Below are 65,562 nucleotides of genomic sequence, written 5' to 3' on the forward strand. Positions count from 1 at the left end.
TGTTCTTTTAGTAGTAGTAGTATTAGTGGTTGTTCTTGTAGTAGTAGTAGTAGTAGTAGTAGGAGAAGTAGTGGTTGTTCTTGTAGAAGTAGTAGTGGTTGTTCTTGTAGTAGTAGTAGTAGTAGTAGCGGTTGTTCTTGTAGTAGCAGTAGTAGTAGTGGTGGTTGTTCTTGTAGTAGTAGTGGTTGTTCTTGTAGTTGTAGTAGTGGTAGTTGTAGTGGTTGTTCTTGTAGAAGTAGTAGTGGTTGTTCTTGTAGTAGTAGTAGTGTTTTTTCTTGTAATACTTGTAGTAGTAGTAGTGGTTGTTCTTGTAGTAGTAGTAGTGGTTGTTGTTTTAGTAGTAGTAGTGGTTCTATTTGTAGAAGTAGTAGTAGTAGTAGTAGTGGTTGATCTTGTAGTAGTAGTAGTAGTAGTAGTAGTGGCGGTTGTTCTTGTAGTAGTAGTAGTTGTTGTTCTTGTAGAAGTAGTAGTAGTGGTGGTTGTTCTTGTAGTAGTAGTGGTTGTTCTTGTAATTGTAGTAGTGGTAGTTGTAGTGGTTGTTCTTGTAGTAGTAGTAGTAGTAGTAGTAGAAGTGGTTTCTCTTGTAGTAGTAGTATTTGTTGTTGTAGTGGTGGTTGTTCTTGTAGTTGTAGTAGTGGTAGCTGTAGTGGTTGTTCTTGTAGTAGTAGTAGTGGTTGTTCTTGTAGTAGTAGTAGTGGTTGTTCTTTTAGTAGTAGTAGTATTAGTGGTTGTTCTTGTAGTAGTAGTAGTAGTAGTAGGAGAAGTAGTGGTTGTTCTTGTAGAAGTAGTAGTGGTTGTTCTTGTAGTAGTAGTAGTAGTAGTAGCGGTTGTTCTTGTAGTAGCAGTAGTAGTAGTGGTGGTTGTTCTTGTAGTAGTAGTGGTTGTTCCTGTAGTTGTAGTAGTGGTAGTTGTAGTGGTTGTTCTTGTAGAAGTAGTAGTGGTTGTTCTTGTAGTAGTAGTAGTGGTTTTTCTTGTAATACTTGTAGTAGTAGTAGTGGTTGTTCTTGTAGTAGTAGTAGTGGTTGTTGTTTTAGTAGTAGTAGTGGTTCTACTTGTAGAAGTAGTAGTAGTAGTAGTGGTTGATCTTGTAGTAGTAGTAGTAGTAGTAGTGGCGGTTGTTCTTGTAGTAGTAGTAGTGGTTGTTCTTGTAGAAGTAGTAGTAGTGGTGGTTGTTCTTGTAGCAGTAGTGGTTGTTCTTGTAGTTGTAGTAGTGGTAGTTTTAGTGGTTGTTCTTGTAGTAGTAGTAGTAGTGGTTGTTCTTGTAGTAGTAGTAGTAGTAGTAGTAGTAGTGGTTTCTCTTGTAGTAGTAGTATTTGTTGTTGTAGTGGTGGTTGTTCTTGTAGTTGTAGTAGTGGTAGTTGTAGTGGTTGTTCTTGTAGTAGTAGTGGTGGTTGTTCTTGTAGTAGTAGTAGTGGTGCTGGTTGTTCTTGTAGTAACAGTAGTAGCAGGGGTTTTACTTCTGGAAATAGTAGTGTTTGTTCTTGTAATGGTAGTACTGGTTGTTGTTGTAATACTAGTAATAGTAGTAGTGGTTGTTCCTGTAGTAGCAGTAGTGGTTTCTCTTGTAGTAGTAGTAGTGGTTGTTCTGGTTGTAGTAGTGGTTGTACTTGTAATAGTATTAGTAGCAGTTGTTCTTGTAGTAGTAGTAGTGGTTTTTCTTGTAATACTACTAGTAGTAGTGTTTGTTCTTGTAGTATAAGGAGTAGTAGGAGAAGCAGTGGTTGTTCTTGTAGCAGTAGTAGGGGTTATTCTTGTAGTAGTAGTTGTGGCTGTACTTTTAGAAGTATTAGTGGTTGTTCTTGTAGTAGTAGTAGTAGTAGTAGTACTAGTAGTAGTAGTGGTTGTTCTTGTAGTAGTAGTAGTGGTTGTTCTTTTAGTAGTAGTAGTAGTAGTGGTTGTTCTTGTAGTAGTAGTAGTAGTAGTAGGAGAAGTAGTGGTTGTTCTTGTAGAAGTAGTAGTGGTTGTTCTTGTAGTAGTAGTAGTAGTAGTAGCGGTTGTTCTTGTAGTAGCAGTAGTACTAGTGGTGGTTGTTCTTGTAGTAGTAGTGGTTGTTCTTGTAGTTGTAATAATGGTAGTTGTAGTGGTTGTTCTTGTAGAAGTAGTAGTGGTTGTTCTTGTAGTAGTAGTAGTGGTTTTTCTTGTAATACTTGTAGTAGTAGTAGTGGTTGTTCTTGTAGTAGTAGTAGTGGTTGTTGTTTTAGTAGTAGTAGTGGTTCTACTTGTAGTAGTAGTAGTAGTAGTAGTGGTTGTTCTTGTAGTAGTAGTAGTAGTCGTGGTTGTACTTGTAGTAGTAGTAGTGGTTGTTCTTGTAGTAGTAGTAGTAGTAGTAGTACTAGTAGTAGTAGTGGTTGTTCTTGTAGTAGTAGTAGTGGTTGTTCTTTTAGTAGTAGTAGTATTAGTGGTTGTTCTTGTAGTAGTAGTAGTAGTAGTAGTAGTAGTAGGAGAAGTAGTGGTTGTTCTTGTAGAAGTAGTAGTGGTTGTTCTTGTAGTAGTAGTAGTAGTAGTAGCGGTTGTTCTTGTAGTAGCAGTAGTAGTAGTGGTGGTTGTTCTTGTAGTAGTAGTGGTTGTTCTTGTAGTTGTAGTAGTGGTAGTTGTAGTGGTTGTTCTTGTAGAAGTAGTAGTGGTTGTTCTTGTAGTAGTAGTAGTGGTTTTTCTTGTAATACTTGTAGTAGTAGTAGTGGTTGTTCCTGTAGTAGTAGTAGTGGTTGTTGTTTCAGTAGTAGTAGTGGTTCTACTTGTAGAAGTAGTAGTAGTAGTAGTAGTGGTTGATCTTGTAGTAGTAGTAGTAGTAGTGGCGGTTGTTCTTGTAGTAGTAGTAGTGGTTGTTCTTGTAGAAGTAGTAGTAGTGGTGGTTGTTCTTGTAGTAGTAGTGGTTGTTCTTGTAGTTGTAGTAGTGGTAGTTGTAGTGGTTGTTCTTGTAGTAGTAGTAGTAGTGGTTGTTCTTGTAGTAGTAGTAGTAGTAGTAGTAGTAGTGGTTTCTCTTGTAGTAGTAGTATTTGTTGTTGTAGTGGTGGTTGTTCTTGTAGTTGTAGTAGTGGTAGTTGTAGTGGTTGTTCTTGTAGTAGTAGTAGTGGTTGTTCTTGTAGTAGTAGTAGTGGTGCTGGTTGTTCTTGTAGTAACAGTAGTAGTAGTGGTTTTACTGCTGGAAATAGTAGTGTTTGTTCTTGTAATGGTAGTACTGGTTATTGTTGTAATACTAGTAATAGTAGTAGTGGTTGTTCCTGTACTAGCAGTAGTGGTTTCTCTTGTAGTAGTAGTAGTGGTTGTTCTGGTAGTAGTAGTGGTTGTACTTGTAATAGTATTAGTAGCAGTTGTTCTTGTAGTAGTAGTAGTGGTTTTTCTTGTAATACTACTAGTAGTAGTGTTTGTTCTTGTAGTATAAGGAGTAGTAGGAGAAGCAGTGGTTGTTCTTGTAGCAGTAGTAGGGGTTATTCTTGTAGTAGTAGTTGTGGCTGTACTTTTAGAAGTAGTAGTGGTTGTTCTTGTAGTAGTAGTAGTAGTAGTAGTACTAGTAGTAGTAGTGGTTGTTCTTGTAGTAGTAGTAGTGGTTGTTCTTTTAGTAGTAGTAGTAGTAGTGGTTGTTCTTGTAGTAGTAGTAGTAGTAGGAGGAGAAGTAGTGGTTGTTCTTGTAGAAGTAGTAGTGGTTGTTCTTGTAGTAGTAGTAGTAGTAGTAGCGGTTGTTCTTGTAGTAGCAGTAGTAGTAGTGGTGGTTGTTCTTGTAGTAGTAGTGGTTGTTCTTGTAGTTGTAGTAATGGTAGTTGTAGTGGTTGTTCTTGTAGAAGTAGTAGTGGTTGTTCTTGTAGTAGTAGTAGTGGTTTTTCTTGTAATACTTGTAGTAGTAGTAGTGGTTGTTCTTGTAGTAGTAGTAGTGGTTGTTGTTTTAGTAGTAGTAGTGGTTCTACTTGTAGTAGTAGTAGTAGTAGTAGTGGTTGTTCTGGTAGTAGTAGTAGTAGTCGTGGTTGTACTTGTAGTAGTAGTAGTGGTTGTTCTTGTAGTAGTATTAGTAGTAGTAGTACTAGTAGTAGTAGTGGTTGTTCTTGTAGTAGTAGTAGTGGTTGTTCTTTTAGTAGTAGTAGTATTAGTGGTTGTTCTTGTAGTAGTAGTAGTAGTAGTAGTAGTAGTAGGAGAAGTACTGGTTGTTCTTGTAGAAGTAGTAGTGGTTGTTCTTGTAGTAGTAGTAGTAGTAGTAGCGGTTGTTCTTGTAGTAGCAGTAGTAGTAGTGGTGGTTGTTCTTGTAGTAGTAGTGGTTGTTCTTGTAGTTGTAGTAGTGGTAGTTGTAGTGGTTGTTCTTGTAGAAGTAGTAGTGGTTGTTCTTGTAGTAGTAGTAGTGGTTTTTCTTGTAATACTTGTAGTAGTAGTAGTGGTTGTTCCTGTAGTAGTAGTAGTGGTTGTTGTTTCAGTAGTAGTAGTGGTTCTACTTGTAGAAGTAGTAGTAGTAGTAGTAGTGGTTGATCTTGTAGTAGTAGTAGTAGTAGTGGCGGTTGTTCTTGTAGTAGTAGTAGTGGTTGTTCTTGTAGAAGTAGTAGTAGTGGTGGTTGTTCTTGTAGTAGTAGTGGTTGTTCTTGTAGTTGTAGTAGTGGTAGTTGTAGTGGTTGTTCTTGTAGTAGTAGTAGTAGTGGTTGTTCTTGTAGTAGTAGTAGTAGTAGTAGTAGTAGTGGTTTCTCTTGTAGTAGTAGTATTTGTTGTTGTAGTGGTGGTTGTTCTTGTAGTTGTAGTAGTGGTAGTTGTAGTGGTTGTTCTTGTAGTAGTAGTAGTGGTTGTTCTTGTAGTAGTAGTAGTGGTGCTGGTTGTTCTTGTAGTAACAGTAGTAGTAGTGGTTTTACTTCTGGAAATAGTAGTGTTTGTTCTTGTAATGGTAGTACTGGTTATTGTTGTAATACTAGTAATAGTAGTAGTGGTTGTTCCTGTACTAGCAGTAGTGGTTTCTCTTGTAGTAGTAGTAGTGGTTGTTCTGGTAGTAGTAGTGGTTGTACTTGTAATAGTATTAGTAGCAGTTGTTCTTGTAGTAGTAGTAGTGGTTTTTCTTGTAATACTACTAGTAGTAGTGTTTGTTCTTGTAGTATAAGGAGTAGTAGGAGAAGCAGTGGTTGTTCTTGTAGCAGTAGTAGGGGTTATTCTTGTAGTAGTAGTTGTGGCTGTACTTTTAGAAGTAGTAGTGGTTGTTCTTGTAGTAGTAGTAGTAGTAGTAGTACTAGTAGTAGTAGTGGTTGTTCTTGTAGTAGTAGTAGTGGTTGTTCTTTTAGTAGTAGTAGTAGTAGTGGTTGTTCTTGTAGTAGTAGTAGTAGTAGGAGGAGAAGTAGTGGTTGTTCTTGTAGAAGTATTAGTGGTTGTTCTAGTAGTAGTAGTAGTAGTAGTAGTAGCGGTTGTTCTTGTAGTAGCAGTAGTAGTAGTGGTGGTTGTTCTTGTAGTAGTAGTGGTTGTTCTTGTAGTTGTAGTAATGGTAGTTGTAGTGGTTGTTCTTGTAGAAGTAGTAGTGGTTGTTCTTGTAGTAGTAGTAGTGGTTTTTCTTGTAATACTTGTAGTAGTAGTAGTGGTTGTTCTTGTAGTAGTAGTAGTGGTTGTTGTTTTAGTAGTAGTAGTGGTTCTACTTGTAGTAGTAGTAGTAATAGTAGTGGTTGTTCTTGTAGTAGTAGTAGTAGTCGTGGTTGTACTTGTAGTAGTAGTAGTGGTTGTTCTTGTAGTAGTAGTAGTAGTAGTAGTAGTAGTAGTAGTAGTGGTTGTTCTTGTAGTAGTAGTAGTGGTTGTTCTTTTAGTAGTAGTAGTATTAGTGGTTGTTCTTGTAGTAGTAGTAGTAGTAGTAGTAGGAGAAGTAGTGGTTGTTCTTGTAGAAGTAGTAGTGGTTGTTCTTGTAGTAGTAGTAGTAGTAGTAGCGGTTGTTCTTGTAGTAGCAGTAGTAGTAGTGGTGGTTGTTCTTGTAGTAGTAGTGGTTGTTCTTGTAGTTGTAGTAGTGGTAGTTGTAGTGGTTGTTCTTGTAGAAGTAGTAGTGGTTGTTCTTGTAGTAGTAGTAGTGGTTTTTCTTGTAATACTTGTAGTAGTAGTAGTGGTTGTTCTTGTAGTAGTAGTAGTGGTTGTTGTTTCAGTAGTAGTAGTGGTTCTACTTGTAGAAGTAGTAGTAGTAGTAGTAGTGGTTGATCTTGTAGTAGTAGTAGTAGTAGTAGTAGTGGCGGTTGTTCTTGTAGTAGTAGTAGTGGTTGTTCTTGTAGAAGTAGTAGTAGTGGTGGTTGTTCTTGTAGTAGTAGTGGTTGTTCTTGTAGTTGTAGTAGTGGTAGTTGTAGTGGTTGTTCTTGTAGTAGTAGTAGTAGTGGTTGTTCTTGTAGTAGTAGTAGTAGTAGTAGTAGTGGTTTCTCTTGTAGTAGTAGTATTTGTTGTTGTAGTGATGTTTGTTCTTGTAGTAGTAGTGGTTGTTCTTGTAGTAGAAGTAGTAGGAGGAGAAGCAGTGGTTGTTCTTGTAGCAGTAGTAGGGGTTATTCTTGTAGTAGTAGTTGTGGCTGTACTTTTAGAAGTAGTAGTGGTTGTTCTTGTAGTAGTAGTAGTAGTAGTAGTAGTACTAGTAGTAGTAGTGGTTGTTCTTGTAGTAGTAGTAGTGGTTGTTCTTTTAGTAGTAGTAGTAGTAGTGGTTGTTCTTGTAGTAGTAGTAGTAGGAGAAGTAGTGGTTGTTCTTGTAGAAGTAGTAGCGGTTGTTCTTGTAGTAGCAGTAGTAGTAGTGGTGGTTGTTCTTGTAGTAGTAGTGGTTGTTCTTGTAGTTGTAGTAGTGGTAGTTGTAGTGGTTGTTCTTGTAGAAGTAGTAGTGGTTGTTCTTGTAGTAGTAGTAGTGGTTTTTTTTGTAGTACTTGTAGTAGTAGTAGTGGTTGTTCTTGTAGTAGTAGTAGTGGTTGTTGTTTTAGTAGTAGTAGTGGTTCTACTTGTAGTAGTAGTAGTAGTAGTAGTAGTGGTTGATCTTGTAGTAGTAGTAGTAGTAGTAGCGGTTGTTCTTGTAGTAGTAGTAGTGGTTGTTCTTGTAGAAGTAGTAGTAGTGGTGGTTGTTCTTGTAGTAGTAGTGGTTGTTCTTGTAGTTGTAGTAGTGGTAGTTGTAGTGGCTGTTCTTGTAGTAGTAGTAGTGGTTGTTCTTGTAGTAGTAGTAGTAGTAGTAGAAGTGGTTTCTCTTGTAGTATTAGTATTTGTTGTTGTAGTGGTGGTTGTTCTTGTAGTTGTAGTAGTGGTAGTTGTAGTGGTTGTTCTTGTAGTAGTAGTAGTGGTTGTTCTTGTAGTAGTAGTAGTGGTGCTGGTTGTTCTTGTAGTAACAGTAGTAGTAGTGGTTTTACTTCTGGAAATAGTAGTGTTTGTTCTTGTAATGGTAGTACTGGTTGTTGTTGTAATACTAGTAATAGTAGTAGTGGTTGTTCCTGTAGTAGCAGTAGTGGTTTCTCTTGTAGTAGTAGTAGTGGTTGTTCTGGTAGTAGTAGTGGTTGTACTTGTAATAGCATTAGTAGCAGTTGTTCTTGTAGTAGTAGTAGTGGTTTTTCTTGTAATACTACTAGTAGTAGTGTTTGTTCTTGTAGTATAAGGAGTAGTAGGAGAAGCAGTGGTTGTTCTTGTAGCAGTAGTAGGGGTTATTCTTGTAGTAGTAGTTGTGGCTGTACTTTTAGAAGTAGTAGTGGTTGTTCTTGTAGTAGTAGTAGTAGTAGTAGTAGTACTAGTAGTAGTAGTGGTTGTTCTTGTAGTAGTAGTAGTGGTTGTTCTTTTAGTAGTAGTAGTATTAGTGGTTGTTCTTGTAGTAGTAGTAGTAGTAGTAGTAGGAGAAGTAGTGGTTGTTCTTGTAGAAGTAGTAGTGGTTGTTCTTGTAGTAGTAGTAGTAGTAGTAGCGGTTGTTCTTGTAGTAGCAGTAGTAGTAGTGGTGGTTGTTCTTGTAGTAGTAGTGGTTGTTCTTGTAGTTGTAGTAGTGGTAGTTGTAGTGGTTGTTCTTGTAGAAGTAGTAGTGGTTGTTCTTGTAGTAGTAGTAGTGGTTTTTCTTGTAATACTTGTAGTAGTAGTAGTGGTTGTTCTTGTAGTAGTAGTAGTGGTTGTTGTTTCAGTAGTAGTAGTGGTTCTACTTGTAGAAGTAGTAGTAGTAGTAGTAGTGGTTGATCTTGTAGTAGTAGTAGTAGTAGTAGTAGTGGCGGTTGTTCTTGTAGTAGTAGTAGTGGTTGTTCTTGTAGAAGTAGTAGTAGTGGTGGTTGTTCTTGTAGTAGTAGTGGTTGTTCTTGTAGTTGTAGTAGTGGTAGTTGTAGTGGTTGTTCTTGTAGTAGTAGTAGTAGTGGTTGTTCTTGTAGTAGTAGTAGTAGTAGTAGTAGTGGTTTCTCTTGTAGTAGTAGTATTTGTTGTTGTAGTGATGTTTGTTCTTGTAGTAGTAGTGGTTGTTCTTGTAGTAGAAGTAGTAGGAGGAGAAGCAGTGGTTGTTCTTGTAGCAGTAGTAGGGGTTATTCTTGTAGTAGTAGTTGTGGCTGTACTTTTAGAAGTAGTAGTGGTTGTTCTTGTAGTAGTAGTAGTAGTAGTAGTAGTACTAGTAGTAGTAGTGGTTGTTCTTGTAGTAGTAGTAGTGGTTGTTCTTTTAGTAGTAGTAGTAGTAGTGGTTGTTCTTGTAGTAGTAGTAGTAGGAGAAGTAGTGGTTGTTCTTGTAGAAGTAGTAGCGGTTGTTCTTGTAGTAGCAGTAGTAGTAGTGGTGGTTGTTCTTGTAGTAGTAGTGGTTGTTCTTGTAGTTGTAGTAGTGGTAGTTGTAGTGGTTGTTCTTGTAGAAGTAGTAGTGGTTGTTCTTGTAGTAGTAGTAGTGGTTTTTTTTGTAGTACTTGTAGTAGTAGTAGTGGTTGTTCTTGTAGTAGTAGTAGTGGTTGTTGTTTTAGTAGTAGTAGTGGTTCTACTTGTAGTAGTAGTAGTAGTAGTAGTAGTGGTTGATCTTGTAGTAGTAGTAGTAGTAGTAGCGGTTGTTCTTGTAGTAGTAGTAGTGGTTGTTCTTGTAGAAGTAGTAGTAGTGGTGGTTGTTCTTGTAGTAGTAGTGGTTGTTCTTGTAGTTGTAGTAGTGGTAGTTGTAGTGGCTGTTCTTGTAGTAGTAGTAGTGGTTGTTCTTGTAGTAGTAGTAGTAGTAGTAGAAGTGGTTTCTCTTGTAGTATTAGTATTTGTTGTTGTAGTGGTGGTTGTTCTTGTAGTTGTAGTAGTGGTAGTTGTAGTGGTTGTTCTTGTAGTAGTAGTAGTGGTTGTTCTTGTAGTAGTAGTAGTGGTGCTGGTTGTTCTTGTAGTAACAGTAGTAGTAGTGGTTTTACTTCTGGAAATAGTAGTGTTTGTTCTTGTAATGGTAGTACTGGTTGTTGTTGTAATACTAGTAATAGTAGTAGTGGTTGTTCCTGTAGTAGCAGTAGTGGTTTCTCTTGTAGTAGTAGTAGTGGTTGTTCTGGTAGTAGTAGTGGTTGTACTTGTAATAGCATTAGTAGCAGTTGTTCTTGTAGTAGTAGTAGTGGTTTTTCTTGTAATACTACTAGTAGTAGTGTTTGTTCTTGTAGTATAAGGAGTAGTAGGAGAAGCAGTGGTTGTTCTTGTAGCAGTAGTAGGGGTTATTCTTGTAGTAGTAGTTGTGGCTGTACTTTTAGAAGTAGTAGTGGTTGTTCTTGTAGTAGTAGTAGTAGTAGTAGTAGTAGTACTAGTAGTAGTAGTGGTTGTTCTTGTAGTAGTAGTAGTGGTTGTTCTTTTAGTAGTAGTAGTGGTTGTTCTTGTAGTAGTAGTAGTAGTAGTAGGAGAAGTAGTGGTTGTTCTTGTAGAAGTAGTAGTGGTTGTTCTTGTAGTAGTAGTGGTTGTTCTTGTAGTTGTAGTAATGGTAGTTGTAGTGGTTGTTCTTGTAGAAGTAGTAGTGGTTGTTCTTGTAGTAGTAGTAGTGGTTTTTCTTGTAATACTTGTAGTAGTAGTGGTTGTTCTTGTAGTACTAGTAGTGGTTGTTGTTTTAGTAGTAGTAGTGGTTCTACTTGTAGTAGTAGTAGTAGTAGTAGTGGTTGTTCTTGTAGTAGTAGTAGTCGTGGTTGTACTTGTAGTAGTAGTAGTGGTTGTTCTTGTAGTAGTAGTAGTAGTAGTAGTACTAGTAGTAGTAGTGGTTGTTCTTGTAGTAGTAGTAGTGGTTGTTCTTTTAGTAGTAGTAGTATTAGTGGTTGTTCTTGTAGTAGTAGTAGTAGTAGTAGTAGGAGAAGTAGTGGTTGTTCTTGTAGAAGTAGTAGTGGTTGTTCTTGTAGTAGTAGTAGTAGTAGTAGCGGTTGTTCTTGTAGTAGCAGTAGTAGTAGTGGTGGTTGTTCTTGTAGTAGTAGTGGTTGTTCTTGTAGTTGTAGTAGTGGTAGTTGTAGTGGTTGTTCTTGTAGAAGTAGTAGTGGTTGTTCTTGTAGTAGTAGTAGTGTTTTTTCTTGTAATACTTGTAGTAGTAGTAGTGGTTGTTCTTGTAGTAGTAGTAGTGGTTGTTGTTTTAGTAGTAGTAGTGGTTCTACTTGTAGAAGTAGTAGTAGTAGTAGTAGTGGTTGATCTTGTCGTAGTAGTAGTAGTAGTAGTAGTGGCGGTTGTTCTTGTAGTAGTAGTAGTTGTTGTTCTTGTAGAAGTAGTAGTAGTGGTGGTTGTTCTTGTAGTAGTAGTGGTTGTTCTTGTAGTTGTAGTAGTGGTAGTTGTAGTGGTTGTTCTTGTAGTAGTAGTAGTAGTAGTAGTAGAAGTGGTTTCTCTTGTAGTAGTAGTATTTGTTGTTGTAGTGGTGGTTGTTCTTGTAGTTGTAGTAGTGGTAGCTGTAGTGGTTGTTCTTGTAGTAGTAGTAGTGGTTGTTCTTGTAGTAGTAGTAGTGGTTGTTCTTTTAGTAGTAGTAGTATTAGTGGTTGTTCTTGTAGTAGTAGTAGTAGTAGTAGGAGAAGTAGTGGTTGTTCTTGTAGAAGTAGTAGTGGTTGTTCTTGTAGTAGTAGTAGTAGTAGTAGCGGTTGTTCTTGTAGTAGCAGTAGTAGTAGTGGTGGTTGTTCTTGTAGTAGTAGTGGTTGTTCCTGTAGTTGTAGTAGTGGTAGTTGTAGTGGTTGTTCTTGTAGAAGTAGTAGTGGTTGTTCTTGTAGTAGTAGTAGTGGTTTTTCTTGTAATACTTGTAGTAGTAGTAGTGGTTGTTCTTGTAGTAGTAGTAGTGGTTGTTGTTTTAGTAGTAGTAGTGGTTCTACTTGTAGAAGTAGTAGTAGTAGTAGTGGTTGATCTTGTAGTAGTAGTAGTAGTAGTAGTGGCGGTTGTTCTTGTAGTAGTAGTAGTGGTTGTTCTTGTAGAAGTAGTAGTAGTGGTGGTTGTTCTTGTAGCAGTAGTGGTTGTTCTTGTAGTTGTAGTAGTGGTAGTTTTAGTGGTTGTTCTTGTAGTAGTAGTAGTAGTGGTTGTTCTTGTAGTAGTAGTAGTAGTAGTAGTAGTAGTGGTTTCTCTTGTAGTAGTAGTATTTGTTGTTGTAGTGGTGGTTGTTCTTGTAGTTGTAGTAGTGGTAGTTGTAGTGGTTGTTCTTGTAGTAGTAGTAGTGGTTGTTCTTGTAGTAGTAGTAGTGGTGCTGGTTGTTCTTGTAGTAACAGTAGTAGCAGGGGTTTTACTTCTGGAAATAGTAGTGTTTGTTCTTGTAATGGTAGTACTGGTTGTTGTTGTAATACTAGTAATAGTAGTAGTGGTTGTTCCTGTAGTAGCAGTAGTGGTTTCTCTTGTAGTAGTAGTAGTGGTTGTTCTGGTTGTAGTAGTGGTTGTACTTGTAATAGTATTAGTAGCAGTTGTTCTTGTAGTAGTAGTAGTGGTTTTTCTTGTAATACTACTAGTAGTAGTGTTTGTTCTTGTAGTATAAGGAGTAGTAGGAGAAGCAGTGGTTGTTCTTGTAGCAGTAGTAGGGGTTATTCTTGTAGTAGTAGTTGTGGCTGTACTTTTAGAAGTATTAGTGGTTGTTCTTGTAGTAGTAGTAGTAGTAGTAGTACTAGTAGTAGTAGTGGTTGTTCTTGTAGTAGTAGTAGTGGTTGTTCTTTTAGTAGTAGTAGTAGTAGTGGTTGTTCTTGTAGTAGTAGTAGTAGTAGTAGTAGGAGAAGTAGTGGTTGTTCTTGTAGAAGTAGTAGTGGTTGTTCTTGTAGTAGTAGTAGTAGTAGTAGCGGTTGTTCTTGTAGTAGCAGTAGTACTAGTGGTGGTTGTTCTTGTAGTAGTAGTGGTTGTTCTTGTAGTTGTAGTAATGGTAGTTGTAGTGGTTGTTCTTGTAGAAGTAGTAGTGGTTGTTCTTGTAGTAGTAGTAGTGGTTTTTCTTGTAATACTTGTAGTAGTAGTAGTGGTTGTTCTTGTAGTAGTAGTAGTGGTTGTTGTTTTAGTAGTAGTAGTGGTTCTACTTGTAGTAGTAGTAGTAGTAGTAGTGGTTGTTCTTGTAGTAGTAGTAGTAGTCGTGGTTGTACTTGTAGTAGTAGTAGTGGTTGTTCTTGTAGTAGTAGTAGTAGTAGTAGTACTAGTAGTAGTAGTGGTTGTTCTTGTAGTAGTAGTAGTGGTTGTTCTTTTAGTAGTAGTAGTATTAGTGGTTGTTCTTGTAGTAGTAGTAGTAGTAGGAGAAGTAGTGGTTGTTCTTGTAGAAGTAGTAGTGGTTGTTCTTGTAGTAGTAGTAGTAGTAGCGGTTGTTCTTGTAGTAGCAGTAGTAGTAGTGGTGGTTGTTCTTGTAGTTGTAGTAATGGTAGTTGTAGTGGTTGTTCTTGTAGAAGTAGTAGTGGTTGTTCTTGTAGTAGTAGTAGTGGTTTTTCTTGTAATACTTGTAGTAGTAGTGGTTGTTCTTGTAGTACTAGTAGTGGTTGTTGTTTTAGTAGTAGTAGTGGTTCTACTTGTAGTAGTAGTAGTAGTAGTAGTGGTTGTTCTTGTAGTAGTAGTAGTCGTGGTTGTACTTGTAGTAGTAGTAGTGGTTGTTCTTGTAGTAGTAGTAGTAGTAGTAGTACTAGTAGTAGTAGTGGTTGTTCTTGTAGTAGTAGTAGTGGTTGTTCTTTTAGTAGTAGTAGTATTAGTGGTTGTTCTTGTAGTAGTAGTAGTAGTAGTAGTAGGAGAAGTAGTGGTTGTTCTTGTAGAAGTAGTAGTGGTTGTTCTTGTAGTAGTAGTAGTAGTAGTAGCGGTTGTTCTTGTAGTAGCAGTAGTAGTAGTGGTGGTTGTTCTTGTAGTAGTAGTGGTTGTTCTTGTAGTTGTAGTAGTGGTAGTTGTAGTGGTTGTTCTTGTAGAAGTAGTAGTGGTTGTTCTTGTAGTAGTAGTAGTGTTTTTTCTTGTAATACTTGTAGTAGTAGTAGTGGTTGTTCTTGTAGTAGTAGTAGTGGTTGTTGTTTTAGTAGTAGTAGTGGTTCTATTTGTAGAAGTAGTAGTAGTAGTAGTAGTGGTTGATCTTGTAGTAGTAGTAGTAGTAGTAGTAGTGGCGGTTGTTCTTGTAGTAGTAGTAGTTGTTGTTCTTGTAGAAGTAGTAGTAGTGGTGGTTGTTCTTGTAGTAGTAGTGGTTGTTCTTGTAGTTGTAGTAGTGGTAGTTGTAGTGGTTGTTCTTGTAGTAGTAGTAGTAGTAGTAGTAGAAGTGGTTTCTCTTGTAGTAGTAGTATTTGTTGTTGTAGTGGTGGTTGTTCTTGTAGTTGTAGTAGTGGTAGCTGTAGTGGTTGTTCTTGTAGTAGTAGTAGTGGTTGTTCTTGTAGTAGTAGTAGTGGTTGTTCTTTTAGTAGTAGTAGTATTAGTGGTTGTTCTTGTAGTAGTAGTAGTAGTAGTAGGAGAAGTAGTGGTTGTTCTTGTAGAAGTAGTAGTGGTTGTTCTTGTAGTAGTAGTAGTAGTAGTAGCGGTTGTTCTTGTAGTAGCAGTAGTAGTAGTGGTGGTTGTTCTTGTAGTAGTAGTGGTTGTTCCTGTAGTTGTAGTAGTGGTAGTTGTAGTGGTTGTTCTTGTAGAAGTAGTAGTGGTTGTTCTTGTAGTAGTAGTAGTGGTTTTTCTTGTAATACTTGTAGTAGTAGTAGTGGTTGTTCTTGTAGTAGTAGTAGTGGTTGTTGTTTTAGTAGTAGTAGTGGTTCTACTTGTAGAAGTAGTAGTAGTAGTAGTGGTTGATCTTGTAGTAGTAGTAGTAGTAGTAGTGGCGGTTGTTCTTGTAGTAGTAGTAGTGGTTGTTCTTGTAGAAGTAGTAGTAGTGGTGGTTGTTCTTGTAGCAGTAGTGGTTGTTCTTGTAGTTGTAGTAGTGGTAGTTTTAGTGGTTGTTCTTGTAGTAGTAGTAGTAGTGGTTGTTCTTGTAGTAGTAGTAGTAGTAGTAGTAGTAGTGGTTTCTCTTGTAGTAGTAGTATTTGTTGTTGTAGTGGTGGTTGTTCTTGTAGTTGTAGTAGTGGTAGTTGTAGTGGTTGTTCTTGTAGTAGTAGTGGTGGTTGTTCTTGTAGTAGTAGTAGTGGTGCTGGTTGTTCTTGTAGTAACAGTAGTAGCAGGGGTTTTACTTCTGGAAATAGTAGTGTTTGTTCTTGTAATGGTAGTACTGGTTGTTGTTGTAATACTAGTAATAGTAGTAGTGGTTGTTCCTGTAGTAGCAGTAGTGGTTTCTCTTGTAGTAGTAGTAGTGGTTGTTCTGGTTGTAGTAGTGGTTGTACTTGTAATAGTATTAGTAGCAGTTGTTCTTGTAGTAGTAGTAGTGGTTTTTCTTGTAATACTACTAGTAGTAGTGTTTGTTCTTGTAGTATAAGGAGTAGTAGGAGAAGCAGTGGTTGTTCTTGTAGCAGTAGTAGGGGTTATTCTTGTAGTAGTAGTTGTGGCTGTACTTTTAGAAGTATTAGTGGTTGTTCTTGTAGTAGTAGTAGTAGTAGTAGTACTAGTAGTAGTAGTGGTTGTTCTTGTAGTAGTAGTAGTGGTTGTTCTTTTAGTAGTAGTAGTAGTAGTGGTTGTTCTTGTAGTAGTAGTAGTAGTAGTAGGAGAAGTAGTGGTTGTTCTTGTAGAAGTAGTAGTGGTTGTTCTTGTAGTAGTAGTAGTAGTAGTAGCGGTTGTTCTTGTAGTAGCAGTAGTACTAGTGGTGGTTGTTCTTGTAGTAGTAGTGGTTGTTCTTGTAGTTGTAATAATGGTAGTTGTAGTGGTTGTTCTTGTAGAAGTAGTAGTGGTTGTTCTTGTAGTAGTAGTAGTGGTTTTTCTTGTAATACTTGTAGTAGTAGTAGTGGTTGTTCTTGTAGTAGTAGTAGTGGTTGTTGTTTTAGTAGTAGTAGTGGTTCTACTTGTAGTAGTAGTAGTAGTAGTAGTGGTTGTTCTTGTAGTAGTAGTAGTAGTCGTGGTTGTACTTGTAGTAGTAGTAGTGGTTGTTCTTGTAGTAGTAGTAGTAGTAGTAGTACTAGTAGTAGTAGTGGTTGTTCTTGTAGTAGTAGTAGTGGTTGTTCTTTTAGTAGTAGTAGTATTAGTGGTTGTTCTTGTAGTAGTAGTAGTAGTAGTAGTAGTAGTAGGAGAAGTAGTGGTTGTTCTTGTAGAAGTAGTAGTGGTTGTTCTTGTAGTAGTAGTAGTAGTAGTAGCGGTTGTTCTTGTAGTAGCAGTAGTAGTAGTGGTGGTTGTTCTTGTAGTAGTAGTGGTTGTTCTTGTAGTTGTAGTAGTGGTAGTTGTAGTGGTTGTTCTTGTAGAAGTAGTAGTGGTTGTTCTTGTAGTAGTAGTAGTGGTTTTTCTTGTAATACTTGTAGTAGTAGTAGTGGTTGTTCCTGTAGTAGTAGTAGTGGTTGTTGTTTCAGTAGTAGTAGTGGTTCTACTTGTAGAAGTAGTAGTAGTAGTAGTAGTGGTTGATCTTGTAGTAGTAGTAGTAGTAGTGGCGGTTGTTCTTGTAGTAGTAGTAGTGGTTGTTCTTGTAGAAGTAGTAGTAGTGGTGGTTGTTCTTGTAGTAGTAGTGGTTGTTCTTGTAGTTGTAGTAGTGGTAGTTGTAGTGGTTGTTCTTGTAGAAGTAGTAGTGGTTGTTCTTGTAGTAGTAGTAGTGGTTATTCTTGTAATACTTGTAGTAGTAGTAGTGGTTGTTCCTGTAGTAGTAGTAGTGGTTGTTGTTTCAGTAGTAGTAGTGGTTCTACTTGTAGAAGTAGTAGTAGTAGTAGTAGTGGTTGATCTTGTAGTAGTAGTAGTAGTAGTGGCGGTTGTTCTTGTAGTAGTAGTAGTGGTTGTTCTTGTAGAAGTAGTAGTAGTGGTGGTTGTTCTTGTAGTAGTAGTGGTTGTTCTTGTAGTTGTAGTAGTGGTAGTTGTAGTGGTTGTTCTTGTAGTAGTAGTAGTAGTGGTTGTTCTTGTAGTAGTAGTAGTAGTAGTAGTAGTAGTGGTTTCTCTTGTAGTAGTAGTATTTGTTGTTGTAGTGGTGGTTGTTCTTGTAGTTGTAGTAGTGGTAGTTGTAGTGGTTGTTCTTGTAGTAGTAGTAGTGGTTGTTCTTGTAGTAGTAGTAGTGGTGCTGGTTGTTCTTGTAGTAACAGTAGTAGTAGTGGTTTTACTGCTGGAAATAGTAGTGTTTGTTCTTGTAATGGTAGTACTGGTTATTGTTGTAATACTAGTAATAGTAGTAGTGGTTGTTCCTGTACTAGCAGTAGTGGTTTCTCTTGTAGTAGTAGTAGTGGTTGTTCTGGTAGTAGTAGTGGTTGTACTTGTAATAGTATTAGTAGCAGTTGTTCTTGTAGTAGTAGTAGTGGTTTTTCTTGTAATACTACTAGTAGTAGTGTTTGTTCTTGTAGTATAAGGAGTAGTAGGAGAAGCAGTGGTTGTTCTTGTAGCAGTAGTAGGGGTTATTCTTGTAGTAGTAGTTGTGGCTGTACTTTTAGAAGTAGTAGTGGTTGTTCTTGTAGTAGTAGTAGTAGTAGTAGTACTAGTAGTAGTAGTGGTTGTTCTTGTAGTAGTAGTAGTGGTTGTTCTTTTAGTAGTAGTAGTAGTAGTGGTTGTTCTTGTAGTAGTAGTAGTAGTAGGAGGAGAAGTAGTGGTTGTTCTTGTAGAAGTAGTAGTGGTTGTTCTTGTAGTAGTAGTAGTAGTAGTAGCGGTTGTTCTTGTAGTAGCAGTAGTAGTAGTGGTGGTTGTTCTTGTAGTAGTAGTGGTTGTTCTTGTAGTTGTAGTAATGGTAGTTGTAGTGGTTGTTCTTGTAGAAGTAGTAGTGGTTGTTCTTGTAGTAGTAGTAGTGGTTTTTCTTCTAATACTTGTAGTAGTAGTAGTGGTTGTTCTTGTAGTAGTAGTAGTGGTTGTTGTTTTAGTAGTAGTAGTGGTTCTACTTGTAGTAGTAGTAGTAGTAGTAGTGGTTGTTCTGGTAGTAGTAGTAGTAGTCGTGGTTGTACTTGTAGTAGTAGTAGTGGTTGTTCTTGTAGTAGTATTAGTAGTAGTAGTACTAGTAGTAGTAGTGGTTGTTCTTGTAGTAGTAGTAGTGGTTGTTCTTTTAGTAGTAGTAGTATTAGTGGTTGTTCTTGTAGTAGTAGTAGTAGTAGTAGTAGTAGTAGGAGAAGTACTGGTTGTTCTTGTAGAAGTAGTAGTGGTTGTTCTTGTAGTAGTAGTAGTAGTAGTAGCGGTTGTTCTTGTAGTAGCAGTAGTAGTAGTGGTGGTTGTTCTTGTAGTAGTAGTGGTTGTTCTTGTAGTTGTAGTAGTGGTAGTTGTAGTGGTTGTTCTTGTAGAAGTAGTAGTGGTTGTTCTTGTAGTAGTAGTAGTGGTTTTTCTTGTAATACTTGTAGTAGTAGTAGTGGTTGTTCCTGTAGTAGTAGTAGTGGTTGTTGTTTCAGTAGTAGTAGTGGTTCTACTTGTAGAAGTAGTAGTAGTAGTAGTAGTGGTTGATCTTGTAGTAGTAGTAGTAGTAGTGGCGGTTGTTCTTGTAGTAGTAGTAGTGGTTGTTCTTGTAGAAGTAGTAGTAGTGGTGGTTGTTCTTGTAGTAGTAGTGGTTGTTCTTGTAGTTGTAGTAGTGGTAGTTGTAGTGGTTGTTCTTGTAGTAGTAGTAGTAGTGGTTGTTCTTGTAGTAGTAGTAGTAGTAGTAGTAGTAGTGGTTTCTCTTGTAGTAGTAGTATTTGTTGTTGTAGTGGTGGTTGTTCTTGTAGTTGTAGTAGTGGTAGTTGTAGTGGTTGTTCTTGTAGTAGTAGTAGTGGTTGTTCTTGTAGTAGTAGTAGTGGTGCTGGTTGTTCTTGTAGTAACAGTAGTAGTAGTGGTTTTACTTCTGGAAATAGTAGTGTTTGTTCTTGTAATGGTAGTACTGGTTATTGTTGTAATACTAGTAATAGTAGTAGTGGTTGTTCCTGTACTAGCAGTAGTGGTTTCTCTTGTAGTAGTAGTAGTGGTTGTTCTGGTAGTAGTAGTGGTTGTACTTGTAATAGTATTAGTAGCAGTTGTTCTTGTAGTAGTAGTAGTGGTTTTTCTTGTAATACTACTAGTAGTAGTGTTTGTTCTTGTAGTATAAGGAGTAGTAGGAGAAGCAGTGGTTGTTCTTGTAGCAGTAGTAGGGGTTATTCTTGTAGTAGTAGTTGTGGCTGTACTTTTAGAAGTAGTAGTGGTTGTTCTTGTAGTAGTAGTAGTAGTAGTAGTACTAGTAGTAGTAGTGGTTGTTCTTGTAGTAGTAGTAGTGGTTGTTCTTTTAGTAGTAGTAGTAGTAGTGGTTGTTCTTGTAGTAGTAGTAGTAGTAGGAGGAGAAGTAGTGGTTGTTCTTGTAGAAGTATTAGTGGTTGTTCTAGTAGTAGTAGTAGTAGTAGTAGCGGTTGTTCTTGTAGTAGCAGTAGTAGTAGTGGTGGTTGTTCTTGTAGTAGTAGTGGTTGTTCTTGTAGTTGTAGTAATGGTAGTTGTAGTGGTTGTTCTTGTAGTAGTAGTAGAGGTTTTTCTTGTAATACTTGTAGTAGTAGTAGTGGTTGTTCTTGTAGTAGTAGTAGTGGTTGTTGTTTTAGTAGTAGTAGTGGTTCTACTTGTAGTAGTAGTAGTAGTAGTAGTAGTGGTTGTTCTTGTAGTAGTAGTAGTAGTCGTGGTTGTACTTGTAGTAGTAGTAGTGGTTGTTCTTGTAGTAGTAGTAGTAGTAGTAGTAGTAGTACTAGTAGTAGTAGTGGTTGTTCTTGTAGTAGTAGTAGTGGTTGTTCTTTTAGTAGTAGTAGTATTAGTGGTTGTTCTTGTAGTAGTAGTAGTAGTAGTAGTAGTAGGAGAAGTAGTGGTTGTTCTTGTAGAAGTAGTAGTGGTTGTTCTTGTAGTAGTAGTAGTAGTAGTAGCGGTTGTTCTTGTAGTAGCAGTAGTAGTAGTGGTGGTTGTTCTTGTAGTAGTAGTGGTTGTTCTTGTAGTTGTAGTAGTGGTAGTTGTAGTGGTTGTTCTTGTAGAAGTAGTAGTGGTTGTTCTTGTAATAGTAGTAGTGGGTCTACTGGTAGTAGCAGTAGTAGTAGTGGTCGTTCTTGTATTAGTAGTAGTGTTTGCTCTTGTAGTAGCAGTAGTAGTAGAAGTGGTGGTTGCCCGTGTATTAATAGTAGAGGTTTTTCTTGTAGTAGTAGTAGTAGTAGTGGTGGTTGTTCTTGTAGTAGTAATAGTGGTTATTCTCGTAGTAGTAGTATTAGGAGAAGCCGTGGTTGTTCTTTAAGTAGTAGCTGTGGTTGTTCTTGTAGTAGTAGTAAAGGTTGTTCTTGCAGTAGTAGTAGTAGTGGTGGTCGTTCTTGTAGTAGTAGTAGTGGTTGTTCTTGTAGTAGTAGTAGTAGGAGATGGAGTGGTTGATCTTGTAGAAGTAGTAGTGGTTGTTCTTGAAGTAGTAGTAGTAGGAGAAGCAGTGGTTGTTCTTGTAGTAGTAGTAGTGGTAGTTCTTGTAGTAGTAGTGGTAGTGCTTGTTCTTGAAGTAGTAGAAGTAGTGGTTGTTCTTGTATTAGTATTAGTGGTTGTTCTTGTAGTAGTAGTAGTAGTAGTAGTAGTGGTTGTTCTTGTAGTAGTTGTAGTGGTTCTAGTTGTAGTAATCGTAGTGGTTGTCCTTGTAATAGTAGTATTAGTATTAGTAGTAGTGGTTGTTCTTGTAGTAGGAGTAGTAGAAGTAGTAGTAGTAGAAGTAGTAGTAGTAGTAGTAGTAGTGGTTGTTCTAGTATTAGTAGTGGAGGTTGTTCTTGTAGTAGTAGTAGTGGTTGTTCTTGTAATAGTAGTAGTAGGAGAAGCAGTGTTTTTTCTTGTAGTAGTAGTAGTGGTTGTTCTTGTAGTAGTAGTAGTAGATGTAGTGGTTTCTCTTGTAGTAGTAGTATTTGTTGTTGTTGTAGTAGTAGTGGTTGTACTTGCGGTAGTATTATTAGTAGTAGCTGTTGTTCTTGTAGTAGTAGTAGGGGTTGTTCTTGTAATACTAGTAGAAGTAGTGGTGGTTGTTCTTGTAGTAGTAGTAGTGGTTGTTGTTGTAATACTAGTAGTAGTAGTAGTGGTTGTTCTTGTAGTAGTAGTAGTGGTTGTTCTTGTAGTAGTAGTAGTGGTGCTGGTTGTTCTTGTAGTAGCAGTAGTAGTAGTGGTTTTACTTCTGGAAATAGTAGTGTTTGTTCTTGTAATGGTAGTACTGGTTGTTGTTGTAATACTAGTAATAGTAATAGTGGTTGTTCGTGTAGTAGTAGTAGTAGTGGTTTCACTTCTGGATGTAGTAGTGTTTGTTCTTGTAGTGTTAGTACTGGTTGTTGTTGTAATACTAGTAGTAGTAGTAGTGGTTGTTCTTGTAGTTGTAGTAGTGGTTGTTCTTGTAGTAGTAGTAGTGGTGCTGGTTGTTCTTGTAGTAGCAGTAGTAGTAGTGGTTTTACTTCTGGAAATAGTAGTGTTTGTTCTTGTAATGGTAGTACTGGTTGTTGTTGTAATACTAGTAATAGTAAAAGTGGTTGTTCGTGTAGTAGTAGTAGCAGTGGTTTCTCTTGTAGTAGTAGTAGTGGTTGTTCTGGTAGTAGTACTGGTTGTACTTGTAATAGTATTAGTAGCAGTTGTTCTTGTAGTAGTAGTAGTGGTTTTTCTTGTAATACTACTAGTAGTAGTGGTTGTTCTTGTAGTAGAAGTAGTAGGAGGAGAAGCAGTGGTTGTTCTTGTAGCAGTAGTAGGGGTTATTCTTGTAGTAGTAGTTGTGGCTGTACTTTTAGAAGTAGTAGTGGTTGTTCTTGTAGTAGTAGTAGTAGTAGTAGTACTAGTAGTAGTAGTGGTTGTTCTTGTAGTAGTAGTAGTAGTAGTAGCGGTTGTTCTTGTAGTAGCAGTAGTAGTAGTGGTGGTTGTTCTTGTAGTAGTAGTGGTTGTTCTTGTAGTTGTAGTAATGGTAGTTGTAGTGGTTGTTCTTGTAGAAGTAGTAGTGGTTGTTCTTGTAGTAGTAGTAGTGGTTTTTCTTGTAATACTTGTAGTAGTAGTAGTGGTTGTTCTTGTAGTAGTAGTAGTGGTTGTTGTTTTAGTAGTAGTAGTGGTTCTACTTGTAGTAGTAGTAGTAGTAGTAGTGGTTGTTCTTGTAGTAGTAGTAGTAGTCGTGGTTGTACTTGTAGTAGTAGTAGAGGTTGTTCTTGTAGTAGTAGTAGTAGTAGTAGTACTAGTAGTAGTAGTGGTTGTTCTTGTAGTAGTAGTAGTGGTTGTTCTTTTAGTAGTAGTAGTATTAGTGGTTGTTCTTGTAGTAGTAGTAGTAGTAGTAGGAGAAGTAGTGGTTGTTCTTGTAGAAGTAGTAGTGGTTGTTCTTGTAGTAGTAGTAGTAGTAGTAGTAGCGGTTGTTCTTGTAGTAGCAGTAGTAGTGGTGGTGGTTGTTCTTGTAGTAGTAGTGGTTGTTCTTGTAGTTGTAGTAGTGGTAGTTGTAGTGGTTGTTCTTGTAATAGTAGTAGTGGGTCTACTGGTAGTAGCAGTAGTAGTAGTGGTCGTTCTTGTATTAGTAGTAGTGTTTGCTCTTGTAGTAGCAGTAGTAGTAGAAGTGGTGGTTGCCCGTGTATTAATAGTAGAGGTTTTTCTTGTAGTAGTAGTAGTAGTAGTGGTGGTTGTTCTTGTAGTAGTAATAGTGGTTATTCTCGTAGTAGTAGTATTAGGAGAAGCCGTGGTTGTTCTTTAAGTAGTAGCTGTGGTTGTTCTTGTAGTAGTAGTAAAGGTTGTTCTTGCAGTAGTAGTAGTAGTGGTGGTCGTTCTTGTAGTAGTAGTAGTGGTTGTTCTTGTAGTAGTAGTAGTAGGAGATGGAGTGGTTGATCTTGTAGAAGTAGTAGTGGTTGTTCTTGAAGTAGTAGTAGTAGGAGAAGCAGTGGTTGTTCTTGTAGTAGTAGTAGTGGTAGTTCTTGTAGTAGTAGTGGTAGTGCTTGTTCTTGAAGTAGTAGAAGTAGTGGTTGTTCTTGTATTAGTATTAGTGGTTGTTCTTGTAGTAGTAGTAGTAGTAGTAGTAGTGGTTGTTCTTGTAGTAGTTGTAGTGGTTCTAGTTGTAGTAATCGTAGTGGTTGTCCTTGTAATAGTAGTATTAGTATTAGTAGTAGTGGTTGTTCTTGTAGTAGGAGTAGTAGAAGTAGTAGTAGTAGAAGTAGTAGTAGTAGTAGTAGTAGTGGTTGTTCTAGTATTAGTAGTGGAGGTTGTTCTTGTAGTAGTAGTAGTGGTTGTCCTTGTAATAGTAGTATTAGTATTAGTAGTAGTGGTTGTTCTTGTAGTAGGAGTAGTAGAAGTAGTAGTAGTAGAAGTAGTAGTAGTAGTAGTAGTAGTAGTAGTTGTTCTAGTATTAGTAGTGGAGGTTGTTCTTGTATTAGTAGTAGTGGTTGTTCTTGTAATAGTAGTAGTAGGAGAAGCAGTGTTTTTTCTTGTAGTAGTAGTAGTGGTTGTTCTTGTAGTAGTAGTAGTAGATGTAGTGGTTTCTCTTGTAGTAGTAGTATTTGTTGTTGTTGTAGTAGTAGTGGTTGTACGTGTGGTAGTATTATTAGTAGTAGCTGTTGTTCTTGTAGTAGTAGTAGGGGTTGTTCTTGTAATACTAGTAGAAGTAGTGGTGGTTGTTCTTGTAGTAGTAGTAGTGGTTGTTCTTGTAGTAGTAGTCGTAGTGGTGGTGGTGGTTGTTCTTGTAGTAGTAGTAGTAGTGGTTTCACTTCTGGATGTAGTAGTGTTTGTTCTTTTAGTGGTAGTACTGGTTGTTGTTGTAATACTAGTAGTAGTAGTAGTGGTTGTTCTTGTAGTAGTAGTAGTGGTTGTTCTTGTAGTAGTAGTAGTGGTGCTGGTTGTTCTTGTAGTAGCAGTAGTAGTAGTGGTTTTACTTCTGGAAATAGTAGTGTTTGTTCTTGTAATGGTAGTACTGGTTGTTGTTGTAATACTAGTAATAGTAATAGTGGTTGTTCGTGTAGTAGTAGTAGTAGTGGTTTCTCTTGTAGTAGTAGTAGTGGTTGTTCTGGTAGTAGTAGTGGTTGTACTTGTAATAGTATTAGTAGCAGTTGTTCTTGTAGTAGTAGTAGTGGTTTTTCTTGTAATACTACTAGTAGTAGTGGTTGTTCTTGTAGTAGAAGTAGTAGGAGGAGAAGCAGTGGTTGTTCTTGTAGCAGTAGTAGGGGTTATTCTTGTAGTAGTAGTTGTGGCTGTACTTTTAGAAGTAGTAGTGGTTGTTCTTGTAGTAGTAGTAGTAGTAGTAGTAGTAGTAGTAGTAGTACTAGTAGTAGTAGTGGTTGTTCTTGTAGTAGTAGTAGTGGTTGTTCTTTTAGTAGTAGTAGTAGTAGTAGTGGTTGTTCTTGTAGTAGTAGTAGTAGTAGTAGGAGAAGTAGTGGTTGTTCTTGTAGAAGTAGTAGTGGTTGTTCTTGTAGTAGTAGTAGTAGTAGTAGCGGTTGTTCTTGTAGTAGCAGTAGTAGTAGTGGTGGTTGTTCTTGTAGTAGTAGTGGTTGTTCTTGTAGTTGTAGTAGTGGTAGTTGTAGTGGTTGTGCTTGTAGAAGTAGTAGTGGTTGTTCTTGTAGTAGTAGTAGTGGTTTTTTTTGTAGTACTTGTAGTAGTAGTAGTGGTTGTTCTTGTAGTAGTAGTAGTGGTTGTTGTTTTAGTAGTAGTAGTGGTTCTACTTGTAGTAGTAGTAGTAGTAGTAGTGGTTGATCTTGTAGTAGTAGTAGTAGTAGTAGCGGTTGTTCTTGTAGTAGTAGTAGTGGTTGTTCTTGTAGAAGTAGTAGTAGTGGTGGTTGTTCTTGTAGTAGTAGTGGTTGTTCTTGTAGTTGTAGTAGTGGTAGTTGTAGTGGTTGTTCTTGTAGTAGTAGTAGTGGTTGTTCTTGTAGTAGTAGTAGTAGTAGTAGAAGTGGTTTCTCTTGTAGTAGTAGTATTTGTTGTTGTAGTGGAGGTTGTTCTTGTAGTTGTAGTAGTGGTAGTTGTAGTGGTTGTTCTTGTAGTAGTAGTAGTGGTTGTTGTTGTAGTAGTAGTAGTGGTGCTGGTTGTTCTTGTAGTAACAGTAGTAGTAGTGGTTTTACTTCTGGAAATAGTAGTGTTTGTTCTTGTAATGGTAGTACTGGTTGTTGTTGTAATACTAGTAATAGTAGTAGTGGTTGTTCCTGTAGTAGTAGTAGTGGTTTCTCTTGTAGTAGTAGTAGTGGTTGTTCTGGTAGTAGTAGTGGTTGTACTTGTAATAGTATTAGTAGCAGTTGATCTTGTAGTGGTAGTAGTGGTTTTTCTTGTAATACTACTAGTAGTAGTGTTTGTTCTTGTAGTATAAGGAGTAGTAGGAGAAGCAGTGGTTGTTCTTGTAGCAGTAGTAGGGGTTATTCTTGTAGTAGTAGTTGTGGCTGTACTTTTAGAAGTAGTAGTGGTTGTTCTTGTAGTAGTAGTAGTAGTAGTAGTACTAGTAGTAGTAGTGGTTGTTCTTGTAGTAGTAGTAGTGGTTGTTCTTTTAGTAGTAGTAGTAGTAGTGGTTGTTCTTGTAGTAGTAGTAGTAGTAGGAGAAGTAGTGGTTGTTCTTGTAGAAGTAGTAGTGGTTGTTCTTGTAGTAGTAGTAGTAGTAGTAGCGGTTGTTCTTGTAGTAGCAGTAGTAGTAGTGGTGGTTGTTCTTGTAGTAGTAGTGGTTGTTCTTGTAGTTGTAGTAATGGTAGTTGTAGTGGTTGTTCTTGTAGTAGTAGTAGAGGTTTTTCTTGTAATACTTGTAGTAGTAGTAGTGGTTGTTCTTGTAGTAGTAGTAGTGGTTGTTGTTTTAGTAGTAGTAGTGGTTCTACTTGTAGTAGTAGTAGTAGTAGTAGTAGTAGTGGTTGTTCTTGTAGTAGTAGTAGTAGTCGTGGTTGTACTTGTAGTAGTAGTAGTGGTTGTTCTTGTAGTAGTAGTAGTAGTAGTAGTACTAGTAGTAGTAGTGGTTGTTCTTGTAGTAGTAGTAGTGGTTGTTCTTTTAGTAGTAGTAGTATTAGTGGTTGTTCTTGTAGTAGTAGTAGTAGTAGTAGTAGTAGGAGAAGTAGTGGTTGTTCTTGTAGAAGTAGTAGTGGTTGTTCTTGTAGTAGTAGTAGTAGTAGTAGCGGTTGTTCTTGTAGTAGCAGTAGTAGTAGTGGTGGTTGTTCTTGTAGTAGTAGTGGTTGTTCTTGTAGTTGTAGTAGTGGTAGTTGTAGTGGTTGTTCTTGTAGAAGTAGTAGTGGTTGTTCTTGTAATAGTAGTAGTGGGTCTACTGGTAGTAGCAGTAGTAGTAGTGGTCGTTCTTGTATTAGTAGTAGTGTTTGTTCTTGTAGTAGCAGTAGTAGTAGAAGTGGTGGTTGCCCGTGTATTAATAGTAGAGGTTTTTCTTGTAGTAGTAGTAGTAGTAGTGGTGGTTGTTCTTGTAGTAGTAATAGTGGTTATTCTCGTAGTAGTAGTATTAGGAGAAGCCGTGGTTGTTCTTTAAGTAGTAGCTGTGGTTGTTCTTGTAGTAGTAGTAAAGGTTGTTCTTGCAGTAGTAGTAGTAGTGGTGGTCGTTCTTGTAGTAGTAGTAGTGGTTGTTCTTGTAGTAGTAGTAGTAGGAGATGGAGTGGTTGATCTTGTAGAAGTAGTAGTGGTTGTTCTTGAAGTAGTAGTAGTAGGAGAAGCAGTGGTTGTTCTTGTAGTAGTAGTAGTGGTAGTTCTTGTAGTAGTAGTGGTAGTGCTTGTTCTTGAAGTAGTAGAAGTAGTGGTTGTTCTTGTATTAGTATTAGTGGTTGTTCTTGTAGTAGTAGTAGTAGTAGTAGTAGTGGTTGTTCTTGTAGTAGTTGTAGTGGTTCTAGTTGTAGTAATCGTAGTGGTTGTCCTTGTAATAGTAGTATTAGTATTAGTAGTAGTGGTTGTTCTTGTAGTAGGAGTAGTAGAAGTAGTAGTAGTAGAAGTAGTAGTAGTAGTAGTAGTAGTGGTTGTTCTAGTATTAGTAGTGGAGGTTGTTCTTGTAGTAGTAGTAGTGGTTGTTCTTGTAATAGTAGTAGTAGGAGAAGCAGTGTTTTTTCTTGTAGTAGTAGTAGTGGTTGTTCTTGTAGTAGTAGTAGTAGATGTAGTGGTTTCTCTTGTAGTAGTAGTATTTGTTGTTGTTGTAGTAGTAGTGGTTGTACTTGCGGTAGTATTATTAGTAGTAGCTGTTGTTCTTGTAGTAGTAGTAGGGGTTGTTCTTGTAATACTAGTAGAAGTAGTGGTGGTTGTTCTTGTAGTAGTAGTAGTGGTTGTTGTTGTAATACTAGTAGTAGTAGTAGTGGTTGTTCTTGTAGTAGTAGTAGTGGTTGTTCTTGTAGTAGTAGTAGTGGTGCTGGTTGTTCTTGTAGTAGCAGTAGTAGTAGTGGTTTTACTTCTGGAAATAGTAGTGTTTGTTCTTGTAATGGTAGTACTGGTTGTTGTTGTAATACTAGTAATAGTAATAGTGGTTGTTCGTGTAGTAGTAGTAGTAGTGGTTTCACTTCTGGATGTAGTAGTGTTTGTTCTTGTAGTGTTAGTACTGGTTGTTGTTGTAATACTAGTAGTAGTAGTAGTGGTTGTTCTTGTAGTTGTAGTAGTGGTTGTTCTTGTAGTAGTAGTAGTGGTGCTGGTTGTTCTTGTAGTAGCAGTAGTAGTAGTGGTTTTACTTCTGGAAATAGTAGTGTTTGTTCTTGTAATGGTAGTACTGGTTGTTGTTGTAATACTAGTAATAGTAAAAGTGGTTGTTCGTGTAGTAGTAGTAGTAGTGGTTTCTCTTGTAGTAGTAGTAGTGGTTGTTCTGGTAGTAGTACTGGTTGTACTTGTAATAGTATTAGTAGCAGTTGTTCTTGTAGTAGTAGTAGTGGTTTTTCTTGTAATACTACTAGTAGTAGTGGTTGTTCTTGTAGTAGAAGTAGTAGGAGGAGAAGCAGTGGTTGTTCTTGTAGCAGTAGTAGGGGTTATTCTTGTAGTAGTAGTTGTGGCTGTACTTTTAGAAGTAGTAGTGGTTGTTCTTGTAGTAGTAGTAGTAGTAGTAGTACTAGTAGTAGTAGTGGTTGTTCTTGTAGTAGTAGTAGTAGTAGTAGTAGCGGTTGTTCTTGTAGTAGCAGTAGTAGTAGTGGTGGTTGTTCTTGTAGTAGTAGTGGTTGTTCTTGTAGTTGTAGTAATGGTAGTTGTAGTGGTTGTTCTTGTAGAAGTAGTAGTGGTTGTTCTTGTAGTAGTAGTAGTGGTTTTTCTTGTAATACTTGTAGTAGTAGTAGTGGTTGTTCTTGTAGTAGTAGTAGTGGTTGTTGTTTTAGTAGTAGTAGTGGTTCTACTTGTAGTAGTAGTAGTAGTAGTAGTGGTTGTTCTTGTAGTAGTAGTAGTAGTCGTGGTTGTACTTGTAGTAGTAGTAGAGGTTGTTCTTGTAGTAGTAGTAGTAGTAGTAGTACTAGTAGTAGTAGTGGTTGTTCTTGTAGTAGTAGTAGTGGTTGTTCTTTTAGTAGTAGTAGTATTAGTGGTTGTTCTTGTAGTAGTAGTAGTAGTAGTAGGAGAAGTAGTGGTTGTTCTTGTAGAAGTAGTAGTGGTTGTTCTTGTAGTAGTAGTAGTAGTAGTAGTAGCGGTTGTTCTTGTAGTAGCAGTAGTAGTGGTGGTGGTTGTTCTTGTAGTAGTAGTGGTTGTTCTTGTAGTTGTAGTAGTGGTAGTTGTAGTGGTTGTTCTTGTAGAAGTAGTAGTGGTTGTTCTTGTAATAGTAGTAGTGGGTCTACTGGTAGTAGCAGTAGTAGTAGTGGTCGTTCTTGTATTAGTAGTAGTGTTTGCTCTTGTAGTAGCAGTAGTAGTAGAAGTGGTGGTTGCCCGTGTATTAATAGTAGAGGTTTTTCTTGTAGTAGTAGTAGTAGTAGTGGTGGTTGTTCTTGTAGTAGTAATAGTGGTTATTCTCGTAGTAGTAGTATTAGGAGAAGCCGTGGTTGTTCTTTAAGTAGTAGCTGTGGTTGTTCTTGTAGTAGTAGTAAAGGTTGTTCTTGCAGTAGTAGTAGTAGTGGTGGTCGTTCTTGTAGTAGTAGTAGTGGTTGTTCTTGTAGTAGTAGTAGTAGGAGATGGAGTGGTTGATCTTGTAGAAGTAGTAGTGGTTGTTCTTGAAGTAGTAGTAGTAGGAGAAGCAGTGGTTGTTCTTGTAGTAGTAGTAGTGGTAGTTCTTGTAGTAGTAGTGGTAGTGCTTGTTCTTGAAGTAGTAGAAGTAGTGGTTGTTCTTGTATTAGTATTAGTGGTTGTTCTTGTAGTAGTAGTAGTAGTAGTAGTAGTGGTTGTTCTTGTAGTAGTTGTAGTGGTTCTAGTTGTAGTAATCGTAGTGGTTGTCCTTGTAATAGTAGTATTAGTATTAGTAGTAGTGGTTGTTCTTGTAGTAGGAGTAGTAGAAGTAGTAGTAGTAGAAGTAGTAGTAGTAGTAGTAGTAGTGGTTGTTCTAGTATTAGTAGTGGAGGTTGTTCTTGTAGTAGTAGTAGTGGTTGTTCTTGTAATAGTAGTAGTAGGAGAAGCAGTGTTTTTTCTTGTAGTAGTAGTAGTGGTTTTTCTTGTAGTAGTAGTAGTAGATGTAGTGGTTTCTCTTGTAGTAGTAGTATTTGTTGTTGTTGTAGTAGTAGTGGTTGTACGTGTGGTAGTATTATTAGTAGTAGCTGTTGTTCTTGTAGTAGTAGTAGGGGTTGTTCTTGTAATACTAGTAGAAGTAGTGGTGGTTGTTCTTGTAGTAGTAGTAGTGGTTGTTGTTGTAATACTAGTAGTAGTAGTAGTGGTTGTTCTTGTAGTAGTAGTAGTGGTTGTTCTTGTAGTAGTAGTAGTGGTGCTGGTTGTTCTTGTAGTAGCAGTAGTAGTAGTGGTTTTACTTCTGGAAATAGTAGTGTTTGTTCTTGTAATGGTAGTACTGGTTGTTGTTGTAATACTAGTAATAGTAATAGTGGTTGTTCGTGTAGTAGTAGTAGTAGTGGTTTCACTTCTGGATGTAGTAGTGTTTGTTCTTGTAGTGTTAGTACTGGTTGTTGTTGTAATACTAGTAGTAGTAGTAGTGGTTGTTCTTGTAGTTGTAGTAGTGGTTGTTCTTGTAGTAGTAGTAGTGGTGCTGGTTGTTCTTGTAGTAGCAGTAGTAGTAGTGGTTTTACTTCTGGAAATAGTAGTGTTTGTTCTTGTAATGGTAGTACTGGTTGTTGTTGTAATACTAGTAATAGTGGTTGTTCGTGTAGTAGTAGTAGTAGTGGTTTCTCTTGTAGTAGTAGTAGTGGTTGTTCTGGTAGTAGTAGTGGTTGTACTTGTAATAGTATTAGTAGCAGTTGTTCTTGTAGTAGTAGTAGTGGTTTTTCTTGTAATACTACTAGTAGTAGTGGTTGTTCTTGTAGTAGAAGTAGTAGGAGGAGAAGCAGTGGTTGTTCTTGTAGCAGTAGTAGGGGTTATTCTTGTAGTAGTAGTTGTGGCTGTACTTTTAGAAGTAGTAGTGGTTGTTCTTGTAGTAGTAGTAGTAGTAGTAGTAGTAGTAGTAGTAGTGGTTGTTCTTGTAGTAGTAGTAGTGGTTGTTCTTTTAGTAGTAGTAGTAGTAGTGGTTGTTCTTGTAGTAGTAGTAGTAGTAGTAGGAGAAGTAGTGGTTGTTCTTGTAGAAGTAGTAGTGGTTGTTCTTGTAGTAGTAGTAGTAGTAGTAGTAGCGGTTGTTCTTGTAGTAGCAGTAGTAGTAGTGGTGGTTGTTCTTGTAGTAGTAGTGGTTGTTCTTGTAGTTGTAGTAGTGGTAGTTGTAGTGGTTGTGCTTGTAGAAGTAGTAGTGGTTGTTCTTGTAGTAGTAGTAGTGGTTTTTTTTGTAGTACTTGTAGTAGTAGTAGTGGTTGTTCTTGTAGTAGTAGTAGTGGTTGTTGTTTTAGTAGTAGTAGTGGTTCTACTTGTAGTAGTAGTAGTAGTAGTAGTGGTTGATCTTGTAGTAGTAGTAGTAGTAGTAGCGGTTGTTCTTGTAGTAGTAGTAGTGGTTGTTCTTGTAGAAGTAGTAGTAGTGGTGGTTGTTCTTGTAGTAGTAGTGGTTGTTCTTGTAGTTGTAGTAGTGGTAGTTGTAGTGGTTGTTCTTGTAGTAGTAGTAGTGGTTGTTCTTGTAGTAGTAGTAGTAGTAGTAGAAGTGGTTTCTCTTGTAGTAGTAGTATTTGTTGTTGTAGTGGTGGTTGTTCTTGTAGTTGTAGTAGTGGTAGTTGTAGTGGTTGTTCTTGTAGTAGTAGTAGTGGTTGTTGTTGTAGTAGTAGTAGTGGTGCTGGTTGTTCTTGTAGTAACAGTAGTAGTAGTGGTTTTACTTCTGGAAATAGTAGTGTTTGTTCTTGTAATGGTAGTACTGGTTGTTGTTGTAATACTAGTAATAGTAGTAGTGGTTGTTCCTGTAGTAGTAGTAGTGGTTTCTCTTGTAGTAGTAGTAGTGGTTGTTCTGGTAGTAGTAGTGGTTGTACTTGTAATAGTATTAGTAGCAGTTGTTCTTGTAGTAGTAGTAGTGGTTTTTCTTGTAATACTACTAGTAGTAGTGTTTGTTCTTGTAGTATAAGGAGTAGTAGGAGAAGCAGTGGTTGTTCTTGTAGCAGTAGTAGGGGTTATTCTTGTAGTAGTAGTTGTGGCTGTACTTTTAGAAGTAGTAGTGGTTGTTCTTGTAGTAGTAGTAGTAGTAGTAGTAGTACTAGTAGTAGTAGTGGTTGTTCTTGTAGTAGTAGTAGTGGTTGTTCTTTTAGTAGTAGTAGTAGTAGTGGTTGTTCTTGTAGTAGTAGTAGTGGTGCTGGTTGTTCTTGTAGTAACAGTAGTAGTAGTGGTTTTACTTCTGGAAATAGTAGTGTTTGTTCTTGTAATGGTAGTACTGGTTGTTGTTGTAATACTAGTAATAGTAGAAGTGGTTGTTCCTGTAGTAGCAGTAGTGGTTTCTCTTGTAGTAGTAGTAGTGGTTGTTCTGGTAGTAGTAGTGGTTGTACTTGTAATAGTATTAGTAGCAGTTGTTCTTGTAGTAGTAGTAGTGGTTTTTCTTGTAATACTACTAGTAGTAGTGTTTGTTCTTGTAGTATAAGGAGTAGTAGGAGAAGCAGTGGTTGTTCTTGTAGCAGTAGTAGGGGTTATTCTTGTAGTAGTAGTTGTGGCTGTACTTTTAGAAGTAGTAGTGGTTGTTCTTGTAGTAGTAGTAGTAGTAGTAGTAGTACTAGTAGTAGTAGTGGTTGTTCTTGTAGTAGTAGTAGTGGTTGTTCTTGTAGTAGTAGTAGTAGTAGTAGTAGTAGTAGAAGTAGTGGTTGTTCTTGTAGAAGTAGTAGTAGTTGTTTTTGTAGTAGCAGTAGTAGTAGTGGTGGTTGTTATTGTAGTAGTAGTGGTTGTTCTGGTAGTTGTAGTAGTGGTAGTTGTAGTGGTTGTTCATGTAGAAGTAGTAGTGGTTGTTCTTGTAGTCGTAGTAGTGGCTTTTCTTGTAATACTTGTAGTAGTAGTAGTGGTTGTTCTTGTAATAGTAGTAGTGGTTGTTCTTGTAATACTAGTACAAGTAGTATTGGTTGTTCTTGTCGAAGTGGTAGTGGTTGATCTTGTAGTAGTAGTAGTATTAGTAGTAGTGGTGGTGGTTGTTCTTGTAGTAGTAGAAGTAGTGGTTGTTCTTGTAGTAGTAGTAGTAGGAGAAGCAGTGGTTGTTCTTGTAGTAGTAGTAGGGGTTGTTCTTGTAGTAGTAGTGGTGTTTGTACTTGTAGTATTAGAAGTGGTTGTTCTTGTAATACTAGTAGTAGTAGTAGTGGTTGTTCTTGTAAAAGTAGTAGTGGGTCTACTGGTAGTAGCAGTAGTAGTAGTGGTCGTTCTTGTATTAGTAGTAGTGTTTGTTCTTGTAGTAGCAGTAGTAGTAGAAGTGGTGGTTGCCCGTGTATTAATAGTAGAGGTTTTTCTTGTAGTAGTAGTAGTAGTAGTGGTGGTTGTTCTTGTAGTAGTAATAGTGGTTATTCTCGTAGTAGTAGTATTAGGAGAAGCCGTGGTTGTTCTTTAAGTAGTAGCTGTGGTTGTTCTTGTAGTAGTAGTGGTTGTTCTTGTAGTTGTAGTAGTGGTAGTTGTAGTGGTTGTTCTTGTAGTAGTAGTAGTGGTTGTTCTTGTAGTAGTAGTAGTGGTGCTGGTTGTTCTTGTAGTAACAGTAGTAGTAGTGGTTTTACTTCTGGAAATAGTAGTGTTTGTTCTTGTAATGGTAGTACTGGTTGTTGTTGTAATACTAGTAATAGTAGTAGTGGTTGTTCCTGTAGTAGTAGTGGTTTCTCTTGTAGTAGTAGTAGTGGTTGTTCTGGTAGTAGTAGTGGTTGTACTTGTAATAGTATTAGTAGCAGTTGTTCTTGTAGTAGTAGTAGTGGTTTTTCTAGTAATACTACTAGTAGTAGTGTTTGTTCTTGTAGTATAAGGAGTAGTAGGAGAAGCAGTGGTTGTTCTTGTAGCAGTAGTAGGGGTTATAATTGTAGTAGTAGTTGTGGCTGTACTTTTAGAAGTAGTAGTGGTTGTTCTTGTAGTAGTAGTAGTAGTAGTAGTAGTACTAGTAGTAGTAGTGGTTGTTCTTATAGTAGTAGTAGTGGTTGTTCTTTTAGTAGTAGTAGTAGTAGTGGTTGTTCTTGTAGTAGTAGTAGTAGTAGGAGAAGTAGTGGTTGTTCTTGTAGAAGTAGTAGTGGTTGTTCTTGTAGTAGTAGTAGTAGTAGTAGCGGTTGTTCTTGTAGTAGCAGTAGTAGTAGTGGTGGTTGTTCTTGTAGTAGTAGTGGTTGTTCTTGTAGTTGTAGTAATGGTAGTTGTAGTGGTTGTTCTTGTAGAAGTAGTAGTGGTTGTTCTTGTAGTAGTAGTAGTGGTTTTTCTTGTAATACTTGTAGTAGTAGTAGTGGTTGTTCTTGTAGTAGTAGTAGTGGTTGTTGTTTTAGTAGTAGTAGTGGTTCTACTTGTAGTAGTAGTAGTAGTAGTAGTGGTTGTTCTTGTAGTAGTAGTAGTAGTCGTGGTTGTACTTGTAGTAGTAGTAGTGGTTGTTCTTGTAGTAGTAGTAGTAGTAGTAGTAGTACTAGTAGTAGTAGTGGTTGTTCTTGTAGTAGTAGTAGTGGTTGTTCTTTTAGTAGTAGTAGTATTAGTGGTTGTTCTTGTAGTAGTAGTAGTAGTAGTAGTAGGAGAAGTAGTGGTTGTTCTTGTAGAAGTAGTACTGGTTGTTCTTGTAGTAGTAGTAGTAGTAGTAGCGGTTGTTCTTGTAGTAGCAGTAGTAGTAGTGGTGGTTGTTCTTGTAGTAGTAGTGGTTGTTCTTGTAGTTGTAGTAGTGGTAGTTGTAGTGGTTGTTCTTGTAGAAGTAGTAGTGGTTGTTCTTGTAATAGTAGTAGTGGGTCTACTGGTAGTAGCAGTAGTAGTAGTGGTCGTTCTTGTATTAGTAGTAGTGTTTGCTCTTGTAGTAGCAGTAGTAGTAGAAGTGGTGGTTGCCCGTGTATTAATAGTAGAGGTTTTTCTTGTAGTAGTAGTAGTAGTAGTGGTGGTTGTTCTTGTAGTAGTAATAGTGGTTATTCTCGTAGTAGTAGTATTAGGAGAAGCCGTGGTTGTTCTTTAAGTAGTAGCTGTGGTTGTTCTTGTAGTAGTAGTAAAGGTTGTTCTTGCAGTAGTAGTAGTAGTGGTGGTCGTTCTTGTAGTAGTAGTAGTGGTTGTTCTTTGTGTAGTAGTAGTAGGAGATGGAGTGGTTGATCTTGTAGAAGTAGTAGTGGTTGTTCTTGAAGTAGTAGTAGTAGGAGAAGCAGTGGTTGTTCTTGTAGTAGTAGTAGTGGTAGTTCTTGTAGTAGTAGTGGTAGTGCTTGTTCTTGAAGTAGTAGAAGTAGTGGTTGTTCTTGTATTAGTATTAGTGGTTGTTCTTGTAGTAGTAGTAGTAGTAGTAGTGGTTGTTCTTGTAGTAGTTGTAGTGGTTCTAGTTGTAGTAATCGTAGTGGTTGTCCTTGTAATAGTAGTATTAGTATTAGTAGTAGTGGTTGTTCTTGTAGTAGGAGTAGTAGAAGTAGTAGTAGTAGAAGTAGTAGTAGTAGTAGTAGTAGTGGTTGTTCTAGTATTAGTAGTGGAGGTTGTTCTTGTAGTAGTAGTAGTGGTTGTTCTTGTAATAGTAGTAGTAGGAGAAGCAGTGTTTTTTCTTGTAGTAGTAGTAGTGGTTGTTCTTGTAGTAGTAGTAGTAGATGTAGTGGTTTCTCTTGTAGTAGTAGTATTTGTTGTTGTTGTAGTAGCAGTGGTTGTACATGTGGTAGTATTATTAGTAGTAGCTGTTGTTCTTGTAGTAGTAGTAGGGGTTGTTCTTGTAATACTAGTAGAAGTAGTGGTGGTTGTTCTTGTAGTAGTAGTAGTGGTTGTTGTTGTAATACTAGTAGTAGTAGTAGTGGTTGTTCTTGTAGTAGTAGTAGTGGTTGTTCTTGTAGTAGTAGTAGTGGTGCTGGTTGTTCTTGTAGTAGCAGTAGTAGTAGTGGTTTTACTTCTGGAAATAGTAGTGTTTGTTCTTGTAATGGTAGTACTGGTTGTTGTTGTAATACTAGTAATAGTAATAGTGGTTGTTCGTGTAGTAGTAGTAGTAGTGGTTTCACTTCTGGATGTAGTAGTGTTTGTTCTTGTAGTGTTAGTACTGGTTGTTGTTGTAATACTAGTAGTAGTAGTAGTGGTTGTTCTTGTAGTTGTAGTAGTGGTTGTTCTTGTAGTAGTAGTAGTGGTGCTGGTTGTTCTTGTAGTAGCAGTAGTAGTAGTGGTTTTACTTCTGGAAATAGTAGTGTTTGTTCTTGTAATGGTAGTACTGGTTGTTGTTGTAATACTAGTAATAGTAATAGTGGTTGTTCGTGTAGTAGTAGTAGTAGTGGTTTCTCTTGTAGTAGTAGTAGTGGTTGTTCTGGTAGTAGTAGTGGTTGTACTTGTAATAGTATTAGTAGCAGTTGTTCTTGTAGTAGTAGTAGTGGTTTTTCTTGTAATACTACTAGTAGTAGTGGTTGTTCTTGTAGTAGAAGTAGTAGGAGGAGAAGCAGTGGTTGTTCTTGTAGCAGTAGTAGGGGTTATTCTTGTAGTAGTAGTTGTGGCTGTACTTTTAGAAGTAGTAGTGGTTGTTCTTGTAGTAGTAGTAGTAGTAGTAGTAGTACTAGTAGTAGTAGTGGTTGTTCTTGTAGTAGTAGTAGTGGTTGTTCTTTTAGTAGTAGTAGTAGTAGTGGTTGTTCTTGTAGTAGTAGTAGTAGTAGTAGTAGTAGGAGAAGTAGTGGTTGTTCTTGTAGAAGTAGTAGTGGTTGTTCTTGTAGTAGTAGTAGTAGTAGCGGTTGTTCTTGTAGTAGCAGTAGTAGTAGTGTTGGTTGTTCTTGTAGTAGTAGTGGTTGTTCTTGTAGTTGTAGTAATGGTAGTTGTAGTGGTTGTTCTTGTAGAAGTAGTAGTGGTTTTTCTTGTAATACTTGTAGTAGTAGTAGTGGTTGTTCTTGTAGTAGTAGTAGTGGTTGTTGTTTTAGTAGTAGTAGTGGTTCTACTTGTAGTAGTAGTAGTAGTAGTAGTAGTGGTTGTTCTTGTAGTAGTAGTAGTAGTCGTGGTTGTACTTGTAGTAGTAGTAGTGGTTGTTCTTGTAGTAGTAGTAGTAGTAGTAGTACTAGTAGTAGTAGTACTAGTAGTAGTAGTGGTTGTTCTTGTAGTAGTAGTAGTGGTTGTTCTTTTAGTAGTAGTAGTATTAGTGGTTGTTCTTGTAGTAGTAGTAGTAGTAGTAGGAGAAGTAGTGGTTGTTCTTGTAGAAGTAGTAGTGGTTGTTCTTGTAGTAGTAGTAGTAGTAGCGGTTGTTCTTGTAGTAGCAGTAGTAGTAGTGGTGGTTGTTCTTGTAGTAGTAGTGGTTGTTCTTGTAGTTGTAGTAGTGGTAGTTGTAGTGGTTGTTCTTGTAGAAGTAGTAGTGGTTGTTCTTGTAGTAGTAGTAGTGGTTTTTCTTGTAATACTTGTAGTAGTAGTAGTGGTTGTTCTTGTAGTAGTAGTAGTGGTTGTTGTTTTAGTAGTAGTAGTGGTTCTACTTGTAGAAGTAGTAGTAGTAGTAGTAGTGGTTGATCTTGTAGTAGTAGTAGTAGTAGTAGTGGCGGTTGTTCTTGTAGTAGTAGTAGTGGTTGTTCTTGTAGAAGTAGTAGTAGTGGTGGTTGTTCTTGTAGTAGTAGTGGTTGTTCTTGTAGTTGTAGTAGTGGTAGTTGTAGTGGTTATTCTTGTAGTAGTAGTAGTGGTTGTTCTTGTAGTAGTAGTAGTAGTAGTAGAAGTGGTTTCTCTTGTAGTAGTAGTATTTGTTGTTGTAGTGGTGGTTGTTCTTGTAGTTGTAGTAGTGGTAGCTGTAGTGGTTGTTCTTGTAGTAGTAGTAGTGGTTGTTCTTGTAGTAGTAGTAGTGGTGCTGGTTGTTCTTGTAGTAACAGTAGTAGTAGTGGTTTTACTTCTGGAAATAGTAGTGTTTGTTCTTGTAATGGTAGTACTGGTTGTTGTTGTAATACTAGTAATAGTAGTAGTGGTTGTTCCTGTAGTAGCAGTAGTGGTTTCTCTTGTAGTAGTAGTAGTGGTTGTTCTGGTAGTAGTAGTGGTTGTACTTGTAATAGTATTAGTAGCAGTTGTTCTTGTAGTAGTAGTAGTGGTTTTTCTTGTAATACTACTAGTAGTAGTGTTTGTTCTTGTAGTATAAGGAGTAGTAGGAGAAGCAGTGGTTGTTCTTGTAGCAGTAGTAGGGGTTATTCTTGTAGTAGTAGTTGTGGCTGTACTTTTAGAAGTAGTAGTGGTTGTTCTTGTAGTAGTAGTAGTAGTAGTAGTAGTAGTACTAGTAGTAGTAGTGGTTGTTCTTGTAGTAGTAGTAGTGGTTGTTCTTGTAGTAGTAGTAGTAGTAGTAGTAGTAGTAGTAGTAGAAGTAGTGGTTGTTCTTGTAGAAGTAGTAGTAGTTGTTTTTGTAGTAGCAGTAGTAGTAGTGGTGGTTGTTATTGTAGTAGTAGTGGTTGTTCTGGTAGTTGTAGTAGTGGTAGTTGTAGTGGTTGTTCATGTAGAAGTAGTAGTGGTTGTTCTTGTAGTCGTAGTAGTGGCTTTTCTTGTAATACTTGTAGTAGTAGTAGTGGTTGTTCTTGTAATAGTAGTAGTGGTTGTTCTTGTAATACTAGTACAAGTAGTAGTGGTTGTTCTTGTCGAAGTGGTAGTGGTTGATCTTGTAGTAGTAGTAGTATTAGTAGTAGTGGTGGTGGTTGTTCTTGTAGTAGTAGAAGTAGTGGTTGTTCTTGTAGTAGTAGTAGTAGGAGAAGCAGTGGTTGTTCTTGTAGTAGTAGTAGGGGTTGTTCTTGTAGTAGTATTTTTGTTTGTACTTGTAGTATTAGAAGTGGTTGTTCTTGTAATACTAGTAGTAGTAGTAGTGGTTGTTCTTGTAATAGTAGTAGTGGGTCTACTGGTAGTAGCAGTAGTAGTAGTGGTCGTTCTTGTATTAGTAGTAGTGTTTGTTCTTGTAGTAGCAGTAGTAGTAGAAGTGGTGGTTGCCCGTGTATTAATAGTAGAGGTTTTTCTTGTAGTAGTAGTAGTAGTAGTGGTGGTTGTTCTTGTAGTAGTTATAGTGGTTATTCTCGTAGTAGTAGTATTAGGAGAAGCCGTGGTTGTTCTTTAAGTAGTAGCTGGGGTTGTTCTTGTAGTAGTAGTGGTTGTTCTTGTAGTTGTAGTAGTGGTAGTTGTAGTGGTTGTTCTTGTAGTAGTAGTAGTGGTTGTTCTTGTTGTAGTAGTAGTAGTAGTAGAAGTGGTTTCTCTTGTAGTAGTAGTATTTGTTGTTGTAGTGGCGGTTGTTCTTGTAGTTGTAGTAGTGGTAGTTGTAGTGGTTGTTCTTGTAGTAGTAGTAGTGGTTGTTCTTGTAGTAGTAGTAGTGGTGCTGGTTGTTCTTGTAGTAACAGTAGTAGTAGTGGTTTTACTTCTGGAAATAGTAGTGTTTGTTCTTGTAATGGTAGTACTGGTTGTTGTTGTAATACTAGTAATAGTAGTAGTGGTTGTTCCTGTATTAGTAGTAGTGGTTTCTCTTGTAGTAGTAGTAGTGGTTGTTCTGGTAGTAGTAGTGGTTGTACTTGTAATAGTATTAGTAGCAGTTGTTCTTGTAGTAGTAGTAGTGGTTTTTCTTGTAATACTACTAGTAGTAGTGTTTGTTCTTGTAGTATAAGGAGTAGTAGGAGAAGCAGTGGTTGTTCTTGTAGCAGTAGTAGGGGTTATTCTTGTAGTAGTAGTTGTGGCTGTACTTTTAGAAGTAGTAGTGGTTGTTCTTGTAGTAGTAGTAGTAGTAGTAGTAGTACTAGTAGTAGTAGTGGTTGTTCTTGTAGTAGTAGTAGTGGTTGTTCTTTTAGTAGTAGTAGTAGTAGTGGTTGTTCTTGTAGTAGTAGTAGTAGTAGGAGAAGTAGTGGTTGTTCTTGTAGAAGTAGTAGTGGTTGTTCTTGTAGTAGTAGTAGTAGTAGTAGCGGTTGTTCTTGTAGTAGCAGTAGTAGTAGTGGTGGTTGTTCTTGTAGTAGTAGTGGTTGTTCTTGTAGTTGTAGTAATGGTAGTTGTAGTGGTTGTTCTTGTAGAAGTAGTAGTGGTTGTTCTTGTAGTAGTAGTAGTGGTTTTTCTTGTAATACTTGTAGTAGTAGTAGTGGTTGTTCTTGTAGTAGTAGTAGTGGTTGTTGTTTTAGTAGTAGTAGTGGTTCTACTTGTAGTAGTAGTAGTAGTAGTAGTGGTTGTTCTTGTAGTAGTAGTAGTAGTCGTGGTTGTACTTGTAGTAGTAGTAGTGGTTGTTCTTGTAGTAGTAGTAGTAGTAGTAGTACTAGTAGTAGTAGTGGTTGTTCTTGTATTAGTAGTAGTGGTTGTTCTTTTAGTAGTAGTAGTATTAGTGGTTGTTCTTGTAGTAGTAGTAGTAGTAGTAGTAGGAGAAGTAGTGGTTGTTCTTGTAGAAGTAGTAGTGGTTGTTCTTGTAGTAGTAGTAGTAGTAGTAGTAGCGGTTGTTCTTGTAGTAGCAGTAGTAGTGGTGGTGGTTGTTCTTGTAGTAGTAGTGGTTGCTCTTGTAGTTGTAGTAGTGGTAGTTGTAGTGGTTGTTCTTGTAGAAGTAGTAGTGGTTGTTCTTGTAATAGTAGTAGTGGGTCTACTGGTAGTAGCAGTAGTAGTAGTGGTCGTTCTTGTATTAGTAGTAGTGTTTGCTCTTGTAGTAGCAGTAGTAGTAGAAGTGGTGGTTGCCCGTGTATTAATAGTAGAGGTTTTTCTTGTAGTAGTAGTAGTAGTAGTGGTGGTTGTTCTTGTAGTAGTAATAGTGGTTATTCTCGTAGTAGTAGTATTAGGAGAAGCCGTGGTTGTTCTTTAAGTAGTAGCTGTGGTTGTTCTTGTAGTAGTAGTAAAGGTTGTTCTTGCAGTAGTAGTAGTAGTGGTGGTCGTTCTTGTAGTAGTAGTAGTGGTTGTTCTTGTAGTAGTAGTAGTAGGAGATGGAGTGGTTGATCTTGTAGAAGTAGTAGTGGTTGTTCTTGAAGTAGTAGTAGTAGGAGAAGCAGTGGTTGTTCTTGTAGTAGTAGTAGTGGTAGTTCTTGTAGTAGTAGTGGTAGTGCTTGTTCTTGAAGTAGTAGAAGTAGAGGTTGTTCTTGTATTAGTATTAGTGGTTGTTCTTGTAGTAGTAGTAGTAGTAGTAGTAGTGGTTGTTCTTGTAGTAGTTGTAGTGGTTCTAGTTGTAGTAATCGTAGTGGTTGTCCTTGTAATAGTAGTATTAGTATTAGTAGTAGTGGTTGTTCTTGTAGTAGGAGTAGTAGAAGTAGTAGTAGTAGAAGTAGTAGTAGTAGTAGTAGTAGTGGTTGTTCTAGTATTAGTAGTGGAGGTTGTTCTTGTAGTAGTAGTAGTGGTTGTTCTTGTAATAGTAGTAGTAGGAGAAGCAGTGTTTTTTCTTGTAGTAGTAGTAGTGGTTGTTCTTGTAGTAGTAGTAGTAGATGTAGTGGTTTCTCTTGTAGTAGTAGTATTTGTTGTTGTTGTAGTAGTAGTGGTTGTACGTGTGGTAGTATTATTAGTAGTAGCTGTTGTTCTTGTAGTAGTAGTAGGGGTTGTTCTTGTAATACTAGTAGAAGTAGTGGTGGTTGTTCTTGTAGTAGTAGTAGTGGTTGTTGTTGTAATACTAGTAGTAGTAGTAGTGGTTGTTCTTGTAGTAGTAGTAGTGGTTGTTCTTGTAGTAGTAGTAGTGGTGCTGGTTGTTCTTGTAGTAGCAGTAGTAGTAGTGGTTTTACTTCTGGAAATAGTAGTGTTTGTTCTTGTAATGGTAGTACTGGTTGTTGTTGTAATACTAGTAATAGTAATAGTGGTTGTTCGTGTAGTAGTAGTAGTAGTGGTTTCACTTCTGGATGTAGTAGTGTTTGTTCTTTTAGTGTTAGTACTGGTTGTTGTTGTAATACTAGTAGTAGTAGTAGTGGTTGTTCTTGTAGTTGTAGTAGTGGTTGTTCTTGTAGTAGTAGTAGTGGTGCTGGTTGTTCTTGTAGTAGCAGTAGTAGTAGTGGTTTTACTTCTGGAAATAGTAGTGTTTGTTCTTGTAATGGTAGTACTGGTTGTTGTTGTAATACTAGTAATAGTAATAGTGGTTGTTCGTGTAGTAGTAGTAGTAGTGGTTTCTCTTGTAGTAGTAGTAGTGGTTGTTCTGGTAGTAGTAGTGGTTGTACTTGTAATAGTATTAGTAGCAGTTGTTCTTGTAGTAGTAGTAGTGGTTTTTCTTGTAATACTACTAGTAGTAGTGGTTGTTCTTGTAGTAGAAGTAGTAGGAGGAGAAGCAGTGGTTGTTCTTGTAGCAGTAGTAGGGGTTATTCTTGTAGTAGTAGTTGTGGCTGTACTTTTAGAAGTAGTAGTGGTTGTTCTTGTAGTAGTAGTAGTAGTAGTAGTAGTAGTAGTAGTAGTAGTAGTAGTAGTGGTTGTTCTTGTAGTAGTAGTAGTGGTTGTTCTTTTAGTAGTAGTAGTAGTAGTGGTTGTTCTTGTAGTAGTAGTAGTAGTAGTAGGAGAAGTAGTGGTTGTTCTTGTAGAAGTAGTAGTGGTTGTTCTTGTAGTAGTAGTAGTAGTAGTAGCGGTTGTTCTTGTAGTAGCAGTAGTAGTAGTGGTGGTTGTTCTTGTAGTAGTAGTGGTTGTTCTTGTAGTTGTAGTAGTGGTAGTTGTAGTGGTTGTGCTTGTAGAAGTAGTAGTGGTTGTTCTTGTAGTAGTAGTAGTGGTTTTTTTTGTAGTACTTGTAGTAGTAGTAGTGGTTGTTCTTGTAGTAGTAGTAGTGGTTGTTGTTTTAGTAGTAGTAGTGGTTCTACTTGTAGTAGTAGTAGTAGTAGTAGTAGTGGTTGATCTTGTAGTAGTAGTAGTAGTAGTAGCGGTTGTTCTTGTAGTAGTAGTAGTGGTTGTTCTTGTAGAAGTAGTAGTAGTGGTGGTTGTTCTTGTAGTAGTAGTGGTTGTTCTTGTAGTTGTAGTAGTGGTAGTTGTAGTGGTTGTTCTTGTAGTAGTAGTAGTGGTTGTTCTTGTAGTAGTAGTAGTAGTAGTAGAAGTGGTTTCTCTTGTAGTAGTAGTATTTGTTGTTGTAGTGGTGGTTGTTCTTGTAGTTGTAGTAGTGGTAGTTGTAGTGGTTGTTCTTGTAGTAGTAGTAGTGGTTGTTGTTGTAGTAGTAGTAGTGGTGCTGGTTGTTCTTGTAGTAACAGTAGTAGTAGTGGTTTTACTTCTGGAAATAGTAGTGTTTGTTCTTGTAATGGTAGTACTGGTTGTTGTTGTAATACTAGTAATAGTAGTAGTGGTTGTTCCTGTAGTAGTAGTAGTGGTTTCTCTTGTAGTAGTAGTAGTGGTTGTTCTGGTAGTAGTAGTGGTTGTACTTGTAATAGTATTAGTAGCAGTTGTTCTTGTAGTAGTAGTAGTGGTTTTTCTTGTAATACTACTAGTAGTAGTGTTTGTTCTTGTAGTATAAGGAGTAGTAGGAGAAGCAGTGGTTGTTCTTGTAGCAGTAGTAGGGGTTATTCTTGTAGTAGTAGTTGTGGCTGTACTTTTAGAAGTAGTAGTGGTTGTTCTTGTAGTAGTAGTAGTAGTACTAGTAGTACTAATAGTAGTAGTGGTTGTTCTTGTAGTAGTAGTAGTGGTTGTTCTTTTAGTAGTAGTAGTAGTAGTGGTTGTTCTTGTAGTAGTAGTAGTAGGAGAAGTAGTGGTTGTTCTTGTAGAAGTAGTAGTGGTTGTTCTTGTAGTAGTAGTAGTAGTAGTAGTAGCGGTTGTTCTTGTAGTAGCAGTAGTAGTAGTGTTGGTTGTTCTTGTAGTAGTAGTGGTTGTTCTTGTAGTTGTAGTAATGGTAGTTGTAGTGGTTGTTCTTGTAGAAGTAGTAGTGGTTGTTCTTGTAGTAGTAGTAGTGGTTTTTCTTGTAATACTTGTAGTAGTAGTAGTGGTTGTTCTTGTAGTAGTAGTAGTGGTTGTTGTTTTAGTAGTAGTAGTGGTACTACTTGTAGTAGTAGTAGTAGTAGTAGTGGTTGTTCTTGTAGTAGTAGTAGTAGTCGTGGTTGTACTTGTAGTAGTAGTAGTGGTTGTTCTTGTAGTAGTAGTAGTAGTAGTAGTACTAGTAGTAGTAGTGGTTGTTCTTGTAGTAGTAGTAGTGGTTGTTCTTTTAGTAGTAGTAGTATTAGTGGTTGTTCTTGTAGTAGTAGTAGTAGTAGTAGTAGGAGAAGTAGTGGTTGTTCTTGTAGAAGTAGTAGTGGTTGTTCTTGTAGTAGTAGTAGTAGTAGCGGTTGTTCTTGTAGTAGCAGTAGTAGTAGTGGTGGTTGTTCTTGTAGTAGTAGTGGTTGTTCTTGTAGTTGTAGTAGTGGTAGTTGTAGTGGTTGTTCTTGTAGAAGTAGTAGTGGTTGTTCTTGTAGTAGTAGTAGTGGTTTTTCTTGTAATACTTGTAGTAGTAGTAGTGGTTGTTCTTGTAGTAGTAGTAGTGGTTGTTGTTTTAGTAGTAGTAGTGGTTCTACTTGTAGAAGTAGTAGTAGTAGTAGTAGTGGTTGATCTTGTAGTAGTAGTAGTAGTAGTAGTGGCGGTTGTTCTTGTAGTAGTAGTAGTGGTTGTTCTTGTAGAAGTAGTAGTAGTGGTGGTTGTTCTTGTAGTAGTAGTGGTTGTTCTTGTAGTTGTAGTAGTGGTAGTTGTAGTGGTTATTCTTGTAGTAGTAGTAGTGGTTGTTCTTGTAGTAGTAGTAGTAGTAGTAGAAGTGGTTTCTCTTGTAGTAGTAGTATTTGTTGTTGTAGTGGTGGTTGTTCTTGTAGTTGTAGTAGTGGTAGCTGTAGTGGTTGTTCTTGTAGTAGTAGTAGTGGTTGTTCTTGTAGTAGTAGTAGTAGATGTAGTGGTTTCTCTTGTAGTAGTAGTATTTGTTGTTGTTGTAGTAGTAGTGGTTGTACGTGTGGTAGTATTATTAGTAGTAGCTGTTGTTCTTGTAGTAGTAGTAGGGGTTGTTCTTGTAATACTAGTAGAAGTAGTGGTGGTTGTTCTTGTAGTAGTAGTAGTGGTTGTTGTTGTAATACTAGTAGTAGTAGTAGTGGTTGTTCTTGTAGTAGTAGTAGTGGTTGTTCTTGTAGTAGTAGTAGTGGTGCTGGTTGTTCTTGTAGTAGCAGTAGTAGTAGTGGTTTTACTTCTGGAAATAGTAGTGTTTGTTCTTGTAATGGTAGTACTGGTTGTTGTTGTAATACTAGTAATAGTAATAGTGGTTGTTCGTGTAGTAGTAGTAGTAGTGGTTTCACTTCTGGATGTAGTAGTGTTTGTTCTTGTAGTGTTAGTACTGGTTGTTGTTGTAATACTAGTAGTAGTAGTAGTGGTTGTTCTTGTAGTTGTAGTAGTGGTTGTTCTTGTAGTAGTAGTAGTGGTGCTGGTTGTTCTTGTAGTAGCAGTAGTAGTAGTGGTTTTACTTCTGGAAATAGTAGTGTTTGTTCTTGTAATGGTAGTACTGGTTGTTGTTGTAATACTAGTAATAGTAATAGTGGTTGTTCGTGTAGTAGTAGTAGTAGTGGTTTCTCTTGTAGTAGTAGTAGTGGTTGTTCTGGTAGTAGTAGTGGTTGTACTTGTAATAGTATTAGTAGCAGTTGTTCTTGTAGTAGTAGTAGTGGTTTTTCTTGTAATACTACTAGTAGTAGTGGTTGTTCTTGTAGTAGAAGTAGTAGGAGGAGAAGCAGTGGTTGTTCTTGTAGCAGTAGTAGGGGTTATTCTTGTAGTAGTAGTTGTGGCTGTACTTTTAGAAGTAGTAGTGGTTGTTCTTGTAGTAGTAGTAGTAGTAGTAGTAGTAGTAGTAGTAGTAGTAGTAGTGGTTGTTCTTGTAGTAGTAGTAGTGGTTGTTCTTTTAGTAGTAGTAGTAGTAGTGGTTGTTCTTGTAGTAGTAGTAGTAGTAGTAGGAGAAGTAGTGGTTGTTCTTGTAGAAGTAGTAGTGGTTGTTCTTGTAGTAGTAGTAGTAGTAGTAGCGGTTGTTCTTGTAGTAGCAGTAGTAGTAGTGGTGGTTGTTCTTGTAGTAGTAGTGGTTGTTCTTGTAGTTGTAGTAGTGGTAGTTGTAGTGGTTGTGCTTGTAGAAGTAGTAGTGGTTGTTCTTGTAGTAGTAGTAGTGGGTTTTTTTGTAGTACTTGTAGTAGTAGTAGTGGTTGTTCTTGTAGTAGTAGTAGTGGTTGTTGTTTTAGTAGTAGTAGTGGTTCTACTTGTAGTAGTAGTAGTAGTAGTAGTAGTGGTTGATCTTGTAGTAGTAGTAGTAGTAGTAGCGGTTGTTCTTGTAGTAGTAGTAGTGGTTGTTCTTGTAGAAGTAGTAGTAGTGGTGGTTGTTCTTGTAGTAGTAGTGGTTGTTCTTGTAGTTGTAGTAGTGGTAGTTGTAGTGGTTGTTCTTGTAGTAGTAGTAGTGGTTGTTCTTGTAGTAGTAGTAGTAGTAGTAGAAGTGGTTTCTCTTGTAGTAGTAGTATTTGTTGTTGTAGTGGTGGTTGTTCTTGTAGTTGTAGTAGTGGTAGTTGTAGTGGTTGTTCTTGTAGTAGTAGTAGTGGTTGTTGTTGTAGTAGTAGTAGTGGTGCTGGTTGTTCTTGTAGTAACAGTAGTAGTAGTGGTTTTACTTCTGGAAATAGTAGTGTTTGTTCTTGTAATGGTAGTACTGGTTGTTGTTGTAATACTAGTAATAGTAGTAGTGGTTGTTCCTGTAGTAGTAGTAGTGGTTTCTCTTGTAGTAGTAGTAGTGGTTGTTCTGGTAGTAGTAGTGGTTGTACTTGTAATAGTATTAGTAGCAGTTGTTCTTGTAGTAGTAGTAGTGGTTTTTCTTGTAATACTACTAGTAGTAGTGTTTGTTCTTGTAGTATAAGGAGTAGTAGGAGAAGCAGTGGTTGTTCTTGTAGCAGTAGTAGGGGTTATTCTTGTAGTAGTAGTTGTGGCTGTACTTTTAGAAGTAGTAGTGGTTGTTCTTGTAGTAGTAGTAGTAGTACTAGTAGTACTAATAGTAGTAGTGGTTGTTCTTGTAGTAGTAGTAGTGGTTGTTCTTTTAGTAGTAGTAGTAGTAGTGGTTGTTCTTGTAGTAGTAGTAGTAGGAGAAGTAGTGGTTGTTCTTGTAGAAGTAGTAGTGGTTGTTCTTGTAGTAGTAGTAGTAGTAGTAGTAGCGGTTGTTCTTGTAGTAGCAGTAGTAGTAGTGTTGGTTGTTCTTGTAGTAGTAGTGGTTGTTCTTGTAGTTGTAGTAATGGTAGTTGTAGTGGTTGTTCTTGTAGAAGTAGTAGTGGTTGTTCTTGTAGTAGTAGTAGTGGTTTTTCTTGTAATACTTGTAGTAGTAGTAGTGGTTGTTCTTGTAGTAGTAGTAGTGGTTGTTGTTTTAGTAGTAGTAGTGGTACTACTTGTAGTAGTAGTAGTAGTAGTAGTGGTTGTTCTTGTAGTAGTAGTAGTAGTCGTGGTTGTACTTGTAGTAGTAGTAGTGGTTGTTCTTGTAGTAGTAGTAGTAGTAGTAGTACTAGTAGTAGTAGTGGTTGTTCTTGTAGTAGTAGTAGTGGTTGTTCTTTTAGTAGTAGTAGTATTAGTGGTTGTTCTTGTAGTAGTAGTAGTAGTAGTAGGAGAAGTAGTGGTTGTTCTTGTAGAAGTAGTAGTGGTTGTTCTTGTAGTAGTAGTAGTAGTAGTAGCGGTTGTTCTTGTAGTAGCAGTAGTAGTAGTGGTGGTTGTTCTTGTAGTAGTAGTGGTTGTTCTTGTAGTTGTAGTAGTGGTAGTTGTAGTGGTTGTTCTTGTAGAAGTAGTAGTGGTTGTTCTTGTAGTAGTAGTAGTGGTTTTTCTTGTAATACTTGTAGTAGTAGTAGTGGTTGTTCTTGTAGTAGTAGTAGTGGTTGTTGTTTTAGTAGTAGTAGTGGTTCTACTTGTAGAAGTAGTAGTAGTAGTAGTAGTGGTTGATCTTGTAGTAGTAGTAGTAGTAGTAGTGGCGGTTGTTCTTGTAGTAGTAGTAGTGGTTGTTCTTGTAGAAGTAGTAGTAGTGGTGGTTGTTCTTGTAGTAGTAGTGGTTGTTCTTGTAGTTGTAGTAGTGGTAGTTGTAGTGGTTATTCTTGTAGTAGTAGTAGTGGTTGTTCTTGTAGTAGTAGTAGTAGTAGTAGAAGTGGTTTCTCTTGTAGTAGTAGTATTTGTTGTTGTAGTGGTGGTTGTTCTTGTAGTTGTAGTAGTGGTAGCTGTAGTGGTTGTTCTTGTAGTAGTAGTAGTGGTTGTTCTTGTAGTAGTAGTAGTGGTGCTGGTTGTTCTTGTAGTAACAGTAGTAGTAGTGGTTTTACTTCTGGAAATAGTAGTGTTTGTTCTTGTAATGGTAGTACTGGTTGTTGTTGTAATACTAGTAATAGTAGTAGTGGTTGTTCCTGTAGTAGCAGTAGTGGTTTCTCTTGTAGTAGTAGTAGTGGTTGTTCTGGTAGTAGTAGTGGTTGTACTTGTAATAGTATTAGTAGCAGTTGTTCTTGTAGTAGTAGTAGTGGTTTTTCTAGTAATACTACTAGTAGTAGTGGTTGTTCTTGTAGTAGAAGTAGTAGGAGGAGAAGCAGTGGTTGTTCTTGTAGCAGTAGTAGGGGTTATTCTTGTAGTAGTAGTTGTGGCTGTACTTTTAGAAGTAGTAGTGGTTGTTCTTGTAGTAGTAGTAGTAGTAGTAGTAGTAGTAGTAGTAGTAGTAGTAGTAGTGGTTGTTCTTGTAGTAGTAGTAGTGGTTGTTCTTTTAGTAGTAGTAGTAGTAGTGGTTGTTCTTGTAGTAGTAGTAGTAGTAGTAGGAGAAGTAGTGGTTGTTCTTGTAGAAGTAGTAGTGGTTGTTCTTGTAGTAGTAGTAGTAGTAGTAGCGGTTGTTCTTGTAGTAGCAGTAGTAGTAGTGGTGGTTGTTCTTGTAGTAGTAGTGGTTGTTCTTGTAGTTGTAGTAGTGGTAGTTGTAGTGGTTGTGCTTGTAGAAGTAGTAGTGGTTGTTCTTGTAGTAGTAGTAGTGGTTTTTTTTGTAGTACTTGTAGTAGTAGTAGTGGTTGTTCTTGTAGTAGTAGTAGTGGTTGTTGTTTTAGTAGTAGTAGTGGTTCTACTTGTAGTAGTAGTAGTAGTAGTAGTAGTGGTTGATCTTGTAGTAGTAGTAGTAGTAGTAGCGGTTGTTCTTGTAGTAGTAGTAGTGGTTGTTCTTGTAGAAGTAGTAGTAGTGGTGGTTGTTCTTGTAGTAGTAGTGGTTGTTCTTGTAGTTGTAGTAGTGGTAGTTGTAGTGGTTGTTCTTGTAGTAGTAGTAGTGGTTGTTCTTGTAGTAGTAGTAGTAGTAGTAGAAGTGGTTTCTCTTGTAGTAGTAGTATTTGTTGTTGTAGTGGTGGTTGTTCTTGTAGTTGTAGTAGTGGTAGTTGTAGTGGTTGTTCTTGTAGTAGTAGTAGTGGTTGTTGTTGTAGTAGTAGTAGTGGTGCTGGTTGTTCTTGTAGTAACAGTAGTAGTAGTGGTTTTACTTCTGGAAATAGTAGTGTTTGTTCTTGTAATGGTAGTACTGGTTGTTGTTGTAATACTAGTAATAGTAGTAGTGGTTGTTCCTGTAGTAGTAGTAGTGGTTTCTCTTGTAGTAGTAGTAGTGGTTGTTCTGGTAGTAGTAGTGGTTGTACTTGTAATAGTATTAGTAGCAGTTGTTCTTGTAGTAGTAGTAGTGGTTTTTCTTGTAATACTACTAGTAGTAGTGTTTGTTCTTGTAGTATAAGGAGTAGTAGGAGAAGCAGTGGTTGTTCTTGTAGCAGTAGTAGGGGTTATTCTTGTAGTAGTAGTTGTGGCTGTACTTTTAGAAGTAGTAGTGGTTGTTCTTGTAGTAGTAGTAGTAGTAGTACTAGTAGTACTAATAGTAGTAGTGGTTGTTCTTGTAGTAGTAGTAGTGGTTGTTCTTTTAGTAGTAGTAGTAGTAGTGGTTGTTCTTGTAGTAGTAGTAGTAGGAGAAGTAGTGGTTGTTCTTGTAGAAGTAGTAGTGGTTGTTCTTGTAGTAGTAGTAGTAGTAGTAGTAGCGGTTGTTCTTGTAGTAGCAGTAGTAGTAGTGTTGGTTGTTCTTGTAGTAGTAGTGGTTGTTCTTGTAGTTGTAGTAATGGTAGTTGTAGTGGTTGTTCTTGTAGAAGTAGTAGTGGTTGTTCTTGTAGTAGTAGTAGTGGTTTTTCTTGTAATACTTGTAGTAGTAGTAGTGGTTGTTCTTGTAGTAGTAGTAGTGGTTGTTGTTTTAGTAGTAGTAGTGGTACTACTTGTAGTAGTAGTAGTAGTAGTAGTGGTTGTTCTTGTAGTAGTAGTAGTAGTCGTGGTTGTACTTGTAGTAGTAGTAGTGGTTGTTCTTGTAGTAGTAGTAGTAGTAGTAGTACTAGTAGTAGTAGTGGTTGTTCTTGTAGTAGTAGTAGTGGTTGTTCTTTTAGTAGTAGTAGTATTAGTGGTTGTTCTTGTAGTAGTAGTAGTAGTAGTAGTAGGAGAAGTAGTGGTTGTTCTTGTAGAAGTAGTAGTGGTTGTTCTTGTAGTAGTAGTAGTAGTAGTAGTAGCGGTTGTTCTTGTAGTAGCAGTAGTAGTAGTGGTGGTTGTTCTTGTAGTAGTAGTGGTTGTTCTTGTAGTTGTAGTAGTGGTAGTTGTAGTGGTTGTTCTTGTAGAAGTAGTACTGGTTGTTCTTGTAGTAGTAGTAGTGGTTTTTCTTGTAATACTTGTAGTAGTAGTAGTGGTTGTTCTTGTAGTAGTAGTAGTGGTTGTTGTTTTAGTAGTAGTAGTGGTTCTACTTGTAGAAGTAGTAGTAGTAGTAGTAGTGGTTGATCTTGTAGTAGTAGTAGTAGTAGTAGTGGCGGTTGTTCTTGTAGTAGTAGTAGTGGTTGTTCTTGTAGAAGTAGTAGTAGTGGTGGTTGTTCTTGTAGTAGTAGTGGTTGTTCTTGTAGTTGTAGTAGTGGTAGTTGTAGTGGTTAGTCTTGTAGTAGTAGTAGTGGTTGTTCTTGTAGTAGTAGTAGTAGTAGTAGAAGTGGTTTCTCTTGTAGTAGTAGTATTTGTTGTTGTAGTGGTGGTTGTTCTTGTAGTTGTAGTAGTGGTAGCTGTAGTGGTTGTTCTTGTAGTAGTAGTAGTGGTTGTTCTTGTAGTAGTAGTAGTGGTGCTGGTTGTTCTTGTAGTAACAGTAGTAGTAGTGGTTTTACTTCTGGAAATAGTAGTGTTTGTTCTTGTAATGGTAGTACTGGTTGTTGTTGTAATACTAGTAATAGTAGTAGTGGTTGTTCCTGTAGTAGTAGTGGTTTCTCTTGTAGTAGTAGTAGTGGTTGTTCTGGTAGTAGTAGTGGTTGTACTTGTAATAGTATTAGTAGCAGTTGTTCTTGTAGTAGTAGTAGTGGTTTTTCTAGTAATACTACTAGTAGTAGTGTTTGTTCTTGTAGTATAAGGAGTAGTAGGAGAAGCAGTGGTTGTTCTTGTAGCAGTAGTAGGGGTTATAATTGTAGTAGTAGTTGTGGCTGTACTTTTAGAAGTAGTAGTGGTTGTTCTTGTAGTAGTAGTAGTAGTAGTAGTAGTACTAGTAGTAGTAGTGGTTGTTCTTATAGTAGTAGTAGTGGTTGTTCTTTTAGTAGTAGTAGTAGTAGTGGTTGTTCTTGTAGTAGTAGTAGTAGTAGTAGGAGAAGTAGTGGTTGTTCTTGTAGAAGTAGTAGTGGTTGTTCTTGTAGTAGTAGTAGTAGTAGTAGCGGTTGTTCTTGTAGTAGCAGTAGTAGTAGTGGTGGTTGTTCTTGTAGTAGTAGTGGTTGTTCTTGTAGTAGTTGTAGTGGTTCTAGTTGTAGTAATCGTAGTGGTTGTCCTTGTAATAGTAGTATTAGTATTAGTAGTAGTGGTTGTTCTTGTAGTAGGAGTAGTAGAAGTAGTAGTAGTAGAAGTAGTAGTAGTAGTAGTAGTAGTGGTTGTTCTAGTATTAGTAGTGGAGGTTGTTCTTGTAGTAGTAGTAGTGGTTGTTCTTGTAATAGTAGTAGTAGGAGAAGCAGTGTTTTTTCTTGTAGTAGTAGTAGTGGTTGTTCTTGTAGTAGTAGTAGTAGATGTAGTGGTTTCTCTTGTAGTAGTAGTATTTGTTGTTGTTGTAGTAGTAGTGGTTGTACATGTGGTAGTATTATTAGTAGTAGCTGTTGTTCTTGTAGTAGTAGTAGGGGTTGTTCTTGTAATACTAGTAGAAGTAGTGGTGGTTGTTCTTGTAGTAGTAGTAGTGGTTGTTGTTGTAATACTAGTAGTAGTAGTAGTGGTTGTTCTTGTAGTAGTAGTAGTGGTTGTTCTTGTAGTAGTAGTAGTGGTGCTGGTTGTTCTTGTAGTAGCAGTAGTAGTAGTGGTTTTACTTCTGGAAATAGTAGTGTTTGTTCTTGTAATGGTAGTACTGGTTGTTGTTGTAATACTAGTAATAGTAATAGTGGTTGTTCGTGTAGTAGTAGTAGTAGTGGTTTCACTTCTGGATGTAGTAGTGTTTGTTCTTGTAGTGTTAGTACTGGTTGTTGTTGTAATACTAGTAGTAGTAGTAGTGGTTGTTCTTGTAGTTGTAGTAGTGGTTGTTCTTGTAGTAGTAGTAGTGGTGCTGGTTGTTCTTGTAGTAGCAGTAGTAGTAGTGGTTTTACTTCTGGAAATAGTAGTGTTTGTTCTTGTAATGGTAGTACTGGTTGTTGTTGTAATACTAGTAATAGTAATAGTGGTTGTTCGTGTAGTAGTAGTAGTAGTGGTTTCTCTTGTAGTAGTAGTAGTGGTTGTTCTGGTAGTAGTAGTGGTTGTACTTGTAATAGTATTAGTAGCAGTTGTTCTTGTAGTAGTAGTAGTGGTTTTTCTTGTAATACTACTAGTAGTAGTGGTTGTTCTTGTAGTAGAAGTAGTAGGAGGAGAAGCAGTGGTTGTTCTTGTAGCAGTAGTAGGGGTTATTCTTGTAGTAGTAGTTGTGGCTGTACTTTTAGAAGTAGTAGTGGTTGTTCTTGTAGTAGTAGTAGTAGTAGTAGTACTAGTAGTAGTAGTGGTTGTTCTTGTAGTAGTAGTAGTGGTTGTTCTTTTAGTAGTAGTAGTAGTAGTAGTGGTTGTTCTTGTAGTAGTAGTAGTAGTAGTAGTAGTAGTAGTAGGAGAAGTAGTGGTTGTTCTTGTAGAAGTAGTAGTGGTTGTTCTTGTAGTAGTAGTAGTAGTAGTAGCGGTTGTTCTTGTAGTAGCAGTAGTAGTAGTGTTGGTTGTTCTTGTAGTAGTAGTGGTTGTTCTTGTAGTTGTAGTAATGGTAGTTGTAGTGGTTGTTCTTGTAGAAGTAGTAGTGGTTTTTCTTGTAATACTTGTAGTAGTAGTAGTGGTTGTTCTTGTAGTAGTAGTAGTGGTTGTTGTTTTAGTAGTAGTAGTGGTTCTACTTGTAGTAGTAGTAGTAGTAGTAGTAGTGGTTGTTCTTGTAGTAGTAGTAGTAGTCGTGGTTGTACTTGTAGTAGTAGTAGTGGTTGTTCTTGTAGTAGTAGTAGTAGTAGTAGTACTAGTAGTAGTAGTACTAGTAGTAGTAGTGGTTGTTCTTGTAGTAGTAGTAGTGGTTGTTCTTTTAGTAGTAGTAGTATTAGTGGTTGTTCTTGTAGTAGTAGTAGTAGTAGTAGGAGAAGTAGTGGTTGTTCTTGTAGAAGTAGTAGTGGTTGTTCTTGTAGTAGTAGTAGTAGTAGCGGTTGTTCTTGTAGTAGCAGTAGTAGTAGTGGTGGTTGTTCTTGTAGTAGTAGTGGTTGTTCTTGTAGTTGTAGTAGTGGTAGTTGTAGTGGTTGTTCTTGTAGAAGTAGTAGTGGTTGTTCTTGTAGTAGTAGTAGTGGTTTTTCTTGTAATACTTGTAGTAGTAGTAGTGGTTGTTCTTGTAGTAGTAGTAGTGGTTGTTGTTTTAGTAGTAGTAGTGGTTCTACTTGTAGAAGTAGTAGTAGTAGTAGTAGTGGTTGATCTTGTAGTAGTAGTAGTAGTAGTAGTGGCGGTTGTTCTTGTAGTAGTAGTAGTGGTTATTCTTGTAGAAGTAGTAGTAGTGGTGGTTGTTCTTGTAGTAGTAGTGGTTGTTCTTGTAGTTGTAGTAGTGGTAGTTGTAGTGGTTATTCTTGTAGTAGTAGTAGTGGTTGTTCTTGTAGTAGTAGTAGTAGTAGTAGAAGTGGTTTCTCTTGTAGTAGTAGTATTTGTTGTTGTAGTGGTGGTTGTTCTTGTAGTTGTAGTAGTGGTAGCTGTAGTGGTTGTTCTTGTAGTAGTAGTAGTGGTTGTTCTTGTAGTAGTAGTAGTGGTGCTGGTTGTTCTTGTAGTAACAGTAGTAGTAGTGGTTTTACTTCTGGAAATAGTAGTGTTTGTTCTTGTAATGGTAGTACTGGTTGTTGTTGTAATACTAGTAATAGTAGTAGTGGTTGTTCCTGTAGTAGCAGTAGTGGTTTCTCTTGTAGTAGTAGTAGTGGTTGTTCTGGTAGTAGTAGTGGTTGTACTTGTAATAGTATTAGTAGCAGTTGTTCTTGTAGTAGTAGTAGTGGTTTTTCTTGTAATACTACTAGTAGTAGTGTTTGTTCTTGTAGTATAAGGAGTAGTAGGAGAAGCAGTGGTTGTTCTTGTAGCAGTAGTAGGGGTTATTCTTGTAGTAGTAGTTGTGGCTGTACTTTTAGAAGTAGTAGTGGTTGTTCTTGTAGTAGTAGTAGTAGTAGTAGTAGTAGTACTAGTAGTAGTAGTGGTTGTTCTTGTAGTAGTAGTAGTGGTTGTTCTTGTAGTAGTAGTAGTAGTAGTAGTAGTAGTAGTAGAAGTAGTGGTTGTTCTTGTAGAAGTAGTAGTAGTTGTTTTTGTAGTAGCAGTAGTAGTAGTGGTGGTTGTTATTGTAGTAGTAGTGGTTGTTCTGGTAGTTGTAGTAGTGGTAGTTGTAGTGGTTGTTCATGTAGAAGTAGTAGTGGTTGTTCTTGTAGTCGTAGTAGTGGCTTTTCTTGTAATACTTGTAGTAGTAGTAGTGGTTGTTCTTGTAATAGTAGTAGTGGTTGTTCTTGTAATACTAGTACAAGTAGTATTGGTTGTTCTTGTCGAAGTGGTAGTGGTTGATCTTGTAGTAGTAGTAGTATTAGTAGTAGTGGTGGTGGTTGTTCTTGTAGTAGTAGAAGTAGTGGTTGTTCTTGTAGTAGTAGTAGTAGGAGAAGCAGTGGTTGTTCTTGTAGTAGTAGTAGGGGTTGTTCTTGTAGTAGTATTTTTGTTTGTACTTGTAGTATTAGAAGTGGTTGTTCTTGTAATACTAGTAGTAGTAGTAGTGGTTGTTCTTGTAATAGTAGTAGTGGGTCTACTGGTAGTAGCAGTAGTAGTAGTGGTCGTTCTTGTATTAGTAGTAGTGTTTGTTCTTGTAGTAGCAGTAGTAGTAGAAGTGGTGGTTGCCCGTGTATTAATAGTAGAGGTTTTTCTTGTAGTAGTAGTAGTAGTAGTGGTGGTTGTTCTTGTAGTAGTTATAGTGGTTATTCTCGTAGTAGTAGTATTAGGAGAAGCCGTGGTTGTTCTTTAAGTAGTAGCTGGGGTTGTTCTTGTAGTAGTAGTGGTTGTTCTTGTAGTTGTAGTAGTGGTAGTTGTAGTGGTTGTTCTTGTAGTAGTAGTAGTGGTTGTTCTTGTTGTAGTAGTAGTAGTAGTAGAAGTGGTTTCTCTTGTAGTAGTAGTATTTGTTGTTGTAGTGGCGGTTGTTCTTGTAGTTGTAGTAGTGGTAGTTGTAGTGGTTGTTCTTGTAGTAGTAGTAGTGGTTGTTCTTGTAGTAGTAGTAGTGGTGCTGGTTGTTCTTGTAGTAACAGTAGTAGTAGTGGTTTTACTTCTGGAAATAGTAGTGTTTGTTCTTGTAATGGTAGTACTGGTTGTTGTTGTAATACTAGTAATAGTAGTAGTGGTTGTTCCTGTATTAGTAGTAGTGGTTTCTCTTGTAGTAGTAGTAGTGGTTGTTCTGGTAGTAGTAGTGGTTGTACTTGTAATAGTATTAGTAGCAGTTGTTCTTGTAGTAGTAGTAGTGGTTTTTCTTGTAATACTACTAGTAGTAGTGTTTGTTCTTGTAGTATAAGGAGTAGTAGGAGAAGCAGTGGTTGTTCTTGTAGCAGTAGTAGGGGTTATTCTTGTAGTAGTAGTTGTGGCTGTACTTTTAGAAGTAGTAGTGGTTGTTCTTGTAGTAGTAGTAGTAGTAGTAGTACTAGTAGTAGTAGTGGTTGTTCTTGTAGTAGTAGTAGTGGTTGTTCTTTTAGTAGTAGTAGTAGTAGTGGTTGTTCTTGTAGTAGTAGTAGTAGTAGGAGAAGTAGTGGTTGTTCTTGTAGAAGTAGTAGTGGTTGTTCTTGTAGTAGTAGTAGTAGTAGTAGCGGTTGTTCTTGTAGTAGCAGTAGTAGTAGTGGTGGTTGTTCTTGTAGTAGTAGTGGTTGTTCTTGTAGTTGTAGTAATGGTAGTTGTAGTGGTTGTTCTTGTAGAAGTAGTAGTGGTTGTTCTTGTAGTAGTAGTAGTGGTTTTTCTTGTAATACTTGTAGTAGTAGTAGTGGTTGTTCTTGTAGTAGTAGTAGTGGTTGTTGTTTTAGTAGTAGTAGTGGTTCTACTTGTAGTAGTAGTAGTAGTAGTGGTTGTTCTTGTAGTAGTAGTAGTAGTCGTGGTTGTACTTGTAGTAGTAGTAGTGGTTGTTCTTGTAGTAGTAGTAGTAGTAGTAGTAGTACTAGTAGTAGTAGTGGTTGTTCTTGTAGTAGTAGTAGTGGTTGTTCTTTTAGTAGTAGTAGTATTAGTGGTTGTTCTTGTAGTAGTAGTAGTAGTAGTAGTAGGAGAAGTAGTGGTTGTTCTTGTAGAAGTAGTAGTGGTTGTTCTTGTAGTAGTAGTAGTAGTAGTAGTAGCGGTTGTTCTTGTAGTAGCAGTAGTAGTGGTGGTGGTTGTTCTTGTAGTAGTAGTGGTTGCTCTTGTAGTTGTAGTAGTGGTAGTTGTAGTGGTTGTTCTTGTAGAAGTAGTAGTGGTTGTTCTTGTAATAGTAGTAGTGGGTCTACTGGTAGTAGCAGTAGTAGTAGTGGTCGTTCTTGTATTAGTAGTAGTGTTTGCTCTTGTAGTAGCAGTAGTAGTAGAAGTGGTGGTTGCCCGTGTATTAATAGTAGAGGTTTTTCTTGTAGTAGTAGTAGTAGTAGTGGTGGTTGTTCGGTAGTAGTAATAGTGGTTATTCTCGTAGTAGTAGTATTAGGAGAAGCCGTGGTTGTTCTTTAAGTAGTAGCTGTGGTTGTTCTTGTAGTAGTAGTAAAGGTTGTTCTTGCAGTAGTAGTAGTAGTGGTGGTCGTTCTTGTAGTAGTAGTAGTGGTTGTTCTTGTAGTAGTAGTAGTAGGAGATGGAGTGGTTGATCTTGTAGAAGTAGTAGTGGTTGTTCTTGAAGTAGTAGTAGTAGGAGAAGCAGTGGTTGTTCTTGTAGTAGTAGTAGTGGTAGTTCTTGTAGTAGTAGTGGTAGTGCTTGTTCTTGAAGTAGTAGAAGTAGAGGTTGTTCTTGTATTAGTATTAGTGGTTGTTCTTGTAGTAGTAGTAGTAGTAGTAGTAGTGGTTGTTCTTGTACTAGTTGTAGTGGTTCTAGTTGTAGTAATCGTAGTGGTTGTCCTTGTAATAGTAGTATTAGTATTAGTAGTAGTGGTTGTTCTTGTAGTAGGAGCAGTAGAAGTAGTAGTAGTAGAAGTAGTAGTAGTAGTAGTAGTAGTAGTGGTTGTTCTAGTATTAGTAGTGGAGGTTGTTCTTGTAGTAGTAGTAGTGGTTGTTCTTGTAATAGTAGTAGTGGGTCTACTGGTAGTAGCAGTAGTAGTAGTGGTCGTTCTTGTATTAGTAGTAGTGTTTGTTCTTGTAGTAGCAGTAGTAGTAGAAGTGGTGGTTGCCCGTGTATTAATAGTAGAGGTTTTTCTTGTAGTAGTAGTAGTAGTAGTGGTGGTTGTTCTTGTAGTAGTTATAGTGGTTATTCTCGTAGTAGTAGTATTAGGAGAAGCCGTGGTTGTTCTTTAAGTAGTAGCTGGGGTTGTTCTTGTAGTAGTAGTGGTTGTTCTTGTAGTTGTAGTAGTGGTAGTTGTAGTGGTTGTTCTTGTAGTAGTAGTAGTGGTTGTTCTTGTTGTAGTAGTAGTAGTAGTAGAAGTGGTTTCTCTTGTAGTAGTAGTATTTGTTGTTGTAGTGGCGGTTGTTCTTGTAGTTGTAGTAGTGGTAGTTGTAGTGGTTGTTCTTGTAGTAGTAGTAGTGGTTGTTCTTGTAGTAGTAGTAGTGGTGCTGGTTGTTCTTGTAGTAACAGTAGTAGTAGTGGTTTTACTTCTGGAAATAGTAGTGTTTGTTCTTGTAATGGTAGTACTGGTTGTTGTTGTAATACTAGTAATAGTAGTAGTGGTTGTTCCTGTATTAGTAGTAGTGGTTTCTCTTGTAGTAGTAGTAGTGGTTGTTCTGGTAGTAGTAGTGGTTGTACTTGTAATAGTATTAGTAGCAGTTGTTCTTGTAGTAGTAGTAGTGGTTTTTCTTGTAATACTACTAGTAGTAGTGTTTGTTCTTGTAGTATAAGGAGTAGTAGGAGAAGCAGTGGTTGTTCTTGTAGCAGTAGTAGGGGTTATTCTTGTAGTAGTAGTTGTGGCTGTACTTTTAGAAGTAGTAGTGGTTGTTCTTGTAGTAGTAGTAGTAGTAGTAGTACTAGTAGTAGTAGTGGTTGTTCTTGTAGTAGTAGTAGTGGTTGTTCTTTTAGTAGTAGTAGTAGTAGTGGTTGTTCTTGTAGTAGTAGTAGTAGTAGGAGAAGTAGTGGTTGTTCTTGTAGAAGTAGTAGTGGTTGTTCTTGTAGTAGTAGTAGTAGTAGTAGCGGTTGTTCTTGTAGTAGCAGTAGTAGTAGTGGTGGTTGTTCTTGTAGTAGTAGTGGTTGTTCTTGTAGTTGTAGTAATGGTAGTTGTAGTGGTTGTTCTTGTAGAAGTAGTAGTGGTTGTTCTTGTAGTAGTAGTAGTGGTTTTTCTTGTAATACTTGTAGTAGTAGTAGTGGTTGTTCTTGTAGTAGTAGTAGTGGTTGTTGTTTTAGTAGTAGTAGTGGTTCTACTTGTAGTAGTAGTAGTAGTAGTAGTGGTTGTTCTTGTAGTAGTAGTAGTAGTCGTGGTTGTACTTGTAGTAGTAGTAGTGGTTGTTCTTGTAGTAGTAGTAGTAGTAGTAGTACTAGTAGTAGTAGTGGTTGTTCTTGTAGTAGTAGTAGTGGTTGTTCTTTTAGTAGTAGTAGTATTAGTGGTTGTTCTTGTAGTAGTAGTAGTAGTAGTAGTAGGAGAAGTAGTGGTTGTTCTTGTAGAAGTAGTAGTGGTTGTTCTTGTAGTAGTAGTAGTTGTAGTAGTAGCGGTTGTTCTTGTAGTAGCAGTAGTAGTGGTGGTGGTTGTTCTTGTAGTAGTAGTGGTTGCTCTTGTAGTTGTAGTAGTGGTAGTTGTAGTGGTTGTTCTTGTAGAAGTAGTAGTGGTTGTTCCTGTAATAGTAGTAGTGGGTCTACTGGTAGTAGCAGTAGTAGTAGTGGTCGTTCTTGTATTAGTAGTAGTGTTTGCTCTTGTAGTAGCAGTAGTAGTAGAAGTGGTGGTTGCCCGTGTATTAATAGTAGAGGTTTTTCTTGTAGTAGTAGTAGTAGTAGTGGTGGTTGTTCGGTAGTAGTAATAGTGGTTATTCTCGTAGTAGTAGTATTAGGAGAAGCCGTGGTTGTTCTTTAAGTAGTAGCTGTGGTTGTTCTTGTAGTAGTAGTAAAGGTTGTTCTTGCAGTAGTAGTAGTAGTGGTGGTCGTTCTTGTAGTAGTAGTAGTGGTTGTTCTTGTAGTAGTAGTAGTAGGAGATGGAGTGGTTGATCTTGTAGAAGTAGTAGTGGTTGTTCTTGAAGTAGTAGTAGTAGGAGAAGCAGTGGTTGTTCTTGTAGTAGTAGTAGTGGTAGTTCTTGTAGTAGTAGTGGTAGTGCTTGTTCTTGAAGTAGTAGAAGTAGAGGTTGTTCTTGTATTAGTATTAGTGGTTGTTCTTGTAGTAGTAGTAGTAGTAGTAGTAGTGGTTGTTCTTGTAGTAGTTGTAGTGGTTCTAGTTTTAGTAATCGTAGTGGTTGTCCTTGTAATAGTAGTATTAGTATTAGTAGTAGTGGTTGTTCTTGTAGTAGGAGCAGTAGAAGTAGTAGTAGTAGAAGTAGTAGTAGTAGTAGTAGTAGTAGTGGTTGTTCTAGTATTAGTAGTGGAGGTTGTTCTTGTAGTAGTAGTAGTGGTTGTTCTTGTAATAGTAGTAGTAGGAGAAGCAGTGTTTTTTCTTGTAGTAGTAGTAGTGGTTGTTCTTGTAGTAGTAGTAGTAGATGTAGTGGTTTCTCTTGTAGTAGTAGTATTTGTTGTTGTTGTAGTAGTAGTGGTTGTACGTGTGGTAGTATTATTAGTAGTAGCTGTTGTTCTTGTAGTAGTAGTAGGGGTTGTTCTTGTAATACTAGTAGAAGTAGTGGTGGTTGTTCTTGTAGTAGTAGTAGTGGTTGTTGTTGTAATACTAGTAGTAGTAGTAGTGGTTGTTCTTGTAGTAGTAGTAGTGGTTGTTCTTGTAGTAGTAGTAGTGGTGCTGGTTGTTCTTGTAGTAGCAGTAGTAGTAGTGGTTTTACTTCTGGAAATAGTAGTGTTTGTTCTTGTAATGGTAGTACTGGTTGTTGTTGTAATACTAGTAATAGTAATAGTGGTTGTTCGTGTAGTAGTAGTAGTAGTGGTTTCACTTCTGGATGTAGTAGTGTTTGTTCTTGTAGTGTTAGTACTGGTTGTTGTTGTAATACTAGTAGTAGTAGTAGTGGTTGTTCTTGTAGTTGTAGTAGTGGTTGTTCTTGTAGTAGTAGTAGTGGTGCTGGTTGTTCTTGTAGTAGCAGTAGTAGTAGTGGTTTTACTTCTGGAAATAGTAGTGTTTGTCCTTGTAATGGTAGTACTGGTTGTTGTTGTAATACTAGTAATAGTAATAGTGGTTGTTCGTGTAGTAGTAGTAGTAGTGGTTTCTCTTGTAGTAGTAGTAGTGGTTGTTCTGGTAGTAGTAGTGGTTGTACTTGTAATAGTATTAGTAGCAGTTGTTCTTGTAGTAATAGTAGTGGTTTTTCTTGTAATACTACTAGTAGTAGTGGTTGTTCTTGTAGTAGAAGTAGTAGGAGGAGAAGCAGTGGTTGTTCTTGTAGCAGTAGTAGGGGTTATTCTTGTAGTAGTAGTTGTGGCTGTACTTTTAGAAGTAGTAGTGGTTGTTCTTGTAGTAGTAGTAGTAGTAGTAGTACTAGTAGTAGTAGTGGTTGTTCTTGTAGTAGTAGTAGTGGTTGTTCTTTTAGTAGTAGTAGTAGTAGTGGTTGTTCTTGTAGTAGTAGTAGTAGTAGTAGTAGTAGGAGAAGTAGTGGTTGTTCTTGTAGAAGTAGTAGTGGTTGTTCTTGTAGTAGTAGTAGTAGTAGCGGTTGTTCTTGTAGTAGCAGTAGTAGTAGTGTTGGTTGTTCTTGTAGTAGTAGTGGTTGTTCTTGTAGTTGTAGTAATGGTAGTTGTAGTGGTTGTTCTTGTAGAAGTAGTAGTGGTTTTTCTTGTAATACTTGTAGTAGTAGTAGTGGTTGTTCTTGTAGTAGTAGTAGTGGTTGTTGTTTTAGTAGTAGTAGTGGTTCTACTTGTAGTAGTAGTAGTAGTAGTAGTAGTGGTTGTTCTTGTAGTAGTAGTAGTAGTCGTGGTTGTACTTGTAGTAGTAGTAGTGGTTGTTCTTGTAGTAGTAGTAGTAGTAGTAGTACTAGTAGTAGTAGTACTAGTAGTAGTAGTGGTTGTTCTTGTAGTAGTAGTAGTGGTTGTTCTTTTAGTAGTAGTAGTATTAGTGGTTGTTCTTGTAGTAGTAGTAGTAGTAGTAGGAGAAGTAGTGGTTGTTCTTGTAGAAGTAGTAGTGGTTGTTCTTGTAGTAGTAGTAGTAGTAGCGGTTGTTCTTGTAGTAGCAGTAGTAGTAGTGGTGGTTGTTCTTGTAGTAGTAGTGGTTGTTCTTGTAGTTGTAGTAGTGGTAGTTGTAGTGGTTGTTCTTGTAGAAGTAGTAGTGGTTGTTCTTGTAGTAGTAGTAGTGGTTTTTCTTGTAATACTTGTAGTAGTAGTAGTGGTTGTTCTTGTAGTAGTAGTAGTGGTTGTTGTTTTAGTAGTAGTAGTGGTTCTACTTGTAGAAGTAGTAGTAGTAGTAGTAGTGGTTGATCTTGTAGTAGTAGTAGTAGTAGTAGTGGCGGTTGTTCTTGTAGTAGTAGTAGTGGTTGTTCTTGTAGAAGTAGTAGTAGTGGTGGTTGTTCTTGTAGTAGTAGTGGTTGTTCTTGTAGTTGTAGTAGTGGTAGTTGTAGTGGTTATTCTTGTAGTAGTAGTAGTGGTTGTTCTTGTAGTAGTAGTAGTAGTAGAAGTGGTTTCTCTTGTAGTAGTAGTATTTGTTGTTGTAGTGGTGGTTGTTCTTGTAGTTGTAGTAGTGGTAGCTGTAGTGGTTGTTCTTGTAGTAGTAGTAGTGGTTGTTCTTGTAGTAGTAGTAGTGGTGCTGGTTGTTCTTGTAGTAACAGTAGTAGTAGTGGTTTTACTTCTGGAAATAGTAGTGTTTGTTCTTGTAATGGTAGTACTGGTTGTTGTTGTAATACTAGTAATAGTAGTAGTGGTTGTTCCTGTAGTAGCAGTAGTGGTTTCTCTTGTAGTAGTAGTAGTGGTTGTTCTGGTAGTAGTAGTGGTTGTACTTGTAATAGTATTAGTAGCAGTTGTTCTTGTAGTAGTAGTAGTGGTTTTTCTTGTAATACTACTAGTAGTAGTGTTTGTTCTTGTAGTATAAGGAGTAGTAGGAGAAGCAGTGGTTGTTCTTGTAGCAGTAGTAGGGGTTATTCTTGTAGTAGTAGTTGTGGCTGTACTTTTAGAAGTAGTAGTGGTTGTTCTTGTAGTAGTAGTAGTAGTAGTAGTAGTAGTAGTAGTAGTAGTGGTTGTTCTTGTAGTAGTAGTAGTGGTTGTTCTTGTAGTAGTAGTAGTAGTAGTAGTAGTAGTAGTAGAAGTAGTGGTTGTTCTTGTAGAAGTAGTAGTAGTTGTTTTTGTAGTAGCAGTAGTAGTAGTGGTGGTTGTTATTGTAGTAGTAGTGGTTGTTCTGGTAGTTGTAGTAGTGGTAGTTGTAGTGGTTGTTCATGTAGAAGTAGTAGTGGTTGTTCTTGTAGTCGTAGTAGTGGCTTTTCTTGTAATACTTGTAGTAGTAGTAGTGGTTGTTCTTGTAATAGTAGTAGTGGTTGTTCTTGTAATACTAGTACAAGTAGTAGTGGTTGTTCTTGTCGAAGTGGTAGTGGTTGATCTTGTAGTAGTAGTAGTATTAGTAGTAGTGGTGGTGGTTGTTCTTGTAGTAGTAGAAGTAGTGGTTGTTCTTGTAGTAGTAGTAGTAGGAGAAGCAGTGGTTGTTCTTGTAGTAGTAGTAGGGGTTGTTCTTGTAGTAGTATTTTTGTTTGTACTTGTAGTATTAGAAGTGGTTGTTCTTGTAATACTAGTAGTAGTAGTAGTGGTTGTTCTTGTAATAGTAGTAGTGGGTCTACTGGTAGTAGCAGTAGTAGTAGTGGTCGTTCTTGTATTAGTAGTAGTGTTTGTTCTTGTAGTAGCAGTAGTAGTAGAAGTGGTGGTTGCCCGTGTATTAATAGTAGAGGTTTTTCTTGTAGTAGTAGTAGTAGTAGTGGTGGTTGTTCTTGTAGTAGTTATAGTGGTTATTCTCGTAGTAGTAGTATTAGGAGAAGCCGTGGTTGTTCTTTAAGTAGTAGCTGGGGTTGTTCTTGTAGTAGTAGTGGTTGTTCTTGTAGTTGTAGTAGTGGTAGTTGTAGTGGTTGTTCTTGTAGTAGTAGTAGTGGTTGTTCTTGTTGTAGTAGTAGTAGTAGTAGAAGTGGTTTCTCTTGTAGTAGTAGTATTTGTTGTTGTAGTGGCGGTTGTTCTTGTAGTTGTAGTAGTGGTAGTTGTAGTGGTTGTTCTTGTAGTAGTAGTAGTGGTTGTTCTTGTAGTAGTAGTAGTGGTGCTGGTTGTTCTTGTAGTAACAGTAGTAGTAGTGGTTTTACTTCTGGAAATAGTAGTGTTTGTTCTTGTAATGGTAGTACTGGTTGTTGTTGTAATACTAGTAATAGTAGTAGTGGTTGTTCCTGTATTAGTAGTAGTGGTTTCTCTTGTAGTAGTAGTAGTGGTTGTTCTGGTAGTAGTAGTGGTTGTACTTGTAATAGTATTAGTAGCAGTTGTTCTTGTAGTAGTAGTAGTGGTTTTTCTTGTAATACTACTAGTAGTAGTGTTTGTTCTTGTAGTATAAGGAGTAGTAGGAGAAGCAGTGGTTGTTCTTGTAGCAGTAGTAGGGGTTATTCTTGTAGTAGTAGTTGTGGCTGTACTTTTAGAAGTAGTAGTGGTTGTTCTTGTAGTAGTAGTAGTAGTAGTAGTACTAGTAGTAGTAGTGGTTGTTCTTGTAGTAGTAGTAGTGGTTGTTCTTTTAGTAGTAGTAGTAGTAGTGGTTGTTCTTGTAGTAGTAGTAGTAGTAGGAGAAGTAGTGGTTGTTCTTGTAGAAGTAGTAGTGGTTGTTCTTGTAGTAGTAGTAGTAGTAGTAGTAGCGGTTGTTCTTGTAGTAGCAGTAGTAGTAGTGGTGGTTGTTCTTGTAGTAGTAGTGGTTGTTCTTGTAGTTGTAGTAATGGTAGTTGTAGTGGTTGTTCTTGTAGAAGTAGTAGTGGTTGTTCTTGTAGTAGTAGTAGTGGTTTTTCTTGTAATACTTGTAGTAGTAGTAGTGGTTGTTCTTGTAGTAGTAGTAGTGGTTGTTGTTTTAGTAGTAGTAGTGGTTCTACTTGTAGTAGTAGTAGTAGTAGTAGTGGTTGTTCTTGTAGTAGTAGTAGTAGTCGTGGTTGTACTTGTAGTAGTAGTAGTGGTTGTTCTTGTAGTAGTAGTAGTAGTAGTAGTAGTACTAGTAGTAGTAGTGGTTGTTCTTGTAGTAGTAGTAGTGGTTGTTCTTTTAGTAGTAGTAGTATTAGTGGTTGTTCTTGTAGTAGTAGTAGTAGTAGTAGTAGGAGAAGTAGTGGTTGTTCTTGTAGAAGTAGTAGTGGTTGTTCTTGTAGTAGTAGTAGTAGTAGTAGTAGCGGTTGTTCTTGTAGTAGCAGTAGTAGTGGTGGTGGTTGTTCTTGTAGTAGTAGTGGTTGCTCTTGTAGTTGTAGTAGTGGTAGTTGTAGTGGTTGTTCTTGTAGAAGTAGTAGTGGTTGTTCTTGTAATAGTAGTAGTGGGTCTACTGGTAGTAGCAGTAGTAGTAGTGGTCGTTCTTGTATTAGTAGTAGTGTTTGCTCTTGTAGTAGCAGTAGTAGTAGAAGTGGTGGTTGCCCGTGTATTAATAGTAGAGGTTTTTCTTGTAGTAGTAGTAGTAGTAGTGGTGGTTGTTCTTGTAGTAGTAATAGTGGTTATTCTCGTAGTAGTAGTATTAGGAGAAGCCGTGGTTGTTCTTTAAGTAGTAGCTGTGGTTGTTCTTGTAGTAGTAGTAAAGGTTGTTCTTGCAGTAGTAGTAGTAGTGGTGGTCGTTCTTGTAGTAGTAGTAGTGGTTGTTCTTGTAGTAGTAGTAGTAGGAGATGGAGTGGTTGATCTTGTAGAAGTAGTAGTGGTTGTTCTTGAAGTAGTAGTAGTAGGAGAAGCAGTGGTTGTTCTTGTAGTAGTAGTAGTGGTAGTTCTTGTAGTAGTAGTGGTAGTGCTTGTTCTTGAAGTAGTAGAAGTAGAGGTTGTTCTTGTATTAGTATTAGTGGTTGTTCTTGTAGTAGTAGTAGTAGTAGTAGTAGTAGTGGTTGTTCTTGTAGTAGTTGTAGTGGTTCTAGTTGTAGTAATCGTAGTGGTTGTCCTTGTAATAGTAGTATTAGTATTAGTAGTAGTGGTTGTTCTTGTAGTAGGAGTAGTAGAAGTAGTAGTAGTAGAAGTAGTAGTAGTAGTAGTAGTAGTAGTGGTTCTTCTAGTATTAGTAGTGGAGGTTGTTCTTGTAGTAGTAGTAGTGGTTGTTCTTGTAATAGTAGTAGTAGGAGAAGCAGTGTTTTTTCTTGTAGTAGTAGTAGTGGTTGTTCTTGTAGTAGTAGTAGTAGATGTAGTGGTTTCTCTTGTAGTAGTAGTATTTGTTGTTGTTGTAGTAGTAGTGGTTGTACGTGTGGTAGTATTATTAGTAGTAGCTGTTGTTCTTGTAGTAGTAGTAGGGGTTGTTCTTGTAATACTAGTAGAAGTAGTGGTGGTTGTTCTTGTAGTAGTAGTAGTGGTTGTTGTTGTAATACTAGTAGTAGTAGTAGTGGTTGTTCTTGTAGTAGTAGTAGTGGTTGTTCTTGTAGTAGTAGTAGTGGTGCTGGTTGTTCTTGTAGTAGCAGTAGTAGTAGTGGTTTTACTTCTGGAAATAGTAGTGTTTGTTCTTGTAATGGTAGTACTGGTTGTTGTTGTAATACTAGTAATAGTAATAGTGGTTGTTCGTGTAGTAGTAGTAGTAGTGGTTTCACTTCTGGATGTAGTAGTGTTTGTTCTTGTAGTGTTAGTACTGGTTGTTGTTGTAATACTAGTAGTAGTAGTAGTGGTTGTTCTTGTAGTTGTAGTAGTGGTTGTTCTTGTAGTAGTAGTAGTGGTGCTGGTTGTTCTTGTAGTAGCAGTAGTAGTAGTGGTTTTACTTCTGGAAATAGTAGTGTTTGTTCTTGTAATGGTAGTACTGGTTGTTGTTGTAATACTAGTAATAGTAATAGTGGTTGTTCGTGTAGTAGTAGTAGTAGTGGTTTCTCTTGTAGTAGTAGTAGTGGTTGTTCTGGTAGTAGTAGTGGTTGTACTTGTAATAGTATTAGTAGCAGTTGTTCTTGTAGTAGTAGTAGTGGTTTTTCTTGTAATACTACTAGTAGTAGTGGTTGTTCTTGTAGTAGAAGTAGTAGGAGGAGAAGCAGTGGTTGTTCTTGTAGCAGTAGTAGGGGTTATTCTTGTAGTAGTAGTTGTGGCTGTACTTTTAGAAGTAGTAGTGGTTGTTCTTGTAGTAGTAGTAGTAGTAGTAGTAGTAGTAGTAGTAGTAGTAGTGGTTGTTCTTGTAGTAGTAGTAGTGGTTGTTCTTTTAGTAGTAGTAGTAGTAGTGGTTGTTCTTGTAGTAGTAGTAGTAGTAGTAGGAG

Source organism: Alligator mississippiensis, chromosome 9 (assembly GCF_030867095.1).
Source record: "Alligator mississippiensis isolate rAllMis1 chromosome 9, rAllMis1, whole genome shotgun sequence".
NCBI lineage: Eukaryota > Metazoa > Chordata > Crocodylia > Alligatoridae > Alligator > Alligator mississippiensis.